This window comes from Myotis daubentonii, chromosome 13 (genome assembly GCF_963259705.1).
Source record: "Myotis daubentonii chromosome 13, mMyoDau2.1, whole genome shotgun sequence".
NCBI lineage: Eukaryota > Metazoa > Chordata > Mammalia > Chiroptera > Vespertilionidae > Myotis > Myotis daubentonii.
In genome coordinates this window covers 41,005,815-41,077,903 of record NC_081852.1, presented here as the reverse complement: position 1 = coordinate 41,077,903, position 72,089 = coordinate 41,005,815, and the positions used below count along the sequence as shown (strand labels likewise).

At 42.7% G+C, this 72,089-nt stretch overlaps 1 protein-coding gene and 1 pseudogene across 1 annotated transcript; both read right to left on the bottom strand.

The window, feature by feature from the left end:
• Nucleotides 1-30,584: 30,584 nt before the first annotated feature.
• LOC132215021 (solute carrier family 35 member G1-like) lies at nt 30,585-40,894 on the bottom strand. Its single transcript, XM_059662880.1, has 3 exons — nt 40,606-40,894; nt 35,667-35,847; nt 30,585-33,579 (listed from the first exon to the last, which is right to left on the bottom strand). The coding sequence occupies exons 1-3, from the start codon at nt 40,796-40,798 to the stop codon at nt 32,841-32,843; spliced, it is 1,113 nt and encodes a 370-aa protein (XP_059518863.1). The 5' UTR covers nt 40,799-40,894; the 3' UTR covers nt 30,585-32,840.
• Nucleotides 40,895-48,071: 7,177 nt separating this feature from the next.
• LOC132214547 (polypeptide N-acetylgalactosaminyltransferase 11-like) lies at nt 48,072-50,079 on the bottom strand (annotated as a pseudogene).
• Between the last annotated feature and the right edge of the window lie 22,010 nt (nt 50,080-72,089).

The window sequence follows — 72,089 nt, the reverse complement described above, 5'->3', positions numbered from 1 at the left end:
AAAGAAAATTTTAAATTAGTAAGAGTAAAATAATTGTCCAAATAGATTGTAAATATCAATATACCACATAAGACACCTAAATAGTGTCTGGCTCATAAAGGCACTAAATAAATGTTTGTTGAATGAATGAATGAATGAAAGATAAATATTTGTATGAGCAAATAAAATCACTTATTAATTTTTTTGTTATATTACAGAATATGGAGCTGAAAAGAGTCAGAAACAACAGTTGAATCTTGACATTTTACAGGGGAGAAAATGAGGCAAAAGAGAGGTCACACAGGCTGGTGAAACTAAAGTTTCTTATTTCCCTGCAAGTTGTCATTTCGAACCACTTCCCATGAATTGACTTTTAATGCATACACAGTCAACTTACTGTGTTTGCATTAATAGGTTTCTTGCTTCAGTTTGCCCTAATAACTTTAGCATCCTTTCATTCATACAACATATATTTATAGCATGCTACTATGTGTCAGACACTGTTCTAAGCACTGAACAAAACAGATCAAAACTGTGCCTTCAGGAAGCTTATATTCTAGTGAGAGAAGGGCAGGCAAGAAAAAGTAAGTAAATATATAATATATCATATGGTAATAAGTGCCCAAATAAAAATGATGTAGATCCACTCCTAGGTATATTATCAAGAAAATAATAACATATGTCCATATAAAAACTTGCATAGAAATGTTCTTAGCAACATTATTCAGAATAGCTAAGAAATCAAAATAAACCAAATACCCATCAAAAGTTAAATAGAGCAATAAAATGTGGTATATCCATACAATGGAATATTATCTGGCAATAAAAAGGAATGAAGTACTGATGCACGATACAACATGGATGAATCTCAAAAACATTATGATAAGCCAGTCACAAAGGACTACAAATTATAGTTTCTATTTATGTGAAAAGTCCATAAAAGGCAAATATCTAAAAAGCAGATTGGTGGTTGTCTTGGGCTGGGAAGTTGGGGTGATTGAGGAGTAATGGCTAAAGGGTGCAGAATTCTTTCTTAGGGTGGTGAAAATGTTCTAGAATTGATAGTCTCCACTAATGCACAATTGTGTAAACACACTAAAAGCCATTGACTTGTACACCTTAAATGGGTGATTTGCATGGGTTGTGAATTATATCTCAGTAAAGTTATTTTAAGAATGATATAGAGTACTGGGGTGGGAGTGGGCTGCTGCTGCTTTAGGAAGGATGGTCAAAGAAGGTCTCATTGATAAGGTGACATTTGAGTAGGGGAATTGAGGGAGTGACCCTATGGATATCAGGGGGAGGAACATTCCAGGCAGAGGGGACAGCAAATGCAAAGGCCCTGTGGTGAGTAAAAGATTGAGATTTTGGAGGAACAGCAAGAAGATCACATGGGTGGTGGAGTGAACAAGGGGGAGGCAGTAGAAGAAGAAGTTAGACAGCGAACAGAATAGAGTGGGGATGTGTTGGGGGGACTTTGCCCTGGAAAAATGTGGCTTTTCTTTGAGTGAGATGGGCCACCACTGGAAGCTTTTGAGCAGAGCCATGACATGATTTTTAGACAAATCACTCTGCTACCGTTATAATAGATCAGAAAATCAACTAATTTCATAACAGTATTCAAAGGACCTTCTGGCTTCACTTCTGGGCCTAAAGTTCAGAATATAAATGGAACTAGAGCAAGGGTCTCCTTTGCCCAGACCTGCTGAGAAATTGTTCAGTCTTAACTGTTGGAACTAGGGGCTAGGGAGGAGCTTGGAGCTGAGGCTAGATTGACGCAATTCCATCTGGGTTTATGAGAAACTTTTTCTCTTACTAGAGGAAACAGCATTGGATTTACCAGTAATTGTATTTGTATTTGACAACAAGAATGCAAAGCCATAAAGGATTATCCTATCTAATAAAAGAGAAACATGGTAATTAGCGTACGATCCCTACCCTTCCCATTGGCTAATCAGGGCAATATGCAAATTAACTGCCAGCCAAGATGGCGGCTGGCAGCCAGGCAGCTTGAAACTAACATGAGGCTTGCTTGCTTCAGAGATGGAGGACTCCAACGTTCCCCGCCTGCCGCTGAAGGCCTCTGAGCTGCAACTCTAAGCAACTATGTTACAAATATAGAAGCTAAACAAAACCCCAGAAACCTGCTTTAGTCCGTCGGGCTTCAGCCAGCAGGATCGCAACATTGTTTCAAATACAGAAGGTAAACAAAGGCCAGAAACCTGCTTTCAGCAGCGGCGGCCTAAGAGCTGGAGCCAAGCCTCAAAGCTAAAGCTGGCCCAGAATAAAAAAAGAAAAAAGAAAAAAAGGAGTGGTTGGGAGCTTTAGTCACCCGCCAGCCTGAAAACAGCCCTCAGCCCCTCACCCAGACTAGCCAGGCACCCCAGTGGGGACCCCCACCCAGATCCAGGACACCCTTCAGGGCAAACCAGCTGGCACTCACCTGTGCACCAGGCCTCTATCCTATATAGTAAAAGGGTAATATGCCTCCTAGCACCGGGATCAGCGGAGCCGCAAGGCCTCCCGGCACCAGGATCAGCGTGACAGGGGGCAGCGCCCAAACCCCCTAATCGCCCTGCGGCTCTGTGTGTGACAGGGGGCGGGGCCACAACCTCCCTATCCGCCCTGCTCTGTTCATGACAGGGGAAGGTGCCCCAACCCCCTGATCAGCCCTGCTCTGTGCCTGATAGGGGGGAGCTCCCCAACCTCCTGATCACCCTGCGGCTCTGTGTGTGACAAGGGCAGCGCCCCAATCCCCTGATCAGCCCTGCTCTGTGTGTGACGGGGTAGAGCCATAACCTCCCTATCAGCCCTGCCCTGAGTGTCACAGTGGCGGCGCCCCAACCCCCTGATCGGCCCTGCTCTGTGTGTGATAGAGAGCAGCGCCCCAACCCCCTGATCGGCCCTGCTCTGTGTGTGACAGGGGGCGGTGCCCCAACTCCCCTATCAGCCCTACTCTGTGAGTGACAGGGGGGAGCTCCTCAACCCCCTGATCGGCCCTGCTCTGTGCGTGACAGGGGGGAGCTCCCCAACCCCCTGATGGGCCCTGCTCTGTGCGTGACAGGGTACGGAGCCCCAACCCCCCTGATGGGCCCTGCTCTGTGCATGACAGGGGGCAGTGCCCCAACCCCTTGATTGGCCCTGCTCTGTGCGTGACGGGGGGTGGCACCACAACCTCCCCATCGACCCTGCCTTGAGTGTGACAGGGGGCGGTGCCCCAACCCCCCAATTGGCCCTACCCCTGAGCGTGACTGAGGGTGGCATCACAACCTCCGGATCTGCCCTGCTCTGTGCATGACAGGGGGTGGCGCCCCAACTCCCCAATTGGCCCTGCTCTGAGCCTGACCAGGGGCTGCACCTAGGGATTGGGCCTGCCCTCTGCCACCCGGGAGCAGGCCTAAGCCAGCAGGTCGTTATCTCCCGAGGGGTCCCAGACTGCGAGAGGGCACAGGCCGGGCTGAGGGACCCCTCCTCCCCACCGAGTGCACAAATTTTTGTGCACCGGGCCTCTAGTCTAATATAACTGGAAAGCCAGTGATTAAGATGAGCAAGAGAGCCTGATTTCTGAGTCCCTGACTAAATGGAAGGATAGATGAAGGGAAGATAAGTTACTGAGTTCACAGACTTTAGAGTCCATTTATCTATGCTTAACTTCTGCTCAAGGGACACTGCAAAACCAATGGGGGTGAGGAGTGTGAGAGGAAGGAAGTGATGATATTTATTTACTTTATTGATGGCTTACAATTCTTCATGGTTTTTCAGAACTAAATGTTAATATTTTTCTTCTTTCTCTACATTTTAAATAAAACCTTAAAAAAATACATTCTAAATCAGCCGTGGGCAAACTACGGCCCACGGGCTGGATCCGGCCCGTTTGAAATGAATAAAACTATTGAAAAAAAAGACCGTACCCTTTTATGTAATGATGTTTACTTTGAATTTATATTAGTTCACACAAACACTCCATCCATGCTTTTGTTCCGGCCCTCCGGTCCAGTTTAAGAACCCATTGTGGCCCTCGAGTCAAAAAGTTTGCCCACCCCTGTTCTAAATCATCCTATTTCTGTAGGTGAATTTCTTAAAAATATATTTTTATTGATTTCAGAGAGGAAGGGAGAGGGAGACAGAGATAGAAACATCAATGATGAGAGAGAATCATTGATTGGCTGCCTCCTGCACGCCCCCTACTGGGGATGGAGCCTGAAACCCAGGCATGTACCCTAGACTGGAATCGAACCTGGGGCCCTTCAGTCCACAGGCCGATGTGCTATCTATTGGAACAAACCGGCTAGGGCTGTAGGTGAATTTTAAGGAGTGGATTTTTTTCTCTAAGGTTTTTACTCTGCTTAGCTAACTTCACTATTGACAACTTGCATGTATTTAAATAAAAGAAATAGGGCTACATACAAGATATTTTGACAGAATGGCTGGTGCTCTTGGTAGTAGAGAATTCTGTTGTGGAAGGTGAGAACAACTTCCTAAGTCAGTCATTCCCAATATCTCAGATGGCATTCAACAGGAAATCAGGAAATGCTAGCTGAATGAATGAACTTTAAAGCACGAGGTATGCACTTTTGCACAATTTCTAAAAATGAGCTATTCAGAATGCAAACAATAAAAATTGCACACTCTAGAAAAAGATCTGGATAATTAAGATGAATAAAAACATTGTAGAGTCATTACTACTCTGAGTGTGTCCATTATTTTTACGAAGATTGAGGCACGTTTTGGGACAGATCCCATGGCTTGTTTTATCAGGGCATCCTGGGAGTTGGATCCACAGCATCAGGGACCAAGCTGAATAGATTAGAAATGTTGGAGCTCATGGAGCCAGGCCAATGAGGTGTGGGATTTGCACAATTAGGATGTGAGATGAGTTTTGGAGGGAAGGTTGTTGGGAACCTGGTGAGTGGTCTGAATAAGGAGTCGGCTTTTAGCTTTTAGCTTTTACCTTTCATCTTTAGTATGGTTGTTTCTCTCATTACCTCTCTATTCCTCCTTCCCTCTCTCTGTCCTTTTCCTGCCATTCCATTTTCTCTGTCTCTCTCCATTTATCCTATATAATAAAAGCCTAATATGCTAAGTGTACGGTTGTCCAGTTGGCCATTCAACCAATCAATGCATAATATGCTAATGATATGCTAAGGCTGCTCAACTGCTCTCTATGATGTGCACTGCCACCAGAGGGCAGACTCTCCAACTGGTAGTTTGGCTTGCTGCTGGGGTCTGGCTAATCAGGATTGAGTGAGACAGGCCGAACACACCCTGGAGCCCTCCCGGGGTCCCTCCTCAGCTGGCCAACCTCCCGTGTCCTTCCCCAGCCCTAATTGTGCACTGATGGGGTCCCTTGGCCTGGCCTTCACCCTCTTGGGCCAAAAGCTTTTGATTAAAAAACAACCTTCCCCATTAACTCCATATCAATACAGAAATGCTCAAAAAGTTTCCTTTGGTCAAGAAGAAAAGTGGTGAATTAGGGAGAAAGTCCTATATATGTATGTTATATAATAGAAATTGATTTTTGATAAGGAAGTCAGCAGCTGCAAGTATTGAAGTTCAGCTCCCATGAGAAATGGTTGCTCTATTTTAGGGCTCTTGCCAAAGCTGGAACAGGTGGTAACTTTTTTTTTTTTCTTTTTTTAATCACTCGTAGCTCATAGGGGTTTAACTAGCTAGAAGGAGGCCCACACTCAAGGGACTGATGCCCAAGTGGGCTGCTGTTCAGGCAGCACAGTGCTCTGGCCAGCTCGATGCTCTGATACAATTCTCAGAGCCCTTCTGAAATAGTTGGCTGTACGGACTCCCACCCATATTAAAATTAGAATCACACCTGCCACGTCCAGCATGTGTTAAGTTTCTGAAAATACTAGAGAAGGAAGATGGCAAAAATATTTATACCGACGTCCTTAAAGAGACTGTTGTCCTAGGACAGTGCAGGTGGGGGTGAAAGGGATGGGAGTGGGAATAATCAATGGCTTTTGCTTCCAAAACCTGTTATTAATGCAGGGCTATAGGAATTATTTGGGGTGGTTTGTGATAAAATATCTGTGTATCCCTCTTTACTTTATAGTTTTCAAACATAAGCTTAGTTTTGGCAAACTTGAGTCCCTTTTATTTCTTTAACATTAAAATAAAATCACTTAAAATTTCACTGAGAACAGAATGCAGTGCAGAAACATGAAAAGAGGATGGAGAGACCACGAGGGGCTGACAGAGGAGGTGCTAGGTGGGCTTTCAGAGGTAGCTGGGAAATTCACCATTTACCTATATGTACTTGTCCAAGCTCACATGCCAGCAGAGCCCACAGGTTGTGTAAATGAGAGACTTGGCTTGGGCGTAAAAAAATCAGTGGCGGTGGGGCTGTGATGAACTGAAGAGGATGTGCTCTCTAAGGCTGCTCACGTCCAACCACTTGTTCCCGTGTGAGCCTGTCGGCTCAGTGCTACCGGATCTTCTGAGTTTTCAAGAGCAGCCAGAAATCTGGGTGCCGTTCCTGTAAGACTTTCCAATTTTTAAAACATTGGGAAGGTCAAACAAAACAGATCTGGCAGCTTATTTAGCCTGTGGGCTGCTAACCTATGACCACGGCTCTCTACAGCTCATTACTTCTATACCAGTGTGAATCACTGGTTCCAGTGTGGTGTGGCTTTGCCCCATCCTGCCAGCTGCCCTGTCTTTTTAGGCCTGGATGTTTCCCCATCCTTCCTAAAGACCCTCCCTACCACCATCCCTCCTCATTAAGTCTCCCTCAGCTTTCACTTACCCTCCCACTTTCTGGGCTTCCTCAGTCCATTCTTTCATTTAACACATGTTATTGGTGCTTAGTATGTGCCAGGCACTCTTTTAGACATAGATTTATAGGAAGGCAAAAACCCTACTCTTATGGAGCCCAAATTCTAATCTTCCTCGTTTTCTGTTTGCCCTTGAATCCACGAAACTTGCAGGGAACTCAAAGTTTGACCACACCCTGGCACCTAGGGGCTGTAATAGATCCTTAGTGGTTATGTAGGAAGATTGTAATTTTCACTAACACATGGAGCCTTCATGGCCTTTTTTTTCTTCTGGTTTCTATGACAGTTTGGAGCATACAAACATCAGAAAAACTCATTTTAAAACTTGAGCAGGTCAAAGATGGCAGAAATAATTTTAAGGTGAAAAGAATACTTTTATGTAGTTATTCTAAACTTTAAGGAACTTTGTCGACCACAATAGCTTAGTTTTTGCTCCTGTTAAAAGCAAGTAAATTGTTTCAAAGTAGGTGTGTGTGTACCTAGTGTAAAAGAAGTCAGTGTGGGCATTTGTATCAAAATTTGCCTACCTCTTTATGAAGGAGGCTTATTCCTCACACCTCAGTTTATCTAATGTGAGGCAAATTGAAAAACAACACTCCCATTCTATGTGATTCTGTGATGCCATGAAATCTATATATAGTGGGGCCTTGACTTACGAGTTTAATTCGTTCTGAGACCGAGCTCGTTAAGGAACTCATTAACTCAAATTACTCTATCAACTCAATGCAAAAAATCGGCCGAGAGACAGCTGGTATCTCAAAAAACTTGTTAGTCGGGACACTCGTAAGTCAAGGCCCCACTGTATATAAAAGCCTAATGGACCAAATGACTGGCCGCTATGACACACACTGACCACCACGGGGCAGATGCTTAATGCAGGAGCTGCCACCTGGTGGTCAGTGCGCTCCCACAGCCAACCTCCCGCAGCTGGCCAACCTCCCCTGGTCCCTCGCCTGGCTGGTCGGGCGAGATGGCCCCGATCGCTGGCCAGGCCGAGGGACCCCCACCCATACACAAATTTGTACACCGGGCCTCTAATTTTAAATAATTTCAGAAAAAGAATTGACTTTGAGTACAAGTCACATCTTTGAGCTTGATTATCAATGTAGTAACTGACTAAAACTTAGAAAATAATGTTCCTAACCACTTACAATTACTAGCATTTCTCTGAGAGATCATTTGGGGGCAATCAAAGTGACTTGACATGTCCAATCTCATTTTAGAATAAAAGCTATTTTCTTTAAAATGTTTAGATTGCTTCCCTGCAATTATGAGTAAGAAATATTGTGGGGAAAGGATTCTTTTTAAAGGATTGCTTTTTATCAATCTAGGCCTTGCCTGTAAAGAACAAAAGGTGGGTTTTACATACTTTTTGTGGAATGTGTTTAAAGTATTGACTCTAGGACCTTTGTATATTTGATAGTATTTCTAACTTTCATTTCTTTACTGTTTTACGTTAGTGTTCATGTTCTGATATGCAATCATTTCATATGCATGTTTCCTCAATTTTTTTTTAGATTTTTCTGGATGTATAGATTAAACAACAAAATGTCTATTTAAAACTGTAGCAGTACTTTCCAGTTCTAGGAAAGAGGAAAGTTGTAGGGTTAAACTTTGTGTTTTCTTTCTTATAAAAGCTCCTTAAAAGGTAATTTTAGATGTTCTTTTTAACTAATATTATGTGCAACCTTTAAAACATCAATGTTTGAATGAAAACAAGACCCAGCTTGTTTTCTGTTTGCTGTAAATTAAGCAAACATGCTATAATAAAAACTAAATGAAGGGGGGGGGAAAGATTAGATTCAGGTTTTGCATTTTGGGAGAGATATCTCAGAAGTGCATCCTATAGGTGGCATACAATTTTAATTTGTCCTATCATGGTGATGTTAATCTTCAATACTAGATTAAAATGGCATTTGCTGCAAGCTTTCTCTACTATAGTTACTCTGTTTTGCTTCGTACTCCAACAAGTGTTTTATGGAGAGTTATTTTGAGACTGTGGAAGTATTCTGTTCCTCATCAAACATTCACCCACTAATTTTAACATTCATTGATATTTCTTGGCTGAATTTATTATTACTGTGATGGTTGCCAAATAGTGATTTTCTAATTCCATCATTCTATCAGCATTCATCAATTGACTTTCCAATGTAAGGATGTCTATCTATCTATACAAAACAGGTTTACTTGAATGACTACCTCCACTTTCTCTTCCACCCCTTTCCTACTCTCCCGCTGTAGGGAACATCATCATCATTCATTTCTGATTTATACTTCTTGTGATTCTTTTTGCAAAAATAATCTGATGCATGCACTTTTATTTACCTCATTTCTCACACATATATAATAAATTTTCAACTTACTTAAAAAATATTTTTATTGATTTCAGAGAGGAAGGGAGGAGAGAGAGATAGAAACATCAATAATGAGAGAGAATCATTGATCGGTTGCCTCCTGCACATACCCTTCTGGGGATCGAGCTAGCAACCCAGGCATGTGACCTGACCATGAATTGAAGTGACTCCTGCTTCATAGGTCGAAGCTCAACCATTGAGCCACATGGGCTGGGCTCAACTTACCTTTCTAAAGTTTACCTTAATATCCTAGAAATCATGTCTTTCAGTATTACTGTAAAGAGTTCTTCCTTATTTTTCTTGGTAATAGCTTTTTTGAGATATAGCTCACCAGACAATTCACCCATTTACAGTATATAAATCAATGGTTTTTAATATGTTCAGAGTTGTGTGACCATCACCACAAGCCATCCTAGAACATTTTTATCACCCCGAAAGAAACTCTGTACCCTTTAGCAGTCACTCATCATCCATCCAATTCCACAAACCCTAAGAAACCACCAATATATTTTGTCTCTATAGTTTTTGCCTATTCTGGACCTTTTTTAAAATGAAATCATACAATGTGTAGTCCTTTGTAACTGATGTTTTAAATGTTTTCAAGCTTCACCCATTTTGCATCGTGCATCAGAACATCTATTCTTTTTATTGCCAAATATTCCATTGTATGGATATACCCCATTTTGTTGCTCTATTTTTTTTTGGAGATGGACACTTGAGTCGTTTCCACTTTTTAGCTATTACAAATAAGGCTGCTATGAATATTCTTATACAAGTTTTTGTATGGACAAATTTTTTTCAATTCTCTTGGCCATATACTCTAGGAGTGGAATTACTGGATCATCTATGTTTAATTTTTTTGAGGAACTGCCAGACTGTTTTTCACAGTGGCTGCACCTTTTTACAACCCGCACCCCCCCCCCCCCGAATGTATGAGTGTTCTGGTGTCTCCACACTCTTGCCAACATTTGTTATCTGACTTCTCGACTACAGCTATCCTTCTGGGTATAAAAGGGTATCTCACTGTGGCTTTGACTTTCAGATGCCTGGTGATTCTTCCTGCTCTTTGACTGCAGCATAGCACTTCTTTGTGTGGGTGCACCATAATGAGCAAGGCAATTTCTGGGAGTTTTTTGCCCTCTTAGGAGTTCATTGACCAGTAGGAGAGACAGACTGTTAAACGAATAATTAGAACATATTGCTGGTGCCCTGGCTGGTTTTGCTCAGTGGATAGGCCTGTGGACTGAAGGGTCCCCGGTTAGATTCCAGGCAAGGGCACATGCTCAGGTTGCAGGATCGATTCCCAGTAGGGGGTGTGCAGGAGGCAGCCCATCAATGATTCTCATCATTGACATTTCTATCTCTCTCTCCCTCTTCCTTCCTCTCTGAAATCAATTATATATATATATATATATATATATATATATATATATATATATATATATATATATATATAACATATTGCTAGTAAAATTAGTTATGCAAGAACGGAGCACTCCTGAAGTAGAAAAGGAGGAGAAACTCACTCTAACTGGGAAATGAAAGGCTTAGAAAGGCATGATTCTGAAAAGATAACTTGGAGGTGGATAGAAGAGCCTTTGAGAAGGCAGAGAAGCATCAGAGAGCTTAAGGAGATACACCTTTTCTTCTCTACATCACATGCTATTTATGAAAGTGAATTTTTTTTTCTGTGCAGCTAATTTTTATTTTCCTAACAATACAGGAAGTCAGTGAAGGACTGGCAGGAACCTAGCATATTCTGTGGTCATGTTGGCATGCCCATAAGTAAAGGCACAATGAAACAAAACATTGACTGCCATTATATATCTAAATTATAATTAAATACCTTGCAATCCATGCCAAGTTTTTTTGTGTGTGGGCATAAATACATAATGATAATCTATATTTATTTTGCTGGCATCTGACCTTAATGAAATAAACTTGGTCTGTTTTCATTTCCTTAATCAGCTTCCAAATGCCTGCTAGGTAAGCCACAAGTTGCCTGGTAAATCTATGGGAAGAAGAGTAGAGTCTTGATGTATTCCCAGCTTGCATGTGGCTGGCTTGGCTCAGGGAACCTGCATCTCATCAGGTGGACCCACTCCTCCCTTTCTTTTCAAGGGATCTGTGTAGGTGCCAGGTCCGAACTATTCAGGGCCAAATTCATTCTGTCACTAGCCCAGGGCCTGGTTGTACAGGAGGAGATCTGGTTCCTAGTCTGGTTTCCAAGCCTTTATTTTTGGACCAGCTGTAGGCCTTTGCCTAGTTTATCATGGTCCACTGACTCTACATAGGGACTATGTGGATGGGTGAGGTCAGGGATAAACAGAAATGCCAACCCCAGTTCCTCTGGCCCTGCTGACCCTTTTGACCATAAACTGTTCATTATTTCAGATTTCCATTTTCAAATTCTGCTAGGATGGTGTTTGCTAATTCCTAGTGTTGACACTGGCTTAACCAGAAGGATGCAGAATCCTCTTGTTTCCTTTAGTTCGGCACTTCCTGACCCCAGAACTAACAAACCCTGGGATGAGATTGTTTCATTCAATCTACTTCTGATGGGTATGACCCCCAAAGACACCAAAACCACTAGTTAAAACAGAGCAAGGGATTGGAAATGGAGGTAGTTAGGGACAGGAAACAATGTTTCATTTCTCTGTAGTGTGCACTTTTTTCCTTACCAAGTATACATATTACTTTCATGAAAAAGAAGACAAAATAAATTCACTGTGCATTCTAGCCTGGAAAGTCAGCTCTTCATTCAGATCAGGTTAGCATCAAACCCTCTGGGTGGCTTTCTTCAGAGGGCAGCAGCAGGACTCTTTCCTCTGACTGTTAACACTTGCCTTTTCTTGTACTTAACTTTAAGACCTTCTGTACCTTTTCCACTTACCAAATTAAAAGCTAAATCATAAGTGTCCAAAACTTGTAAAAACTCTACTATAAGTAGATAGTTAGACAGGTAGTACACTAAAATTATAAGAGCTGAAGCTATATGTAATGCAGTAGAACCATGGCAAGGCTGCTGATACATTCTCTTGTTATTGCAGTTTATAATTACGATGTGATGAGCACCTGTACAAAGCAGATGTACCTGAACCTTGCCGGACACTTAATGGAGGACAGCTCTATGGGACTGTGGGAGCAGGTTCACTCGAACAATTTCATATGAGGGATCCTGAGCTGTTCCTAACTTTTTTTGAGCAGAGCAGAGCTATAAACTCATAGTTAGCTTATAAGAAGTTTGAATAATTGCTTCAAGATGGGTGAAGTTTTATTCCATGTCGTTCAAAAAACCAATTTAACCTAACAGCTCAAATGAATAGGTACATGTTTATGTTCTGACATGGAAAATGCTCATGAAAAACTGGGCAAAAGGTGTAGGACAAGGTATGTAATATGATTCCATTTTTATAAAAATGAATCAAACAAATCTATATGCATCTGTAAAAAATAATCTATTACTTAGCATCTAGGGAAGTAAACTGATAAATTGAGCCTTCTACTTATATTTTATACAATTCTGTGTTGCTGAATTTTTAAAGTATCACTTTTGAAAGAAAACAAGAGCGATTTTTTTAAAAAATAAAAATATGTCCCCTAGTCGGACATTTGACACCACAGGAAGTCTTGATCACTTAGATCCAAGCCACAAGGCGGTGCTGTTGGACTTTGGATGAATGACTGCACCAGCACCTCAGTTTCCTCCTCTGTAAAATGAATCACAAGGCAGCGGTGGAGATGTAGCCATGAGAGTTACTTTTGTGTCCTGGGAGCCTGCCTTTAATAATTCTAAATATGAAGGGGGGTTGAGGAAAGATGAGACCAAAGAATCCTTCTTCTCATTGACTGTATTTATGAAACCAGAACAAAGAATGCAATGCTTAATTTCCTCCTTTGCTCTAAGTCTCCACTCACACTCATTTAAATGCTGGAGGAGGAGGAAGCCTGGAAGTCACCTTTGTCACCCTCTCTTTAAAGAATCTAATGAAAATCATGCACCTTAATCCCAGAGAACTGCTTGGATGGCTGAATTTTCAATAGAATTCCTAGAGATGTTCAGGTCCAGATTAAGGACGCTTCACTGCTTTAATTTAATTGCTTTATTTTACTGAGGAGGAAAAAATGGTCCAAAGAAATCAAGGCCTCAGAGCCAATAGGGAGACTCAACCTGTTTCCTCACTCCTCTGCACATCTACAACCAGCAGGGAACCAGGTGACCAAAGCCCTGGAAACGGTGGTGTCTGTCGGGAAGGGGATGCTCTCTCACTTGAGCTTCTGCCTTGTGGCTGCATCCCCACTTGAAGTGTCAGGTTATGTCTGTAGTTAAAATTAGGAGTGGTCTTTAAAAATCAGTTAAAGATTTTTTAAAAATATTTTTTATTTATTTCAGAGAGGGAGGGAGCGATAGAAACATCAATGATGAGAGAGAATCATTGATCGGCTGCCTCCTGTCCGCCCCACACTGGAGATCGAGCCCACAACCTGGGCATGTGCCCTTGACCGGAATAGAACCCAGGACCCTTCAGTTCGCAGGCCAACACTGAGCAAAATCGGCTAGGGCAGTGGTTGGCAAACTGTGGCTCACGAGCCACATGCAGCTCTTTGGCCTCTTGAGTGTGGCTCTTCCGCAAAATACCACATGTGGGCACGCGTGTACAGTGCGATTGAAACTTTGTGGCCCATGCACAGAAGTTGGTATTTTGTGGAAGAGCCACACTCAAGGAGCCAAAGGGCCGCGTGTGGCTCATGAGCCGCAGTTTGCCAACCACTGGGCTAGGGCAAAGAGTCTTTAAAATATTAAAATAAAAAAAACTTGAAGTGAAAATAATTCGTTGCTCTGTTCATGTACTTTTCTTTATTTCTTTATAGAAAGGTTTAATTTAAAAATATATATATTTAGCCATAACCGGTTTGGCTCAGTGGATAGAGCGTCTGCCTGCAGACTGAAGGGTCCCGGGTTCAATTCCGGTCAAGGGCATGTACCTTGGTTGCGGGCACATCCCCAGTGGGAGGTGTGCAGGAGGCAGCTGATTGATGTTTCTCTCTCATCGATGTTTCTAGCTCTCTATCCCTCTCCCTTCCTCTCTGTAAAAAATCAACAAAATATATTATATATATATATTAGCCATTTGTGTTTCCTATTTGGGGAGTTTTCCCTCTTGTTTGGGGCTTTAATAATGAACATACACATTTTTTAAGGCCACTATGGAAATATATACTGATTATGGACTTGGTTGTTATGCTCTTGATTTAGATATATTTATTCTCTGATTTCTTCAGAGCAACATTTTTTACCTGCTCTGAGGCAAAGTGTTTAGGGAAAGATTTGAGTCTGAAGAAATTCCCTTAGTAATTAATACTCAACCAGATTTTCCTCCCTTGCCAGAAGCAAGATGGAATGTCTCAAGGAGAGGATTTCTAAACATAAAATGCAATGAGATTTTTAACAAAGTATTTTAAGTGGAATGGAGGCAGAAATGAAAACATCTTGATGGATTTAGAAAGTATCTACACATTTATGAAGAAACAAAGCGGGCAGATGACATTGTTCAAAATCCAAGAATTAGAGCAATAAATCCATGTACCATAACGATATAAACACAAATGTCCCGAAATGATCAAATCTGTCTCATGGTAACTTGTGGTTTTGAAAACATTTCTTACTTGATCGTCTTCCTTATTTCAGAAGCAGGGTGACACTGAGAAATATCAAGTTCAATAGATAGTCAACACTGAAAGTCAAGTAAGCATTTCAGCCTCCTCCTTCATGTAGTGTTATCAATTATCCATTTTCGTGATAAAAATTTTTTAGTATTGACAAGTTTTCAAGAGACAAGACTAAATTCTGTACTGGAATTCCTCAAGCTTGAGCTCTAGTCAGAAGTGAAATTTTGTTTTGGAAAATCTGAGGAAATAAGCTCAATTAATTTTGAGAAGTGGAAAGAAGGATCCTGACATACCACTCACTTCTTCAGACATATTATTTAACCTAGCACATTCCTCGCAGCAGCTGCTCCAAATCATCTCCACTTTCCCCAAACCCTCCTAGGCCGTGGAAGACAGGCTGGATGACCTTCCTCATTCAAGTTCCTCCACATCTCCAAACACTCCCATCTCTACTCCTACTCAATTATACAGTAAGTTCTTCTACGGGCACTTGGCTTTCTTGCCGTTATATTCCCTTTGTTGTAGCACAAAGCAGTGTCTAGTTCACAGGCATGGGTCAATAATTAAGATTTTTTTTACATAAAAAGGGCAAAATCAACTAAACAACATTGACTTCAGATTTTATCTGTGGTCAGAACCTGCCTGAAGCCTCTTGACTTGGAAAAAAATGAACTGAGAAAGATCACAGCAGAGTGCTTCACACAGGGCTAGGTTGGCATCTGGTTCTACTGTTCCTTAACTGGGTGATCTTGGACAAGTTGTTGAACTTCTCAATGCCCCATCCCACTATTTTTCAGATACTTTGTTTATTAAAATGAAAATAATAACAATTCCTGCCTCATAAAGCTTATAGAAAGATTAAATGAGCAAGTACTGAAAATGGAAGCTTTGTAAACTGTTTTCCTAATCTATATTGTCTGCAGGTGAGCCTCGGTTGAAAAAAAAAGGAAAGTGTGTGTTGAAGGAGAGCTAGGAGGAATTGTTTCTTGGCTCCTTTACCCAGATTTTTTAACTTGTCCGTCTCTGGTGCCAAGAAAATATGCCCCTTCCCCATTTCACAGACAGAGGACAGAACAAATGACCTCTGCTTCACTTTCCCATGGAATTCTGGGTACCATATCTGCTTCTCTGTTTCTCATTAGAACCTACCTCCGTGCTGACTTTGGGTGTACTTAATGTCTTTGAAATTGAATTGCTTGAATTGTTAGGTCTTTTCTCATGAATAAACTCTAGACAAGTTGTTTCTTCTGAACTTATCTGTTCACATCCTAGAGATCATTTTTTTTTTACTTTGCAAATTCTAAAGCTTCTGACATTCCTATCAGAACATAACTCAGTCACAAAGATTTCAAGGCAGAATAATTAATATACGTTGATTGTTCACTCAGAAAAGATTTATTAGATGCCTGCTGTACTTTTTTCAAAAATAAGACAGCACATGTTTAGGTATAGAATAAATTGTTTGCTTTCCCTTTGATATCCTTTAATACTAATGAGGTCACTTTTTTGTGTTGTTCTAAAATAATGTCTGATTATAGCGACATCTACTGGTAAAATTGAGCACTAAACCAAGGGGACCGTGAGTTTATAGACTTAAAGCTATTTTGACAATTCTTTTTTCCCTACAGTGTAGTCCAGGCAGACATCCAAATCAACATTCTTTGATAATGAGAACTAAGCCACTTCATTAAAATCACTTTCCTGTAAATGATTAAAAGGTTATATGTTTGAAATACTATTCCTATCTTTGCTGAAATATTACAGACCAAGCTGCCAGGCAACCTTTTGAGAGGACCATATATAAGAAAGTGCACATAACCTTAAAAAAATATTGCATTACAGTAACTCATATTGAACTGAAAGTCTAGGAGCCATAACCAACATAGCATTGCCTTTAACTGATAGAGTTCAGGGCATTCCAGCTCGCAAATGAATCATTATTAAAAGTTAATTTGTGCGCCAACTTGGAATTTTGTCATATATAGTGCCATGCCCAGTGGTTAGATTCTTAAGTATCCATCAATAGCTCTTTTTTTTTTTTCAAATTCTCACTGGAGGACAGGCTTAGAGAGGAAGAGAGAGAGAAAGAGAGAGAGAGAGAGAGAGAAGAGAAAAATCAATCAATTGCCTTCCACACACACTCCCTGACCAGGAATCAAACCCACAACCCAGGCATGTGTCCCGACCTGGAACTTTTCAAGTGCACAGGACAATGCCCAACCCATTGAGCCACTCCAGCCAGGCAATAGCTCATTTTATACAACATAATTGAAATAATGTGCATGTGCCAAAAAGGAATAAGGGGGGGGGGGGGGAAAGATACGAAATAATGCTTTTGTAATATCAGTAAATAATTAGAATGTTTTTAAAAAATTAAAATAAAGTTTTTAAGTAATGGAATTTTTTTTATTACCTTGAATTCTGGGGGGAGAAATGACTATAATTGTCTAATCGTTTCTAGTTTACAAAGTGTTCACTACCTCTGGTAGTACCTGACCTTTGTATTTCTGTGGAATCAGTTATAACTTTTCCTTCATTTCTAATTTTATTTATTTTAGCCCTCTCTCTTTTTTTCTTGGTAAGTCTAGCTAAAGGTTTGTCAATTTTGTCTATCTTTTCGAAGAACCATGTCTTAGTTTCATTGATCTTTCCCTGTTTTTTTCTAGTGCTTATTTCATTTATTTTCATTCTGATCTGTACTATTTCCTTGCTTCTATTAACTTTGGACTTCGTTTGCTCTTTTTAAAATTCATTTAGGTGTGAAGTTAGATTGTTTGAGATTTTTCCTGTTTCTTTTTTTAAAATTTTATTTTATTGCTTTAAGTATTACAAATAGTAGTACATATGTCTCCTTTCCCCCCCCCATTTTCCTGTTTCTTGAACTAGGCCTGTATTGCTATAAGCTTCTCTTTCAGAACCACTTTTGCTACATCCCTAAATTTTGGTATGTCATTTTTCTGTTTTAATTTGTCTAGATTTTTTAAATTTCTCCTTTGATTTCATTGATGACCCATTGGTTGTTCAGTAGCATGTTATTTAATCTCCACAGTTTGGGGTTTTTTCCAGCTTTCTTCTTATGATTGATTTCTAGTTTCATACCATCATGGTTGAAAAAGATGCTTGGTATGATTTCAGTCTTATTGAATTTATTGAGACCTGTTTTGTGGCCTAATATGTGATCTATTCTGGAGAATGTTCCATGTGCATTTGAGAAGAATATGTATTCTGTGGTTTGGGGCTAGATGTTCTGTATATATCTATTAAGTCAATTTGGCCTAATGTGTCATTTAAGACCAATGTTTTCTTAATTGACATTCTGTCTGGATGATCTATTCATTGTTTAAGTGTGTTATAGTCCCCTCCTATTATTGTATTGTTATCAGTTTCTCCCTTTGGGTCTATTAATATTTGCTTTCTATATTTTGGTGCTCTTTGATTTTGGGTACATATCCTATCTAATAAAAAGGGAATATGCTAATTGACCCTCACACCATTGCAAAGATGGCAGTGCCCACAGCCAATAAGGAGGGAATATGCTAATTGACTGCCACTCCCTCAAAGATGGCGGTGCCCACAGCCACAAGATGGCGGCACCCAGTCCCCTCAGTCCCGTTGGGGCAGCAGGCACGTGGCAAGGCCTGGGGACGGGCCCAGTTGCTCTGCGTGCCTGCCTCCAGAGACGTCCAGTCCCCTCAGCCCCCCAGCTGCCAGGGCCACCCGAGACTCAGGTAACCAGGGCTGGCCAAGACTTGCGCTGCTGGCAGTGGCAGCAGCAGAGTTATGATGGGATGTCATCTTCCCCTGATTGCTGGGTCACCTCCCGCCCCTGAGGGCTCCTGGACTGTGAGAGGGGGCAGGCCAAGCTGAGGGTCCCCCTGTCCAGTATATTTATATTTTATCCTCTTGCTGGACTGACCCTTGATCATTATGTAACTCCCTTCTTCATCTTTTATTGCAGTCTTAGTTTTAAAGTCTATCTTAAGATTAATAATGCTATACCATTTTCATTTGCATGAAATACCTTTCTCCATCCCTTCCCTTTCAGTCTGTGTGTGTTCTGACTTCTGAAGTTTTTTATAGTAAGCATATAGATGATTCTTATTTTTTTATACATTCAGCCATTCTAGGTTTTTTGATTGGAGAATTTAAATTAAAGTAATTATTGATAGTTATGTACTTATTGCTATTTTGTTAAGTATTTTATGGTTGTTTTTATAGTTCCTCTCTGCTCCTTTTTTCTTCTTTTGTCTTGCCTTTTGGTTTGATGACTTTCTTTAGTGTTATGTTTACCTTCCTTTTTCATTTCCTTTTATGTATTAACTATAAGTTTTAAAATTTCATTTTTAATATTTTTTTATTGATTTCAGAGAGGAAGGGAGAGGGAGAAAGAGACATAGAAACATCAATGATGAGAGAGAAGCATTGATTGGCTGCCTCCTGCATGCCCCCTACTGAGGATCAAGCTCACAACCTGAGCTCAAACCAGGGACCCTTCAGTCCACAGGTTGATGCTCTATCCACTGAGCTAAACCAGTTAGAGCTACTAGTTTTTGCTTTGTGGTTGCCTGAGGTTCACATATACATCCTATGTATATCCTAGGCTATTTTAACTTGATAGCAACTTAACCTTTTGTGGTCCCACATCGAGGCTAACTCAACAGACCAGGAGCTAGTAGCAGGTCCAACGTCGAGCTGAGTTGGTGATTGAGCTAATTGGCAACTTCCACCAGGGAACTACTGCAACCAAGAGAGGAAGGACTTCCAATTCGGACCAGACTGTTTGAATTCCAAAAATAAAATTGGACTGCAAAGGGTTAAATTGGAACATTCCAAATCTCTATATTTTTACTCCCTGCACATTTTATGTTTTTGATGTCACATTTTACATATTTTTATTTTATGTATCCCTTAACTAGTTGTGGTAGTTTTAGTTAATTTTACTACCATTGTTTTTGATCTTCATATTAGCTTTACAAAGGATTAATATACTATCTTTACTATACAGGGTGGGCAAAAGTAAGTTTACAGTTGTTTGTATGGAAGATAATACAATAATTAATAAATAATACTATAAGAATAAACTGTTTCATGTATTCACAACAGTAAATCTACTTTTGTTCCAACCTGTGTGTGTGTGTGTGTGTGATTTTTACTTTCATATGTTTTGTTGTTATTAATTAGTGCCATTTCTTTTCAGCTTAAAGAAGTCTTTTAAACATTTCTTGTAGGCAGTTTAGTGGCAATGAACTCCTCTAGCTTATGCTTATTTAAAAAACTCTTTATGTCTCCTTCAATTCTGAATAATAATCTTTCCAGGTAGAGTATTCCCAGTTGGAAATTTTTTTGTTTCCCTCGCTTTAAATTTGTTATGTTACATCCTCCTGGACAGCAAAGTTTCTGCTGAAAAAATCTGCTGATAGCATATTGGGGTTTCCCTTGTAAGTAGCATGTTGTTTCCTCCTTGCTACTTATAGGATTCTCTCTTTATCTTTAACTTTTAACATTTTAATTATAATGTGTCTTGGTGTGGGTCTCTTTGGGTTCATCTTATTTGGAATTCTCTGGGCTTTCTGGTCCTGGACATCTGTTTTCTTCCCCCGATTAGAGTTTTCAAACATTATTTATTCAAGTAAGTTTTCTGCCCCCTTTTCTCTCTTTTCTCCTTTTGTGAGCCTTCTAATGCAAATTATATTCTACTTGATGTTGACTCATAGGCCCTTTAATGTATCTTTATTTTTTTAAATCCTGTTTTCTTTTTTCTGCTCTGTTGGATAAGCTCCATTGCTTTGTCTTTCAGCTCACTGATTTTTCTGTCTGTTTTCATCCAGCCTGCTGTTGAATTGTTAGTGTATTTTTTTCAGTTTAGTTATTCTGTTCTTCAACTCTGACTTCTGTTTGGTACTTTCTTATATTTTATCTTTGTGTTCATCCATTCTACTCCTGAATTCACTGAGTGTCTTTATGAACATTATTTTGAACTCTATCAGAAAGATTGCTTATCTCCATTTCATTAAGGTCTTTTTATGATGCTTTGTCTTAATCTTGCATTTGGAACATATTCCTTTTTCTCCTCATTTTAGTTGACTCTGTGTTTGTCTCTATGTATTAGGTGAGACAACTGTCTCTTCTTGTCTTGCTGGAGTGGCATTTTGTAGGAAATGTTCTGTGGGACTCAGAAGTGTAATCCCCCCTAACCACCAGAGTCAGGTGTTCTAGGGACATCCCCTGTGTGGGTTGCTTGTGCCTACTAGCTGTGGTGGGGTTATGGCTACAGCATTGAGTGGGGGGTGGGGGGAGGGAATGGGGCATTCACCTGGCTGTAGCATGGGGGTGGGTGGAGCATATCCACTGGCACTAGCAGGTTAGATAGAGTGCCAAAATGGCATTTTTCCAGTGCCAGCACTAGCAAGGTAGAATGAGATTGCAAAAATGGCACCCACCAGTGCCTCCATCCCAGGAGAGATCCCAGCAGGGGGAAGCATCTCTGGAAGATGCTTTAAGACTAGTAAGTGGGTCTTTTTCACTTTTAGTGTAGATCAGTGGTTCTCAACCTGTGGGTCGCGACCCCTTTGGCAGTCGCACAACCCTTTCACAGGGGTCACCTAAGACCATCCTGCATATCAGATATTTACATTATGATTCATAACAGTAGCAACATTACAGTTATGAAGTAGCAACGAAAATAATTTTATGGTTGGGTCACAACATGAGGAACTGTATTTAAAGGGCCAGAAGGTTGAGAACCACTGGTGTAGATGTTTTTAAACTGTTACTTTTGCACTGAGTTCTGGGGTGAGTGAGTCTGTGTGCAAGCCCTTTTAAGCAGGTTCTCCATTCCCTACAGTTTTATAATTCTTCTAGATGTAATCCCTATAGGGTTTCAGAGGTGCCTGATGTGGGACAAAAACCCCTAGTTCCCTAGGGAAAAGTTCCATATTTTTGAGATCCTTTCTGATTGTGGCAAACCATACCTGGGGTAGGGTTTTTAGCAAGACCATGTTTCTGCCTCTCCTACCCATCTCAATGAGTCCCTTTTAACTTTTGTTGTGGAGATGCTGTTCATCCAATTTTCAGGTCATTTTTTATTGTTGTTTGTTTTTAATCCTCACCCAAGGATATTTTCCCATTGCTTTTTAGAGAGAGTGGAAGAGAGAGGGAAAGACAGAGAGAAATATCGATGTGAGAGAAACACATTGATTGGTTGTCTCCTGCGTTAGCCCCAACAGGGCCCATGCCAGGGAGGATCCTGCAACCGAGGTACATGCCCTTGACCAGAATTGAACCCGGGACCCTTTGGTCTACAGGCCGTCACTCTATCCACTGAGCCAAACTGCCTAGGACTTTCAGGTCATTTTTTGGAAAAAACATTCTATATGTAGTTGTAATCTTTTTATGTCCATGGGAAGACATGAATTCAGAATCTTCCTCTGCTGTCATCTTGAACTGCCCTCTCACAATATTTTTGTTTGTTTGTTTGTTTGTTTTTTATTGCTTAAAGTATTACAAAGAGTAGTACATATGTCTCCTTTTTTTCCCCTCTTGACCTTCCCCCCGGCCTCCCCTACCCCACAGTGTCTTGTGTCCATTGAACAATATTGTTTTAATAGTGATTCAATTATAAGAGAAAACATTAAAATTGAATAAAAGATTTTAATTAATTTTTATTTTGGTGGAGTAACTAATGCACAAGTGTGTAATATTAAATTTCCAGTGTAAAAAATTGGGGGACAAAACAGTTGGGAGAGTTGAGAAAAGAATGATAAAGAAGAAACAAGTGCTCAGGTGTACCAAGAGAGAAAGAGAAGAATTTAAGGAAAGTTTCATTTAATCTGATTTAATTGGAAGAAATTTGAGCATATTTATGTGTTGAGGTCATGGAGCTAGAATAGAGGAAGTGCCTAGTAGTTGAAATACCAGAGAGAAGCAAAATCAAATATATATGAGAAAAGATTGAATCTTAAGCAGTGGTTTTTATGTTTCATACCAGAGGCTCGGTGCACGGATTCATGCGTGGGGGCAGGGGGAGGGGGGGAGAGGGGTTCCCTCAGCCTGGCCTGTGGGGATCGGGCCAAAACCAGCTTTCCAACATCCTCCTAGGGGTCCTGGATTGTAATAGGGTACAGGCCAGGCTGAGGGACCCCACCTGTGCAAGAACGGGGCTGGGGAGGGACCGTGGGAGGGCTCCAGGGCGTGTCTGACCCATCTCATCCAGTCCCAATTGGCAGGACCCCTGCAGCAAGCTAACCTACCGGTCAGAGCATCTACCCCCTGGTGGTCAGTGTGTGTCATAGGAACTGGTCGAACAGTTGAATGGTCGGACACTTAGCATATTAGGCTTTTATTATATAGGATACCATTAATATTTTTTAATTAATAAAAGTGGAGGACCAATATAAGATTGTCAACTTTTATATTTACCAAGTGAGGACATTAAAAAAAAATAAAAGACAAAATCATCCAAATAATGGCTACTCATTATAATCATTTTACAAATAAAAGTAATTAAACTCTAAACACAGAAAAGCCATAATGTAAGCATTTAATAAATATAGCATGATGTTCTCATTTTATTGAGACTGTTTATATGGACTCTAGCTTTGGGGATTAGTCATAATTGAGCCCATATAAGCATCTGTGTCTACACTGGTAGCCTGTGTGGAGTCCACTAGAGCAGGATGTCCTCTCAAACACACCTTGCATGGTTGCATAATCCTGTTTCCTCCATTGTGACCTTCACTCTTCCTATATCTTGTTTCCCTTTGTCCTCATAGTTAATCTAGGTAATTCTTGACCTGGATCCAGGTTCCAGTTCCTCCTCCTCCCAAGGGCAACCTTACAGATGGGAGCGAAAGCACCCACTTCTACTTGCTTATTGAAATTGCATGCATATCAGCCAAGCTTATGATTGCTCTTATATCACCAATTCTGCCATTTGTTAATGTTCAAACTCACTTATCTCCTTCTGGTTAGTGTTGCTTTCCTTTTCATCTTATTCTTGCCCTCTTCATTGCTTCTCAGAGAATTTTTTTGGCTAGGGACATTTATTACTACCTCCTTGCTGCATCTCTAATTTGCATTCAGAGGGAATGGCAGGCTTGGTTGCATACCTTACTGGTGGTATTTGTGCTTTTCCTCTGGGCTTAGGTTCTTCCCTGCTTCACTACCTTTGGGTTAAAGTCCAGAACAATTCATCTTCTCATGTTTGTAAATGGAAAGCATATGACTTTACACAAGTTTCTTAAACTCTCTACATCTTATCTTTTTTAAAAAAAGAAAAAGAACATCAATTTCATAAGGTTATTCCAAGGATCAAATGAGAGAAATGTATAAAAAATTTTGACATGTTCTGGCACATAGCAGGGCTCAAGAAATGGTGGTTATTATTATAACCCCTCTTTTCCTCCCATCACTTTGTAGAATTGGGCTGTCCAACATCATAACTACTAGCTACATGTGGCCATTTAGCACCTAAAATGTGGCTGGTCTCAAATAAGATGTCCTATGACTGTAATATCCACACCAGGCTTTGAAAGCTTTAGTGTGACAAAAAGAATGCACAGTATCTTACTAATAATTTTCATATTGATTACATTTTGCAATGATAATATTTTGGATATATTAACTTAAATAAAATATGTTATTAAAATTAATTCTACACATTTCCTTTTACATAATTTAATAAGGTCACCAGGAAATTCAAAATTATAAATTGTCTTTGTCAGCTTGGGCTACTATGACAAAATACCATGGACTGGGTGGCTTAAACAACAGATATCTATTTTTATAGGTCTGGAGGCTAGGAAGTCCAATATCAAGATACTGGCAGAACTGGTTCCTGGTGAGGGCCCTCTGCCTGGCTTGCAGATAGCCACCTTCTTGCTGTATCTTTACATGGAGAGAGAGAGGGCTCTGGTTTCTTTCTCTTCTTATAAGGACACTAATTCTATAGGGAGGGCTGCATCTTAATGACCTCATCTAAAGTAATTACCTCCTACCAGTCAAAAAAATGGGCAAAGCACCTAAATAGACACTTTTCAAAAGAGGACATACAGAAGGCCAAGAGACATATGAAAACATGCTGAAAATCACTAATCATCTGAGAAATGCAAATCAAAAGGACAATGAGGTACCATCGCACACCTGTCAGAATGGCTGACAAGTCAACCATCATCAACAAGTCAACAAATGACAGGTGCTGGCAAGGATGTGGAGAAAAAGGAACCCTCATACACTGCTGGTTGGAATGCAGACCTGTGCAGCCACTGTGGAAAACAGTATGGAGTTTCCTCAAAAAATTATAAATGGAAGTCCCATTTGATCCAGTAATCTCACTTCTAGGAATATATCCCAAGAAATCAGAAACACCAATCAGAAGGGACATATGCACCCCTATGTTCATAGCAGGACAATTTACAATAGCTAAGATTTGGAAACAGCCTAAGTGCCCATCAGCAAATGAGTGGATTAATAAACTGTGGTATATCTACAGAATGGAATACTATGCTGCTGTAAAAAAGAAAGAACTCTTAGAGAACCAAGATGGTGGCATAAGGTACAGACCTGTGTGTGCTGCCTCCCACAACAACATTGAAAATACCAACTATAAGACAAAACAGCTATCATTCAGAACCATGGGAAAGCTGGCCCAGTGGAAGTTCTACAACTGGAAGGAAAGAAAGAAGAGCATTGAGACTGAGTAGGATATCCAGAGGCTCCAAGAACAGAGGTACAGAGTCACGCGCCAGGCAGGCTGCAACTGGATGCGCAGTTTTTTTTAATTGAAAGGGGTTACAAACTCTCGAATCCACTGAGCTTGTTTGGGGTGGGATCCTGAGGTCCCAGACCCCTATGGGGAGAGGCAGGACGGCCTTGCAGTGGATCGGAAAGCGAGGGCGGCTTTCTTGTGGAGCTGCTCGCCGGCACTCGGGGACACGGAGACGCAGAGTTGCGGAGTGGTGAGGAGTCGCGGAGACGCTATTGCTGTTTGCTCCACCCTGGTGATTCCCTGAGACCCCACCCTACTCAATTTACATCCCCACCCAAGCTGTGCCAGTGGCACAAAAGGAACCACCTGCACTTTTGCAGCTTAACCTAACAAACTGCAGATTTCAACTCCTTGCACCCATAAGGAACACACTCAAGAAGCAGAATCAGGTTCGGAGGAAGCCGGAACCGGACCCGGCTGGGCTGGCAACATGGAACCGCAGTACCAGCAAACGCACAAACAGGTCCATCAGATCCAGTCTCACATGGGACGCCGGGAGACGGCAGACAAGCAGTCTGTGCACTTAGTAGAAAACGAAATCCAAGCAAGCATACCAAATATTCAGCCAGCAAGAACACCTGGAGATTTTGTCCAGCAAGGAGCCTCCCAACAAAAGACAGAATGCCAAACTTCATGTTGACCAGTTAAAGTATGATGTCCAGCACCTGCAGACTGCTCTCAGAAACTTCCAGCATCGGCGATACGCAAGGGAGCAGCAGGAGAGACAGCGAGAGGAGCTTCTGTCTCGCACCTTCACCCCCAACGTGGGATGCGGCGCCCCCTGCAAGGCTGCGATGGCCCCTGCGAGGCTGAGACGGTCCCTGCGAGGCTGAGACGGCCCCTGTGAGGCTGAGACAGTCCCTGGGAGGCTGAGACGGTCCCTGTGAGGCCGAACACAGGGACACGTTGTGGATGGAAATAGCTACATTTTCCATGTGTATGACCCGGCAACAAAAAGCGTACACCTATGGATGAGGACGGTCGGGGGGTAAGGAGAGAGGTTGGGGTGGGAACTGGGTGGAGGGGAGCTATGGGGGGGAAAAGGGGGAACAACTGTAATAATCTGAACAATAAAGATTTATTAAAAAAACAAAAAGAACCTAAAAAAAAAGAAAGAAAGAACTCTTACCATTTGCAACAGCTTGGTAGAGCTGAAGAACATTATGCTAAGCAAAATAAGCCAGTCGGAGAAAGATAAATATCACATGATCTCACTCATCTGTGGAATATAATGAACAACATAAACTGATGAACAAAAATAGATCCAGAGACATAGAAGCATTAAACAGACCATCAAACCACAGAGGGAAAGTGGGTGGGACGGGGAGCGGGGGGGCGGGGCTGGAGGGTAAAAGATCAACCAAAGGACTTGCATGCATGCATATAAGCATAATTAAGGAGTGAGGTGAGGGCATGTGCTGGGGGCAGTAGTGGTCAGGGAGAAGTCAAAGGGGGGAAGAGAAGATGTATGTAATACTTTCAACAAAAAGAATTTTTTTAAAAAAGAATAAATGCTTTTAAAGAATAATAAATAAATAAATAAAGTAAGTAAGTAAGTAATTACCTTCTAAACCCTCCACCTTTTACTACCATTATCCTGGAGTTAGGACTTCAACATATGAATGTTAGGGGGACACAAACATTCAGTCTATAACATGTATGTATCTGGCACTACATTTCAGTTGGACTGCACTACTATAGAATCTTGAATTTTGGCTATGAAATAGAAAAGTTTGACAAACTGCTATCTGGGATTTTTCTTTAGAGATCACTCCTGGATATGATTCCATCTCCCACTTGAAGCCCTGCTGAGGATGATGTCATGTTGTCTTTACCACTTATTTCGCCTTAAACATCTGCTTTGTACTGTTAATTGCTTTTTCATGAGCATAGAAAATCAAAGACAGTAGCTAATGAGATAGAGAAGCGTCACCTAGAAAAGATTGGTCAGACACCCCATCATATCCCCAAGGGGAGGCACTGCCTCGGTGAAATTATTATACTTCAGGGCTGAGTCATAAGGGAATGAGAATCTGGTTGGTCAGCATACAGATAGCAAATATTGGGTATTGATTAAGGTATTTGAGGTACAAACAACAGAAACTTAATCATAAATAAGGGATCAACTACAATTATAGGAGTGAGACCACAGATTTGGCAAAAGCTGGACAACTGGGTGTTAGGAGGGATAGGACCCAGTGAAACCACAGGGGTTCTGCAGCCAGCACCCAGGACCCATCGCACAGGGAATTGCCACCCTACCGTTCCACTATGTGCCGTTTGCTTTTTCAACTTCGCTCAATATTCAAATGACGGGAGAGAAAAACTTGACTTTGTTTAGCTTAGGTCATGGGTCCACCCACTCTTTAGGCCCTGGGGGTGGGATTCTGATTGCCAGCTCCCCAAGAACTGTGGGGCTTAGGTTTGGGTGGCTCTACAAAGGAAGGAGGTTATGGCAGAGACAAGGCTTTGTGTTGACAAAATCCTGTTATCTTTTCCTCTTTGTGGACACAAAGGAAGACCTTATTTCCTACCTTCCTCTTCAGTGAGGTTAAGGTCAATGGGATGCAGGTGGGAGTGATGCTCTCCAAGCCTGTGTAGACATAAAATCTGCTTCAAGCTTAGAGGGTATATGTTTAAGAAATCAGTATTATAGCCCTGACTGGTTTGGCTCAGTGGATAGAGCGTCGGCCTGCGGACTGAGGGGTCCCGGGTTCGATTCCGGTCAAGGGCATGTACCTTGTTTGCGGGCACATCCCCAGTGGGAGGTGTGCAGGAGGCGGCTGATGGATGTTTCTCTCTCATCGATGTTTCTAACTCTCTATCCCTCTCCCCTCCTCTCTGTAAAAAATCAAGAAAATATATTAAAAAAAAGAAAAAAGAAATCAGTATTATAGGCTGGAAGGAGCCTGGAAGACTGAGTTATAACTTAAGGGAGAGATTATAGAGAGCTTACAATTTACATCAAACTGTGATGTCATCCTATCTAATAAAAGAGAAACATGCAAATTAACCATCACCCCGCTATGCCCACAAGCCACGCACACCAGCCAATCAGGAGCGAGTATGCAAAGTAACCCAACTAAGATGGCGGCAGCCACGGAGCTGGAGTGAACAGGAGGCTTGTGTTGCCCCTGGCGATGGAGGAAGCCAAGCTTCCAGCCTGCCCTGTCCAACCCTGGCCTCCACTCAAGGCTACAAAGTTTCAATTATAGAAGATAAATAAATCTCAGATACCTGCTTCCCTCTGCTCAAGGAGGCGCTGGAAAAAAAAAAAAGAGGGACTGGGAGCTTGGGTCGCCAGGTCTGTGGCCAGGCTGCAAACAGCCATCAGCCCCTCACCCAGGCTGGCCAGGCACCCCAGTGGGTACCCCCACCTTGAAGGGGGTGTGGCCAGCTTGAAAACAGCCTTTAGCTCCTCACCCAGGCTGGCCATGCCCCCCCAGTGGGTACCCCCACCCTGAAGGGGGTGTGGCCAGCTTAAAAACAGCCCTCAGCTCCTCACCCAGGCTGGCCGCGCCCCCCCAGTGGGGACCCTCACCCCATGGGGGCATGGCCATCCTGCAAACCACCACAGGCCCCTCACCCAGGCCACCCACGCCCCAAGGGAACCCCCATCCTGATCCAGGACACCCTTCAGGGCAAACCAGCCGGCCCCCACACATGCACCAAACCTCTATCTTCTATACTAATAAAAAGGTAATATGCTAATTAGACTGGCAGACCTTATGGTGGCGGGGCCGAGGTAGAGGAGGTTAGAGGCCAAGAGGGGAGGGCAGTTGTGGGTGACCAGGCCAGGATGGGATGGCAGTTGTTGGTGATCAGGCTGATGGGGAGCCGGGCCATTGGGGCTAAGCAGACCAGCAGGGGGGCTAGTTGGGGGAGAGCAGGCCATCAGTGGGGGTCAGTTGGAGGTGATCAGGACAGCGGGGGGAGGGGGGGAGCAATTTGGAGTGAGCAGGCCAGCGGGGGGGAATTTGGGGTGAGCAGGCCAGCAGGCAGAGTGGTTAGGGGCAATCAGGCAGGCAGGTGAGCAGTTAGGAGCCAGTCCTGGATTGTGAGAGGGATGTCCGACTGCCTGTTTAGGCCCAATCCCTGTAAACCAGTAGTAGGACATCCTTTGAGGGGTCCCAGATTGGAGAGGGTGCAGGCCGGGCTCAGGAACACCCCCCCCCCCCCGTGCACGAATTTCATGCACTGGGCCACTAGTTAAGAAATAAAACTTTATCTGAGATTCTAGGGTTGTGTGATGGCAGCTGGCATAGTTACCCTGAGTGGTATATGGTAAGGCACCATTGTAGTTTCACCACAGTAACCAGAGTAACAATGAAAGCAGGACTTTCAAATTAGTATGGCAGTGTGACAAGGATCTGAATGGAAGAGAGAGTCTAGACATGGGTAACCCAATTAGATATTCTCGTTGTAGTAATTCAGTTATTAAGTGATAAATCTTGGAGTAAGGTGGTATCAGTGGAAATGGCCAAGAATGAATCCACACCACTTTAAGACAGACATTCCACAATTAGCAAATCAGCTATGGAAACAGAATTCAAAGCTGTTCCAAGCTCTAGAGGGTCTAGAACAGTGTTTTTCAGCCTTCCTAATGCTGCAACCCTTTAATACAGTTCCTCATGTTGTGGTGACCCCCAACCATAAAATTATTTTCATTGCTACTTCGTAACTGTAATTTTGCTACTGTTATGAATGGTAATGTAAATATCTGATATGTAGGATGTATTTAGGCGATCCCTGTGAAAGGGTCGTTCAATCCCCAAAGGGGTTGCGACCCACAGGTTGAGAACCGCTGGTCTAGAACAATGAAGTCCTCACTGGAACAGAAGCCTTTAGAGATACTGGATTTGATGTGACAGTCTCAGAGGGACAGTTTGTAACTAAAAGAGTATATCACAGCTGAGTGGCCAGAGGTCAGTCTCCTTTATAAAATGAATTCTAAAGCACATGGATGAAAAAGGAAGTTATATTAGCTAGCACATTTGCTATAGTCATAAAAACCAAAATATGGCGCTCTTTTCACTTTATTAGTACTTATAAAATAAAAACAATTTATGAAAATATTTCCCCTTTCAAGATAAACTACAATCTTTGCAAAAAATACACACCCATAATGGTTACAATACATATCCTTATATATACCTTGGACATTATAAAAGTATTTAAGAATCACACCCTATAACAGTTGGGAGAAGAAACATTTCCCCCAACCTTGGTCATATATTGTGACATTCAAGTACTTAAACTACATTGTTGAAATAAAATGTCTAGTTTCCAGGACCAAAGGGATGTAACTTTCAAGGCCCCATAGGTTCTTTTATTTGTGCAAGGTCAAGAACCAGGAGAGGGTTCCCTGAGCATTAATTTATTTTAGGTAGGTCAAGCTGCGGTTTACTTTCCATACTTTATCATGGAACTAAGCGGGTCGTGGGGAATAAGACCATGGAAACTCATCTCAGGCAGGTCCCCTCCCTAGCATTCCTATCTATGTAGTGTGGCTCCTACAAGAGGATTTTTAACCCTTGAGCTCTAAAATGCTGATTCTATAATTATCTAAGATGCTTGCAAAATGATATTTTTGCAAGTCTAAACTCCTATATTGTGTATTAGGATAAAGTTATGATAGTGTGACCTCTCTAAATAGACTTTATTTAGGACTTGTTAGGTGGGGAGCATTTAGAACGATCAGTAAACCAAAAATTCCCTCTTGGAACTATTGAAGATCCTTTCTTACTAAGGCATAAACCTCAGAAGCCAAGTTCCTTCTTACTTTGGAAGAACTGTGATGAAAGGATGGGAAAGAACCTATAATCTTTCAAATCTGCAGGCTTAAAATAATAGATGCTACATCTGACAAAGAGCTGGAGACCATTACAGCTTTAGTAATAAAGGGTTCATTGTTACAAAAATATCATTTGCATGTATTTCCAACTTTCTGATTATACTCCCAAGCTTTCTTAATAGTCAATTCTCTCTTTAACAGCAGAGTATTGGCTTCTGAAGTTCCAGATATAAAGTTTGTCATTTTATTTCATGATACTAATATCATGATATAGCACTGACATTTAATATCATACTGACATACTAGAAGTTAACAGTGATTATTTTTTTCTATTCAAGAAACCACAAATGTCAACCAACCATGGAATTCACAGGTCTTTACATTTAACATATAATATGAAGCATTATTACAAATAATCCCGTAAGGCAAAAAGACTATAAAAATAAGTTGAATAGGATTGCTGAACTTTAGGAAGTTGTTTTAAAAATATATATTCCGAAGTCCTCTAACTTGGCTTAGAGGGTAAGGGAGGTATCTATTAGGATGAACCCTAAGAAATTATGGGTTTTGTAAGTTAAAAGGTAAATCTCTGTCATTTCAACTGGTTCAATCTAATAAATTCCTGAGAAAATTTTATTTGGCATCACACTATAAATTCAAAAGTAATTTACAGAAAAACCACATTTCTAGTGAGGAGAAAACACTTTAGGATGGAAATGTGCACATTGGCCATGCCAAGATTTCTTTCTTGTGATTAAAAAAACTTAGTGTGGTTTCAAAATAAAACCCCAAATCAGAAGACAATTAAAATTATGGAATGACAGTTAAAGTTGCTAATGCCACTGAAAGAGAAACTATTAGTCAAATTTGGTAATTAAAAACTTTTCAAATAGTTTACATATAAAAAATATGGCATTAAAATGAAAAGGCACAGATATGGGTTTAAAGATTAATGATCATTTATAAAAGCCTTGAAAATAAGGCTAATTTATTCGTATTTTTAACAGCATTAAGTAGGCACCTATTCCAAGTTTCAGTTTGGCCTCCTAAATGGAATTATGTTTCAAATGAATTTTCAACATACTAATCATAGCAGCATTATTACCGGTAATTTTCTTAGCCTCTACACTGCTAAAAGAGCATCTAAAATTTCCTCCCGACCTAAATCCCATCATTACAAAAAATACACTTAACTTTGAGGTTTGATCCTCGACTGTGGTGTATAGGGGAGACAACCAATCAATGTTTCTCTCTCTCTCTCCCCATTCCTCTCTCTCTAAAAACAATTTTAAAAAATCAATAAACATATCCTGGATAAGGATGAAAAAAAAAAAAAAGACATACCATATTCAAAAATGATACTTAAACTATGAAACTTATTAAATATAATCAATGAAGTAAATTCCGATTTTCCAGGTATGTGCATATGTGGTGTGTTTGTACTTGGTGAAGGTGGACTTGTAAAAAATACACATTTCCGCAATGATGCTTCATTTGGATCCCTGACACCATTTACGAATGGCTGCTCCAGCACTACTGGCTACTACGCAGAGCGCGCCACCCACCGTCCACCACGTTGGTATATTATGAAGAAAAATAATCTGAAAGATAAAAGCAAAAACCACATCCATGGTCTTCATTAGTGCTACTAGCCCAGCTTTTTCTATCTGAAGGGCTTTGGTGAGAAACACCTGACCCGCCAAACCAAACAGCCCGATTAGTAGGAGAAAGAGCCTGTCCATCCCACAGTTCGGCAGCTTCCACATTCCGAATACAGAGAGGATGATGACGCACTCCACGAGGCCAACCACTATGTAATACCAGATGGTCAAAAAGTAGTCCACAGATTTCCCCATTTTTCTGAGGATAACGAGAGTCAAGGCAGCAAACAGGGCATGTCCGAGTGATGCGAACGTGCCCTTCAGGTGATCTGAATAGCTTCCAGTTATCTTCGCAGTGTTGGAACCAAACAGAAACGGAGGCCTCACGATGAGAATCACTCCGGTGATGGCGAATGCGGTGAAGAGAACATCCCAAAGGCTGTATTTTTCCTTGAGAAACATGCAAGCAAATAGAGACGTAAACACTGGACAGCTAAATGAGACCACCGTGGCATCGGCGAGGGACGTCGTATGGAAAGCGTAGTATAAAAGGATCATGGCGGTAGAACCCAGGACTCCTCTGAGAATGAGGAAGATTCGTAGATCTTTTGGGCCTATAAACCCAGTTCTGGAAATTCAAATGAAGGAATGTATATTAAACGAAACTTGCTATTTGTTTTTAAACTATAATTTTTAATAAAGTACTTTAGAATTCTTAACTATCAAAAAATAGGGGAACAGCAAATTAAATATGATAATGTCCACAACTATTATATCCCTTTAAGAAATGGTTCCTCAGTATAGCTAATGACATTAAAGTGTTCACAGTATAAGCAAAACTAATACAAGAGAACTACATAAACAGTATCATTTAGTAAATATAGATATATTTTTCTTTTTCTTATGTTAGATATAATTTGCTACATGTATAAATAGGGTGTCCCCCAAAATGTATACACACTCTTACGAAGGCAGTGTTTATTAAAGTACATTTCAATTTCAAAATTTAACAAAAATCAGCTGTTAAAGTATTAATACAGTTTTAGGGGGCACCCTGTGTATGCTTGCAAAAAAAGACAAAGGAAAATACACTGAAATGCTCCTTGTGGTTAGACCTCATTCTAGTAATTCTCCTTCTTTATATTTACTTTCCCCAAATTTTCTGTTAAATATATAAATATATGAAAGTGTGTTACTTTGATAATAAGTACAATTTCAAGATTTAGCTGCCCCATATAAGAAAACTTGATCCTTTCATAAAACAGATTACATGTACAAAAATTATTATAATGAATAAAGGGGAATTTGCTATTTAAAAAAAAAAAAGGAAACTTGGTCCTGGACGTTGTGCATTCTTATGAGTTTTTCTATAAAAGCGGTACCAATACCACATGTTCTTTAAGTCATTGAATGTGAGACAACTTTTCATTATTCTCTTTAGGGAAAGAGTTAAAACACACTGAAAAAGAACCTGCAGCATTCAGTACGTATAATAATTGCCATCAAAGTTTTTCCAATTAAATATTTGCTAAACAGAGTCCTGTGTTAGTTCCTGGCTAGGTGCATCTTGCTGATCTGTGTTGGGGCTGGACATCTTCAGGGCAGCATGTAGACCAGACATGGGGACCCTGGGTCTCTGGAGTCAGAAATGAAAGTATGGTCACCTTTGGTCCATACTTTGAGAAGCTAGGAATCTTCCTCAATAGTGAAATTTGAAATGGGTCAAACTAAATTATCACCAAGGATTTCAGAAAATTTTTCTAGTGCCTTCCCCTGACAATACTTTTATTCCAAAATGGGGAAGATGAACAATATTGATCTTAGCAAATTTTAACTTTTTTCACTAAATCCTCAGTATATGGACTGAAACAATTCTGAGAGAATATGCACAGTATTCTAGATATAAGTAGAGTTTGGTGGTAAGCAGCTGAAGCTTTTAATTTGGGGTTTAAACATCTTTGCCAAAGAGAGAAAGAGCCAGGAAGCCACCAGGAATTCAAAGTACACAGGGGTTTATAGAGGTGATAATAGTGTGGGAGGGCCATACTTTTAACCTGGGGAGGGTGTGTGTCTGTGGGGGGAGGGAGGCAGAATTCACATGAATGAAGAAGATGGGATGGGTGAGATCAATGCTACATTTTTTACAAAACACTCTGATCTAAAATAAATTCCATTTGATTCTTATAACCACAGGCAGGTAGAGGATAAATGTCATTCCCTTCATTTTACAGATGAGGACACTGAATATGGAAAGCAGTTAAAAAGCCCCTCCTCAAGATTACCTTTCCCCTTTCCCACAGCACCTCACACCTAAATATTACTATGGTAGCCTTCCGTCTGCCCTTGTAGCAGAACAACCTGTTCTAATAAAGAAACCTCTGACACTGGGAGACGACACTACCACATCCTCTTGTTTACTTTTTCTTCCAAATACTAAGAAGGGAAGGTGGAACAAAACTAGGAGAGTTTTGTTCTCAAAATGAGGGTGGAGAATAACTGAATCTCTTTCTCCCCCTCTGCTGGGCATGTTGTGTGTGCTTATGAGCATCTTACTTAGGTGGGATCCTTGTGACTTTTCAGTAATCAGAGCCAAAGGGTATAGGGACTGGCAAGTCTATGAGAGGGATTAAAGCAGATACTATAGAGTAAATTTGGGCAGGTCAAAAGATTTACAACCGTTTATTATTATCTACTTTGCAGTTAAGAAATACTTACTTTCTGTATATTAAGCAAGGGATAACGACTAACATTTGGAACACACATCGGAATGCACTAATTTCTACAGCATGGAGGTCTTGCACTTTTTTAACAAATAAAGAGGCCACTGAGAAAAGGAAGGCAGACAATAATGTGTAAAACAAGCCAAGTCCACGACAGGGTGCTTTCTTCTTGGCTTCTGAAAAAGATTAAATTCTGGTTAGTCCTTACTTCCAAGTGTATGCTTTATCATTTTCACTTAGAAACTGAGAAAAATGGGACAGTGTTAATGGCTAACAAGCTGCAAATATTACCTCCTAAGCATGTCTAGTTTTTGGATCGGAAACATTTTTCCCACCAAAAATGAAGAGCCATAGATGAAGGAAACAAATTAAACCTGTGTTTTCTGAAATACAATTTCACCCTATAAAATGGATTTCCTTTAACTCCCTGAAGAATCACCCCCTCACCTACAAGTCAAAAAAGAAGTAAAGACAGTAGAGAAATCTTTTAAGAAATGCTTGTCAAGATGGCTAGAGAAAATGCTTCCAAATGATGTTTTATATCATCTCACTGGTGAACTGTGCTTTATGAAGAAAGTGATCTTTCCTGGAAAGCAGTTTATAACTGTGTTCTGTGGCTACTTGTTGATGAGCTGACTTCCTCCACAGCCTGCGAGCTCCTCCAGGGCTGGGCCCTCAGCTGTCTTGTTCAGGCCCGGCACATGGAAGACCCTCAATAGTTGCTGAATGAAAGGATGTGAGAGAATCATGGAAAGATGCAGAGGGTAAAACCACGGCAACAGCATGATTTAGGAAGGCTCTGTCTTTTGTTATTTTGAACCATTACTCAAATCTTTATTTGAACCTCTCATGGTTTACAATGTATCTTTCATTTAGAGCATAAACTCTTCCGCGGCAAGGGGAGGGGGGCTACCTACCCTTCTGACCCCAAAGTGCATTTTTTTCTTGCTTTTTTAATCCTCACCCAAGGATACTGATGAGAGAGTAAAGGTAAGAGAAAGAAAATGAGCGAAAGAGAAAAAGAGAGAGAGACAGAGAGCACGTGCAAGCAACATCAGTGTGAAAGAGAAATATCGTCCATTCAGTTGCCTCCTGTACACACCCTGACTGGGGATTGAACCAGCAACCTAGGTATGTGCCCAGACCGGAAATCAAACCCACAACCTTTTGATGTATGGGAGGATGCTCCAACCAACTGAGCCACCCGGCCAGGGCCCAAAGTGCTTTTTAAATACATTTTAAAATTAGAATTGTCATCTAATACCAACTACCTGGTTGACCTGAGCCAGGGCACTTTTGCTTTCTCCAGGCCATCAAGTATTCAATCTCTTAATGACAGTCTGACTGAGCATTAAACTCCTGTTTAGCCACTTCCTCTGTCTTAGTTGCCTAAAACAGGAGTAGAACCTTCTTTCAATCTCACCCCCTGGCATTCAGGAGAGCAAAATGGAGTAGAGTGAGCAGAGAACTCCCTAAAAGGCCACACCTGAATGCTCACACACAAAAAGGAGAGAATAAGAAGTAAACATACTGGCTCTCATTTGCTAAGAGCACACAGAGCTAAAGGATGTGTGGGGACATGCAACCTGTAGTAAAACCAGGATCACGATTCCATCTAGGAATGTACAATGTATTCTTCCACTGTAGAATGGTATTACATAATGATGTGTGTGTGTGTGTGTGTGTGTGTGTGTGTGTGTTAAAATGTCCTTCCATTATAAAGGCAAACACCAGGTAATATATTTCAAGATCCTAGTGTTAGATAGATATCTTTGTCCACAAGTGACACATTTACAAAGTGTGATGATGCAGTCTTCCTGGTGGCATTCTACAGCCTGACCTTCGCAGTAACACATGCCATGCTGGTCAGAGGCTTCACCTCTTCCTGTTCTAGGTACACAGCTGCAGAGAATGATTGAGCTGTCATGTTACAGATTTTATGTTGTCTAAGTGCCAGAATCTCCACATTCTGTTCTGTAAGCATGTGCTCAGATACTGCAGAAACAAACTACACATACCTACTCAGCCCATGAGAAGGAAGCTTTAGAAGACGGCTAAGCTAAGCACCACTCATACATGTTTTGGCTGCAGTCAGCCTTAGAATTTAGCCTCTGAAATTTCAGAGTTCAAGTCCAAATAAAATAGTTTTTCTTCAAAGAAACCCAACCCATACATAGAACCTACACCCTTAGACAGAACAGAACGAGATCACGGGCAGAAAACATCTCCCTGGTCTATATTTAAAGGATCTTCTGCAACCTAAACTTCTCGATTTCTCTCCAGGAATATTTTAACATGCTATTTTAACTCTTTGAAAACTTAATTTCACACCCCTGGCTCTGATTATCTTTTCCTTAAAACACTTTTACAGCCGAAACCGGTTTGGCTCAGTGGATAGAGCGTCGGCCTGCGGACTGAAAGGTCCCAGGTTCGATTCCGGTCAAGGGCATGTACCTTGGTTGCGGGCACATCCCCAGTGGGAGATGTGCAGGAGGCAGCTGATCAATGTTTCTTGCTCATCGATGTTTCTAACTCTCTATCTCTCTCGCTTCCTCTCTGTAAAAAATCAATAAAATATATTTAAAAACAAACTAACAAACAAAAAACCACTTTTACTCACATATTTTCTTGCCTATAAACTCTTAAGGCCCATGCTTCCCAGTGGGGACAGGACAGTTGGTACAAGGCCTTGCTGAACTTGATTATTTGTTAATGGGGGTGAGAACTGGCTCTACACAGGCAACCCTCAGTCTCTTACTGAATAATAATTTCAATACTCTGTCAATGGAGATGAGCAAGAGTAGCATAATCCACAGGCATTTGCTTATGTAATAAGCTTCAAGTTCATATCTTACTATAAGCATTTCTATTAACTTGATGACTCTAAATACCTCAAATTAATTGGCCATAGTGCAATTTCGTGTGAGAAGAAAACAGAAAAGTTGCTCAATTCTCTAATCTCTGCTTTAAACTGGTGATTTGCAATCCTGGTTGGGAATTAGACCCAACTAGTAACTTTTTAATTAAAAAAAAAAGCTTTATTGTTGAAACTATTACATACATCCCCTTTTTTCCCAATTGACCCCATTCTATCCTGCCCTGCCCCCACCCTCACCCCAGGCTTTCGCCATACTATCAACTGTGTCCATGGGTTATGCATATATGCATACAAGTTATTTGGTTGATCTCTTCCCACTAACCCCACCCTAAAACTTTAATTCCCAAGCCTGCCCCAGACCTATTGAAGCAGGATCTCTGTAAACTGTACAGAGCTCTACTGGCTAGAGAATCACTGCTAAGGAACTCATTCCTTCCAGGCGAATGTAAGGCACAGGCCCAAGACAGCTTCTTGCTTCAGTCTAAGATCCACACAGCCCCTCAAGAAAATAAATAGATGTCTTAGGGTAGCTGTATGTTGTCTGTGAGAGTTATCCAAGAATGTAAGAAACATTGGTAACAGTTTCAACCTGAACTTGAAAATGAGCTTTGTTGAGATAACCAGTTAAGAGGCTAAAATGATACTGTCACAAAGTTCAATGACAACAGTACTGTGGTTACAAGTGTTTCTGTGGCAATCCTGTTTCTGGAATATCCTCTGGTCCCCTTTTAATAACTATTGCTAAACCTTATTGTTACCAACTTTCTTTGAGGTTATAAGAGCCCACACATTCTAAGTGCAATCACTTATATTGGTCTGTCATTTTGCCATGTGCCGCCTGAGTGAACAGTATTCCTGTTCCATTCACAAACAGGGGAAAGGTTTAAGAGTTTGCAAAGCCTGACTCAGCATTCCCTCAGAATGACATTTAGCCATAGAGTGACATGGTGAGGAACTGACCTCTTCAAGGTCTGCACATCTGATCGACCCCGCTTGGGGTAACTCCTGCTCTAGAGAGAGGCTCTACCATGCATAAAAGAATAGAATTCTGTTCATTTCTGTTAGAGTTTAGGACAAAAATGGAGCAAGAGTCATTTTCCGGGAGTTTATCTCTAAATTGGAGAAAGGGCATACAGAGAGGAAGGAAGCTGGGGTGCAGTAAGAGACATAGAAATCCCGAGTCACACTTAGGGGAGGTGACCCAGAAGACGAGGTGGTGCAGACTGTGTAACTGTCTTGAAAGGGCATCTGCTTATTTCCCTCTTCTTCCAAGCAGCTGCTCCAAGTGGGTGGTGGAGTTCAAGGAGAAATGTGCTTGACGCTAATAGAAAGAGCCCTGGGCTAGGTTTATGGGAGGCTGGTGCTGCAGGGACCTACGCCAGGTCTTCATAAAAACAAAACAAACCCAAAAGCCCAAGCCCGCACCTTCCTGGGCCTCACTTTCATTTGTCAAAGTAAGGCGTTGCACGAGATCATGGGTTTTTCCCACGGGTCCTTCCTTGGTTTGGGGGACGAGTCCGTGAACCCCTTAACCACATCAGTAAGATGGTACCTCTGCCTTCTTGTGCATTCATTGCTAACAAGTCCTCCTAACCCCAACTCTGCCTTCCCAAGATTCTGGGACAAACATTTTTTACACTCGAATGTTTTTCAACTTCCTCTTCGGGGTACACCGTTTACCACCGAGATCAGTTTTCATGGTGAGCTTCCTCTCAGCAGGGCAGGCTGTGGCATGGCCTTTCTCGCTGACCACCCAACCTCCGACCTCGGCCAGGAGCGCCCAACTGCAATCTGACTCCACCGACTGGCCCGCAACACTTTAATTATAGGAACAGTTTAACAGTTTTAGAATCCCCAAAGGGTTCCAAACAATCAGAAACTTTCTCGGGCTTCGCGCAGGGCACTTGTGCTGTGCTGCCCCCAGGTGACAGCTCCCGGGATCCCGGGGCTCTGGGCAGGGGAGAGTAGGGGGTCGTGGTCCGCAATGAGCCCCGCGCTAGCGCCTGCCCGGCCCCCCAAGGGCGAGACCGGCGCCACGGTCCGCACCCGCACTCACCGGGCTGCGCGCGCGAACCGCACAGCCAGGAGCCGCACAGCCCGCACCAGCTGGGTCCCGGGGTTTCCACGGCCTCCTCCGGCTCTTCCCTCGCGGCCGGCGACTCTTCACTCGCGGACGGGGATGTGTCGGCTGTGAGCGGCAGCCCGGGCTCCCGCAGCTCGGCGACCCCGGTGCTGCCGAGGGGCCGCATTGCGCGGCGGACGGCTATCTCCCCGCGGCCGGCGCAACGTCTGGCGCGGAGCTCGGCTGCCTGGCTCTTCCGGCGGCGGGGCGGGGGCGCGCCTGCGCGCGCGGCCCTCCCGTGCTGGGCTGGGGTAGGGCTGTCCTTCGCCGCCCTCCCACCTCCAGCTCCCTACCCTCCTGTGCCGCTGGAGGTCGGCCAACTCTCTGATGGGGCTTCTTGGCTACAGCTGACCCGAAGGCGTCCACCCCTCTGCTGCGGTCTGGCTAGACTGGCCAGAGGTTTGGAGTCATCTTTCCCAGGCACACTGGACCCCTTCTCTTGGGCAGGCCTTCAGGAGGTTAGGACACTGGGACCCGTTTACTTATTGGCGTGGCCCATAATCACCTCTGGAAGCTTTGTCAAGCCCCGTTTTATCTAGGACTCAGTGCCACGGAGGGTAGAATTTTACTGGTTCTAGGTCTTGAAAGGGGGTAGGGGATTAGCACATAACCGTAAGGAAAATATATCTATAGGACTGGGGTAGAACCATTTATATGTTCTTTGTAACACTAGGCATTCGTTATGGGTCCTCCTGTTGTAGGCAGTTAGACGTGAGGAGGATGGGCCAAGTACAGAAGAAGGTCACCAGGATGGAAAGCCCTAGGTGCCTAGCAAGGGACAGTCCATTGTAGGGGGGGGCGTTGCCCCAGGGGGAACTGTCCTTCCCTAGCATATCACTGGTCATGGTTTGCACTCCCTGACCTTTCCTCCCTGGTGATAATGTCTAGGCCTCAGTTGTATTTCAGCTCACCCAGGCCTGTAATAGTCATTTTGCATACCCATTCTTATTCCTTTTGCCTACCTCCCTGTGTAATGTTTGTCCTACCTCATCTAAGCAGCTGGCATATGGAAGGTGGGGGGTTGCATAGCAGATTTTTGTGGATGACCTGCTGCTCTCCCATACTGCTGGCATTATTGAAATAAATGCTCATATATTATTCAGCCCTGTCTCTGAATAATTGGCTCAAGTAGTGACAGGCAGCCCAGACCCATTGGTTGTCTGGTTTCAGAATGATTTTAGTATTACAGTTTATATATTCCCTTTAACTTATTTACCCTCTTCTGCTGATCCTGACATGTAAATGGTATCAGTTATAGTCTTTCTTTCATCTTAAAGAAGCCTATAGGAGCCATGAAAACATAAAAAGTAACTGGTAAGAAAAGTATGCACCAGGCTAGAACTGGCTCTGTTTGGGCTTCACCTAGCAGGCGTGTGGCATGATGAAATTCTTTGAGCATTGTTGTTTCATATCTCAATATCAATGACATTGAGCTGGTGAGAAGTGGATTTCTCCACAGTGTAATGGGGGAGACCAGTGAGCTTACTGTAGTGCTCTAATGACTCAAGGCAGAGGAGGCAGATGGAAAGATTGATTAGGAGGTGGAATGGACTAGGACTTGATGTGAAAGATTATTGCTTCTGTATGCAAAATTATTCAGTGTTACAACAGAAACTCTTCTGCTTCTGAAGGAATTGGATCCTCTAGTGAGGATAGCACCTCTCACTATGGTGCCAGGTAACCACAGACAGGGGTCGCACTCCCATCATGCTGGTGTCAAGATGGGAGAAGGAAGATGAAAGTAGAGGACAGCTGGGTTCTAGAGTCCTCATTAACAAATGAAGTCCAAGATCCTCACCATCCCAGTGGTGGCAGATGGAGACCTCCAGGTTCCACAGAAGGAGTTAGATTCCTGATTTCTAGTACTGTTTGCCAGTCAGGTATGCTCCTACACAAATGTAGTGTAGTGTACACCTTGACAGTAGTTTTCTTTTTTGTAATGCAACTGCCTGACTTGAACTTTGAATGCTGAGGCATACATTTCAAAGATGTGTGTACTCCAGGGACAGCTATATGGAATAAACACATAGCCAGCCACAGAACTAGATAAAGGGCGAGGCCACCTCCTGGTCCTGAGGCTCCTTTGTTTTAGAGATCTTGGTTGATTTCATTAGCCAAAATCAGTTGGGCCACTTTCCCCGCCTCCTTTCTGGTGTTTTAAATAAATTCACCAATAAAGAGTGACTCCAGAAACCCTAGGCCCCTAGTCTGGACTCCAATGAAAGCAGGACGCCAGGCCCTGTGTTCGTGCTCTCTTTCTACCTGAGTCCCCACTGTATGGCCTCCAATATAATTTCCAGGCCCTGTGAGTAATTAACCTTTGTTTTTTCCAAAGTTTCCTGATGGTTATTACTGAAGGGTGTCTTGCAATCATAATAAAAATTGTAAGGGCCAAACCAACCACTACACTGTTTATTGATAGGCTGGGACCAGCACAAAACAGTGAGTCTTATAAATCAGGAACTCTCTTTTCCTAGTGTGTCTCTCTGATTCATACTAGACTAGTATCTTGGTACTGATTTGAAAGACTGCTTTTTTTCCCCAAAATTTATTTTTATTTTTTTTAGCCTTTCAGCTAATACAACTTATAACTTGGAAAATGGCAGTTTGTTTCAAGAAATAAGGTCTAATATTTGTGTTTTAGGAAAAATCATTACCGTGGAACCTAAGATTGTAATTCTAAATAACCTTGGTAAATGAAGAGGGAATGAACAAAAGAGGTGGATTAGCATAAATGTAGGATGGTACATTAGTGTAGGAGAGCGCCTGGGAAGGCACATGGGCATTTCTTTAATTACTGTCAGCTGAAGCCAGTGATGTTGGCAAAGCCACGTCCTGGAAACACGCTTTGCCAAAAGGCAGGAGTGTTGTGAGCTTGACCTTCAGCCCAGGTGCCAGGGGGTGGGTTTTGTTATTTAAATCCAGCCAAGCACCAGGAATGAATACAACTTGGGCCCACCCAAGAATGCACATAATCTCCTTTGTCTTGACTTTTAGTAAAACTTCCTGTTTTTTGCTGTATAAAATAAACACGCTGTATTGGCTCAGGGTCCCTGTCCCTGTCTCATCATCAGAGGACAGTGGTCCCACCCAGCCCCAGCTTTTTCCTTCCACCTCTGTGTCTGTCTATTTCTTTCATTTTCTCAATCCCCAGCTGCCCCTACTCAGGAACCCGATTGCTCTCTAGCCACGCTGGATGCGGGGAAGAGAGACTATTTACACATTAGGTCGGCAAAATTAACTTCGAGGTGATAAGAAGTGACTCTAGAATTATAACAACAACAACAACAAAAATGCCAGGGTCAGTTCTTTTAAAAAATTAAACAGCCCTAGCTGGTTTGGCCCAGTGGATAGAGTGTCGGCCTGCAGACTAAAGGGTCCCAGGTTTGATTCCGGTTCCAGGTTTCAGGGCTGGATCCCAGTGGGGGACATGCAGGAGGCAGCCGATTGGTGATTCTCTCTCATCATTTATGTTTCTATCTCTCTCTCTCCCTCTCCCTTCCTCTTTGAAATGGATAGAAGTATATTTTTTAAAAAAGTAAACAGAATTACCATATGATTCAGCAAATTCACTTCTGGATATATACCTGGAAGAATAGAAAGCAGGGACTCAAACAAATATCTGTACACCCATGTGCAGTATTGTTCACAGTAACTTAAAAGTGGAAACAACCCAAATGGCTACCAGGAAATGAATGGATAAACAAAATGTGGTACATACATACAATAAAATATCATTGAGCTTTAAAAAAATAAATGAAATTTTGACATATGCTACAACATAGATAAACCTTGAAAACATTATGCTAAGTAGAATAAGCTAAACATAAAAAGGACAAAATTATATGGTTCCACTTATACGAGGGACCTAGAATAGTCAAATTCATAGAGACCAAAAATACAGTGGTGGTTGCCAGGGACTAGCAGGGAGGAGGGAATGGGGAAGTTATTGTTTAACAGGCACAGAGTGTCATTTTGGGATGATGAAAGAATTCTGTGGATAGATAGTGGTGACGATTGTGAATTCACTTAAATGCCACTGAACTGTATACTTAAAAATGGCTAAAATAGTAAATTTTATTATATATATACATACACACACACACACAATAAAAATGTTTCTAAAAATGCCAAGGAAAACCATTCTAAGAGTATGCAACAGCAGCTAATTAACCAGCAAGGTAGATCCAAATTTGAAGTAAACCATAGTCTGTATACTAACTGAGACATGCAAGGTATTTTCTCCAGCACTGGCCAAAGTCTATCCTCAGTTCTGGCAGATAATGATGTGGAGCATAAAATAAGGGAAGAATAGGAACACACGTGGTATAGAGTGTCCCAGGCTTATGAAAGGTTTCCATCCAAGTAGTATCCCCCATAACGAAAAAAAAAAAAAAAAAGTGAAGTTTGAACCCTAAACTTTAATTTCTGGGAACAGAAATTAAGCCTTTTTCAGAAATGGGTCCTGTGTCCCATGTTGAAAATTTATGTCAACTTTCCATTCTATTCTAATATATTTATCTCAGTACCATTTTTCATATAACTCATTCAACTAATGTTTGCATGCCTACACTGGTCCATTTACAGTTCTTAATAGAGGCAGAGTGGGGAACAAAGGAGACTGGGCTGCATTCAGTCCTCACTGTGACAGGGGTGGGGATGATGGGGGAAGAAAACCGGTGCTAGCATTACCTACCTTTACCTAGTGGGCCGTGTCTTGTTTAGCTTTCTGTTCCTTCCCAGTTTGACATGTTAGCCTAGGAGTAAGGACACTGAGTTCTCTGTGGTTGCATGGGTCTGGGCAAATCTCAGCTCTCTCAACTTCTATTTTCTCAGCTCAGAAGGCACAGGACTGGATTCCCAAGCAGTTACTGTTGGGCGGAAAACTGCTCTTCGGGCCTTGATATTGCTGAGACTTGCTCCAGTGATTCCTTGCTTTCCTACTTTCATCTGTTCCCACACTGCCAAAGGTAGCTCCCATGTAAATGATTTCTAGCACCTTGCAGAACCTGTATCCTCCTGTGGGAACTTGCTTTCTGTTTACAGATTCTTTGGGAGTGAGGATGCCTGAACTTGAGACTAGGCCCTAGATAATAAAAGTGCAATATAATGCACTTTAATCTTGAATTTGTTATAAATTTGGGATTTGGATTCTACCCAGTGCACATTTTAATAACTATCATTTACTAAAAGCTCAAAATATGCCACGCACTATTAAGTGCATTATTTCATTTCATTGTAAAGTGAGTTTTTTTCAGGCAGTTTAGCATAAGTATTAAAAGCAGGGCTCTGGAATCAGACTGCCTGAGTTTCCATCCTGGCTGTCTTACCAGGTGTGTGACTTCAGAAAAGTGACTTAGTCTCTCTCTGAACCTCTATTTTCATTTCTATAATAGAATCTAGCTGCTGTGAGAATGAAGAGAAAAACATAAAACACCAGATAGTAAGTACTCTTAAAAAAAAAAAAAAGAGGTGTGCATTCTGTTATCCCCACTTTACAGATGAGAACATTGAGACTCAGAGATGTTAAACAACTTGCCAAAGTCACATTGATTGGTTAGGGCATAGATAGGTTTGGAATCCAGGAATGTCTGAAGTCAAAGTCATGGTCCAGACAACTCTACTCATCCAGAAGTCTTGTTACCAGGTTTGCTGGTTTCTTAGAGGACCTCCTTAGAGCATGGTTTCTTTCATATTGAATCCTGACTTGGACCTTGCTAGGGCAACATTCTATGACTACTTTCTATGTTACAGTGATGCTGTGTTGCCGGGGGCTGGTCCATCCTTGCTGTTTCAAGGGACCTGGCATATATGGCATACTGTTCTTAATATGTTTGCTCACCTTCTTGGCACTATGTGTTTTAACCAAGGTCACCTCTCTGAGAAAGGTTGTTTCCCCAGGTAGGGATTTTCCCCTGAAGTTAGGGAGGGAATAAAACCCCTTAACTAAGTGCCAGGCAGGTAATTAATCACTTTACGAACAGTCATGCTTAAGCTACATAATCTTTACTCCCTGGAATGGAGATAAGAAACACCCTAACCTTTGGAATAGAGATTGATAGGATTGGAATCAACTGGTATAAATACAGATGTAACAAGACAACAGGACACAGAACCTAGACACAGAACCTAGACACAGAACCTAGAGACAGAAGAACTTCGCTGGAGAGAACATGGCAAAAGATCCTGGACAGAACCTGGCTACAGAAATTGGCAAGAGAACCTGACTAGAACCTGGTGACTGAACCTGGCTGGAGAACCTGGACAGAACCTGCTGGAGAACCTAGCGAGAGAACATGGCAAAAGATCCTGGACAGAAACTGGCCACAGAACCTAGAGACAGAACCTAGCAAGAGAACCTGGCTGAAGAACCTAGAAACAGAACCTGGCTACAGAACCTGGATAGAACATGGCAAGAGAACCTGACTAGGACCTGGTGACTGAACCTGGCTGGAGAACCTGGACAGAACCTGGCTGGAGAACCTAGCGAGGGAACATGGCTACAGAACCTGGCTGGAGAACCTAGCAAGAGAACATGGACACAGAACCTGGCTGGAGATCCTAACCAGAACTTCACTGGAGATCCTGAACAGAACTTCGCTGGAGATCCTGAACAGAACTTAGCTGGAGATCCTGGCTAGAGATCCTGGCTAGGCTGCTGATCAACTGAACGCTGTCTCTGTGTCATTCCTTCTTCGCTGACTCCGTCCACACCTTTGGGGACCCCTGGACCTGCTGGGGTTGGACCCCAGCACTGTGTAGTTTACATCTTGACTTTCTTGGAGTAAAATGCTATGAAATAAAGAAGAGCAGCAATTTTTATAATGCTATTAACAGAAGTCAACCTATTTCCTTATCTGCTATGAGAACAGTTATGCTCCAGTGACCACAGCTCTGATCTCTTTTTACCTCACATCTGTTGTCCAAAGCTGGGGATCTTAGCTAGGACCTAGTGGGGTAGAGAGAGTTCATAGGCAATTTGCCAAGTGAATAGGTACCCTCAAATAACACAGCTCAGAATTTCGTCCCTTCCTGGATTTTCTGCCTGTCTGAACCATCCTACTGTTTTCCCTCCACTCTCATGCTGTCTGCTCCGTTTCTCTTTTCCCATTACCAGAGTTGATCTTCTTCCAACTTTTCATGCTGTCAAACAAAAAGGGGAAAAATATTAATTTTTAATAATAAGAGACCTCAAAGAGGAAGAAGGCTTAGGTAAGGCATCAGTGAGTAGAGAATTCCAGTATCGCTTAAGAGACAAACAGCTATACCACAGACACACACACACATATATAGTTCTTGGCTACTACAACTGAATCAGAGGCCAGCACTAGTCTTCTTCTTTTTTTTTTAATTAAAAGGATTTTTTATTTTGAATGTATATAGTGCCATAATTCATCAAAAAATTTACAGTAGTTAACCACCTCTTAAATATGATCATATAAACAATGCGTGGATTCAGTCAGTTTGCTTAAAGTTAACTGTATACTATTAAGTATTCTAAGAAAGGAAATCATGACACATTCCATTCCATTAAAGGGGATTAAAAAGAATTATAAGCTAATTTGAATAGACCTAGCAATTGCCTGGGTATTATCCTTCTGTATAAACCTGACTCTTTATATTAAAATTGTATTCTGGTTTCCTACCATTAAGTAAGAAATTCCTTTAACAGTGGCCTAGAAATGGCCTTAATGTCACATACTTCTTCACCTCCTGATGGTCACTTGGTGCTCTAATGTAGACAATATAGAATGTCTGCTGTTTCACCTCTGCTAATCTTCCCAGGAAGACAAGCATTCCATTCCAGGCATTGCTTCCACCTTGACCTTCCAAATGCCACTGCTGTGCAGAGGAGCCATCGTAGGTTGCCATAGCAACATAGCCTTTGTGACTCAGTAGATCAATCACTTTCAGGCACTGTCCAACTGACACCTGGTACAGTCGATTATTCTTCCCAAAGGTCCACTGCTGAGATCCTCCCAACCCATGGCACTTCATGAGTTGGGGTGGGTCAGATGATCAAGTTTCTGAAATATCCAGGCAAAGGAGATTACTTAAAACCAATTCATGCTCTTCATTATAAATCTAGATCTGATTTGGGTCACTGTAGTCACATGCCTTAAGCACTACTAGGCTTCTCTTCTGACTTGGGCAGCTCTGGGCCACTAGACATTTGCCAGTCTGATAGTGATAAAGCCTTCCATGCTGAAGAATTTTGGGGTGTTTTGGCCCTCTGTTGATAAAAATGGGTTGCTGGGGTTTGGCATTGGGCCCAGATATCTGCATCTCTGGGTAAATGCTAACCAAATGCCATTTAAATAATTTACAACCCAACTTCTTCCTCAGTTCAACACACTCATTGACATTTCCATAGCTTCTTGTCCTCAAGTCAGGTCTTAAGGAAAAATACTGCTCCTTATATTCATCCAACCAAACATGTGCCAGCCTCAAGGAGTTGTGTCCTGGCCTTCAGGGGAACCATAGGGTCGCCTTCTCCAGAAAATGTGTCCGACTCTGGAATAAGGGATGATGAAGAGCTTAGCCCCCACACATCCAAATCTGAAATGATCTTTCCAAGTGTTCTCCTCCTCAGATATCCATACTGCTGTCATACTGCCTGAGTTCACTGAAGTAGCTTCTATTCATGGCAAATAGTCATCCCGCCATTGTAGGTGGTACGGTAGCTCCTTCTGGTCCTCTGAGCTCAGAAAGGAGAACAAGGTCCCATTTGAAGTGCAGTCCCCAGTTGAACCCTCTAGGTACCTACCACAGGGGACAAGCTGTAGGCCAGCGTGTCTGCACTGATGATATCGATCACCAGACACACGACTGTCCTCGGTCCTCCCGGATGGCAGCCAGCAAGGGCTGCAGCCATGTTACATTCACTTCAGAGTGGCTGTCCAGGAACACCAGGACTTCTGCTGCATGAGCTGCTCCTAACATTCTTCCTTGAATTAATCCCTCACGCTTTGTATTTCCTATTAATTTAATTTTTCCAGGGAGGTGTTATTTGACAAATTCATCTAATTCTCCTTTCTAATCATCGAAGTCACTGTTGTCATCCACGAGGGTGATTTCATGGAGAAGCCAGGCTGGTGTGTGGTCCAGGACGCCGTGCACAGTCTGCAGCAAAGCAGACAAGGCTTCATTATAGAAACAAATAAAAACACCAGTGCCTTCCAGGTCTGTAGGGTATGTCTTTGTCTTTACATGCTACATTCCTTGTATCTGGCACATCTCTGTGGTAGCCCAAGTGGTTGCTAATGAGCATATTGAAAGCATGCTTCTGAAACCCCAAGTCTCTCAACTCCTAATCATGTTCATTAAAAATCATACCCAATTCAGAAGAGAATTTCATGTTGCCTTTTTCTACATCTTCAATATGATTACCATATCATCAATCTTGTTTGCTTTGAACTGTAATTCTAATATTTGACTTGGACTTTGGGTGAAACAGGGATAGAATTTTTGGGGAATGGCTCATGGGGCCTAGACCCCTTGATGGGCACATTCTTAAAGTGGCCGAGTCACTTCACTGAACTTAAAATAAACAAAAAGCTTCCCCCCCACCATAGCCCAGGTCTAGCCGCACTAGCTGCCACAGGTCAGAACACCCAGAAGAAAATGCCGGTGCAGCGACCACAGGTTCGCCCAAGCCTCTGGAGTGCTCACCCAGTGCCGGTGCTACAGCCGCTACCATCTTCTTTCTTTTTTAATTAAAAAAAAAAAAACTTACAGTTGACCTGCCCTAGCCAGTGTTGCTCAGTTGGTTGACTCAGGTTTCCAGTTTGATTCCCAGTCATGGACACATGCCCAGGTTGAGGGCTTGATCCCTGGTAGGGGGTGTGCAGGAAATAACTGATAGATGTTTCACTGTTACATTGATGTTTCTCTCTCTCTCTCCCCCTCACCCTTCCTCTCTAAAAATCAAAAAGATTTTTTTAAAATTACAGTTGACATACAATATCATATTAGTTTCAGATGTATAACCTATGAGTTGACATTTATATAACTTACAAGTGATCACCCTGATAAATCTAGTACCCATCTGGCACCGTATATAGTTATTACAATATTAGAGGCCCGGTGCACAAAAATTTGTGCACTCGGGGGGGGGGGGCGGGGGATGGGAGGGGGGTACCTCAGCCCAGCCTGTGCCCTCTTGCAGTCTGGGACCCCTCAGGAGATAACGACCTGCTGACTTAGGCCTGCTCCCGGGTGGCAGAGGGCAGGCCCAATCCCTAGGTGCAGCCCCTGGTTGGGCTCAGAGCAGGGCCGATTGGGGAGTTGGGGCGCCGCCCCCTGTCATGCACAGAGCAGGGTGGATTGGGAGGTTGCGATGCCACACTCAGTCACGCTCAGGGTAGGGCTGATTGGGGGGTTGGGGCACCGCCCCCTGTCACACTCAAGGCAGGGTCGATGGGGCGGTTGCGGCGCCACCCCCTGTCATGCACAGAGCAGGGCCAATCAGGGGGTTGAGGCGCTGCCCCTGTCACACACAGAGCAGGGCCCATCAGGGGGGTTGGGGCTCCGTACCCTGTCACACACAGAGCAGGGTCAATCAGGGGGTTGGGGAGCTCCGCCCTGTCACTCACAGAGTAGGGCCGATAGGGGAGTTGGGGCACCGCCCCCTGTCACACACAGAGCAGGGCCGATCAGGGGGTTGGGGTGCCGCCACTGTCACACTCAGGGCAGGGCCGATGGGGAGGTTATGGCTCTACCCCATCACACACAGAGCAGGGCCCATGGGGGAGAGGGGGTTGGGGCACCGCACGCTGTCACACACAGAGCCGCAGGGCAATCAGGGGGTTGGGGAGCTCCCCCCTATCAGGCACAGAGCAGGGCTGATCAGGGGGTTGGGGTGCCTTCCCTGTCACGAACAGAGCAGGGTGAATAGGAAGGTTGTGGCCCCGCCCCCTGTAACACACAGAGCCACAGGGCGATCAGGGGGTTGGGGAGCTCCCCCCTATTAGGCACAGAGCAGGGCCGATCAGGGAGTTGGGGTGCCTTCCCCTGTCAGGAACAGAGCAGGGTGGATAGGGAGGTTGTGGCCCCGCCCCCTGTAACACACAGAGCCGCAGGGCAATCGGGGTTTGGGCACTGCCCCCTGTCACGCTGATCCCGGTGCTGGGAGGCCTCGCGGCTCCGCTGATCCTGGTGCTGGGAGGCGTATTACCCTTTTACTATATAGGATAGAGGCCTGGTGCATGGGTGGGGGCCAGCTGGTTTGCCCTGAAGGGTGTCCTGGATCAGGGTGGGGGTCCCCACTGGGGTGCCTGGCCAGCCTGGATGAGGGGATGATGGCTGTTTGCAACTGGTCACACACCCTTCAGGGTGGGAGTCCCCACTGGGGTGCCTGGCCAGCCTGGGTGAGGGGATGATGGCTGTTTGCAACTGGTCACACACCCTTCAGGGTGGGAGTCCCCACTGGGGTGCCTGGCCAGCCTGGGTGAGGGGATGATGGCTGTTTGCAGCTTGTCACACACCCTTTAGGGTGGGGGTCCCCACTGGGGTGCCTGGCCAGTCTGGGTGAGGGGCTGAGGGCTGTTTTCAGGCTGGCGGGTGACTGAAGCTCCCAACTGCTCCTTTTTTTCTTTTTTTTTTTTATTCTGGGCCAACTTTAGCTCTGGCTCCAGCTCTGAGGCCTCTGCTGCTGAAAGCAGATATCTGGTTTGTTTGTGTTCTATAATCGAAACACTGTATCAACTCCAGCTCTGAGATCCTGGCTCGCTGAAAGCAGGTTTCTGGGGTTTTGTTTAGCTTCTATATTTGTAACTATGTTTCAAACTGCAGGCTCAGAGGCCAGCAAGGCAGTCGGGGAATGTTGGTTTCCTCCATCACTGAAGCAAGCAAGCCTCATGTTAGTTTCACGCTGCCTGGCTGCTGGCCGCCATCTTGGCTGGCAGTTAATTTGCATATCTCGCTGATTAGCCAATGGGAAGGGTAGCAGACGTACGCTAATTACCATGTTTCTCTTTTATTAGATAGGATTATTGACTATACTCCCTATGTTGAACTTTACAGCCCATGACTATTGTGTAACTACCAATTTGTACTTCTAAACACCTTCACCTTTTTCACCCATTCCTCCAATACCTATTCCATCTGGCAACCATCAAAATGTTCTCAGTATCTGAGTCTTTTTCTGTTCTGTTTGTTCATTTATTTTGTTCTTTAGATTCTACATATAAGTGAAATCATCTGGAATTTGTCTTTCTCTCTGTGGGCTCTTTAAGAGGAACACTTGGGACTCCAGCAGCCCTCTGTCACACTTGGCCACAATCCACACTGGTTTTTACAGCCAGAAGTTATGGGGGCTTTTCTTCCCAGCACTGGAACCCTGGGCTGGGAGGCTGGGTGTGGGGCTTCTCAGGGGGACTTCTGCAGCTGAGATATCCCTCCCAATTTTAACTGCCACATGTGGGTGTGGGACCAGCCCTTTTCCCATCTCCTCCCCTTCTTCCAGTCTGGATGTGGCTTCTTTATAGCCTTAGTTATAGGACTTTTGTTCAGCTAGATCTCTGGCGGGTCTGAATGATGGTTGTTCTGTAGTTTCATTGTAATTCTGGCGTGGTTGTAGGTTTTCTAGTACCACATTTACCTACCTGCATCTTGACTGGAAGTACCAGCACTAGTCTTCTGAAGCAGCAGCAGTTTGACCTTCAGGGATGGTAAGGACAGAAAGTACTCAAGAAATTTCATTTTTATACACCCAGGTACATTTTTTTAACCTTTCTACTTGCTCAATATATTCTTTTTAAATTATAGAACTAGGTTTTAAAGTTTTATGTACTATTTAATGTATGATAAATATTTCAACAGTACAAAGGGTGTACTATAAATAATGAAATCTTTTTTCTCTCTTCCCAATCCCACTTCTCAAAGGCAATCACTGTAAACAATTTCTGTTCTTAACTCTTCTGGTGGTTGCCATTATACTCATACACTCTTAGGTCTCTAGCTAATGATTTATCAACTTTAGATGATTGATTTTATTCTGCTTTGGAAGATGAAGATTTTTAGTTCCTTTTACCACCTCCTTCTTTTCCTTGTTCCTGTCATATCTTCTTGATCAACTGGTTTCTGGACAAGGTGGAAACATGTTTGAGTTTCAGATAATAATGACTGCCTTTTGTCAAAGTCCTTATTCTTGCCAAAAAGGTAATGTGCTAACACATGATATATGATAACTAGAGGCCCAATACATGAAATTCGTGCAAGGGGCTCGGTCCTCACAGTCCTGGCTGCCTCAGCCGCCTCGTGGCCCCAAGGCCCCACCCCCCAGCCCACTGGTCATTCTGGAAGGTCATTCCAGAAGGTCATTCCGCCATCCGGTTTAATTAGCATATTAGCTCTTTATTTACCAGCAACATCTTGAGTCTTCAGCCAATAAACCAACTAAGTCTCCCATACCTTCTGAAACCCACCAACATATTCCTTTCACTCTCCTTTCTCATTGGTGGACTAGGTTCAACTACTTGCTTATGCCATACTTTTACTTTACTTTAGATAATATTTTTCAATGTTACTACTTATCAGATAGGACCACATGTCAAAAATATTTTTTTAGAGTAACATCTTATTGACATATAACAGTCATACAAAAAAATGCACGAATTATAGGTGTACAGCTGAATGCATGATCATAATTTGGACACACTCATGTGAACAACATCCAAATCAAGAAACAGAATATAATCAGTTGTCCATAAGTCCTATTATGTTTCCTCCCTATCCCTATACCCCTTCCAAAAGTAACTACTATCCAGATTTCTAACACTATATATTAGTTTTGTTTTTAAACTTCATATGATTGAAATTATACAATAAGCACTCTTTTTAGATACGGCTTTTTTTTTTTTTTTTTTTTTTTAATATTGTATTTCTGAGATCCATCCTTGTTACTTTGTTTAGTTGTAGTTGATTGATTCTCTTTACTGTATGACATTATATTGTATGAATATGCCATACATCAACATTGACTATTACAAGAAGCACCACTCATTTATAATTATAATGTCTCTTACCCATTTAACATGTTTCCATTGCAGAACCCTGGAGAGACTAATGGATCTGAGTTCCAAATGTGTTATATGATACTCTCTCTATATTGAACTCTAGAACTCAAATTCATATTAATTCACAAATATTTATCAACTGTGTACTATGTGGCAGATACCAGTCTAAGCACTAGGGCTGGGGACCCTTGAGGATTTTGCAGAATACTGAGAAGGGGTAGACATAGGAGAAAATAATCACAATATACTATAGTAATGTTAGAGAGAACCATAACTAGGACTTGTTAAAATTAGATTATATAATTTTTTAAACATTCAGTTTTTAACAAAAGGCTGACTCCGCCTTTCTTAGGGGCCCAATCTTCGGGAATTTCCAGAGGTACCTTTACAGATAATTTAGACAGATTTAGAAAGATTAAAGAGAGCCATTCTTTTCAAAGGGTCTCAATGTTCCATCAGTTGAGAAGATCCTATTATGTAGTATCATTCCCACAAGCTTTTCTTCCATCTGTTCCCCTTAAATGATCTCATTCCTTTTCATTTGTCACCTGTGCCCTCTCTCAACCAGCTCATCCATTTCTTGTGCATTAACTACCACTGATATATGTCCATGACCTCCATATCTTTAACTCTACTCTACTCCTCTCTGTGAGCCCATTTTTAACTACCCTGGTATGTAACTGCCTTTCAGATACCTTGACCAACCCATCAGCTCAACAGGTCCCTAACCCAACAAACTACTGTCTTTATAGTCCTCTGCTTCCTCTCTTTCCTACCCCAGGGCACCACTACCATTCCTCAGACTGGGAACCATTTTAGACTCTTTATCCTCCTTCATCCTCCACATCAAGCAATAAGGCTTGTTAATTCTACCTTGTAACTATATCTTGAATCTGTCTACTCTCTTTATTCCCATGCCCACTATTTTGATTTAAGCGCTTTCTGTTTCTTTCTGTATTATTGCCATTGCCTCCTCACAGATCTTCCCGATTTCAATTTTATTCATCATACTCATTAATCTTCCAAACCATGATTTGCAATGCAAATCTTATATTATTTTCTAGTTTAAAAATCTTCAATGATACTCCATTACCCAGAGTAAAGCTTCCCAAAACATGTGCCCTAATTGTGTATTGCCAAAGGCGGCCAATGATGAACCAGGTGTGTTACCAGTCACAAGGAACTTCAATCTTTTACCCCAGTGTGCCATACGTGTTTTCATTTTCCATATGTGACACAAATGGAAAGGGTAGAAAGGACTAGCTACAAGATTAAGTTCCAACTCCAGACACTTGCCAACTTCTCTATTCTCATCTCCAGCACTCATCACCTCATACCATATTATCTAATGATTGCTATTTCCTGCCACATGCCCAGCTGTTTTATGCCTACATCATTGCACAGAGGACAAGCTCTTCCATCAGTGTGGAATGAACTCCTCCCTTGCTTTAGCTGGCAAACTTCTTTTTTTTAAATATATTTTTATTGATTTCAGAGAGGAAGGGAGAGAGAGAGAGAGAGAGAGAAATAGAAACATCAATGATGAGAGAGAGAATCATCTATCGGCTGCCTCCTGCACGCCCCTCACTGGGGGTTGAGCCCGCAACTCAGCCATGTGCCCCTGACCGTGAAGTATGGTACCTATTTGCTTTGTTTAACAATGGACAGGTTATTTTTATTTTCTGAATTGTATAAATCATCCCATTTGATTGAATGACTATCCCATTGATTGTTATCATACTGGTCTTAGAGAGCACATTCTACTGTACCTGGAAACAGGACAGCACAATTACCCTAAATTGTTTTAGTGGCCACAGGTGGTGCGTTCCAGCTGACTCAGTGGTCCTGAGACCAGGACAGCACAATTACTCTAAATTGTCCTGACAACTCAGTGGTCGGAAACCCGAGGGCTCTAGATAATGTGTTTCTATCAACTCAGTGATCCGGACACCCAAAACTGTAATTTAGATAACATGCCTAAATTTTACCCAGGTTACCCAAGGGCTCTAGTTAATGTATTTCTGTCAATTCAGTGACCCCAAGAACCGAAACTGTAATTAAATGCTTAATTCTGCTTCTGTAATCTGCTTTTTTGCGAGCCAGGTGCCTCATTCCAAACCCTGGGATGTAATCAATACCTTTGTGATTTTTGCCTATCTAAGTCTGGTTTTGCCACCATCTTATTGCTATGAGATTTGGGAATGGCCCCTCATAGTCCCGGATTGCAGTAAACGTGACTCTTTAATTCGACTTCTTGAGGTGTCCTCCTGTGATTCGCGGGGTACATTACAACAACCGGAATCAAACCCAGGACCCTTCAGTCCGCAGGCCAGTGCTCTATCCACCAAGCCAAATCAGCTAGGGCTGGCAAACTTCTATACATGTTTTAAAATGTAAATCAGCCCTGGCTAGTATAGCTCAGTTGGTTGAGTGTTGTCCCATGCACCAGGAGGTCACCAGTCCCGGTCAGGGCACATACTAGGGGTAGAGGATGTGTAGGAGGCAACAGATCCATGTTTTGATGTTCTTATCTCTCCCTCCCTCTCCCTCCTCTCTCTGAAATAAACAAAAACATGTGTGTGTTTTTTTAAATTAGATCTCTTCTTTTCAGTACAAAATATAGGGTAGCCAAATACCATCCAAACTGTTAAACTTTTGTACAGGAGTTTGATTCACTCTAATGGCTTCATAAGTGACTGCGGTGGTACATTTTGTTAAATAAAATAACCAAATAATCATTTACTGATAATGAAGCCACAAAACCAATCTGAAAAATAATGGAAATAAAAATCTGCATGGAAGGCCTTCCCTGAAAAGGAGCACTTGGTGTCAACAAGCTTCTCTTGTCACCCAGCAACCACTCCTCTGGAGTTCCCTTTAATGGGGGTAATTTCAGCTGGCAGCTGGTGCAACCTTGAAATGATCCTGTTTGTTTTCCTGCTCCCTGATGGGTAGAGGTCACTGCTGATGATAATGTGGTTGCTATTCATTATTATCTGGAGTGTGATAATGACAGAATTGCCTTAAAATGCTCTTTTTTTAATCTTGACATTGACTCTGCATATACAGTTGGGTCACACTACATGCACATTTCAAAGCTTAAAGATATTTATATTTTAGGAATAAAAATGACCAACATGGGTGATGAATAAACATTGTTGTACTTTGACCAGTTTATAGCTATTCAAATAATTAATAAACATCCATTAGTCCAACTGCCTGTGTTTGAATCTCAGCTCTACCACTACTAATGTTGTGTTCTTAGACATGCTTATTAATCTCTCTATGATGTATTTGAACCATCTATAAAATGGGGCTAATAATAGTATTTACCACATAGACTTGTGAGGATTAAATGAGCTCATATAGGTAAGGGCCCAGAATGATGTCTGGCACTCATAGTAGCCCTATGTAATCAGTGATTGTTTCAGGATTGTGTTCACTCTTGACAAATCACTCTTCTCCCACCTTCCTTGACTGGATTAGGCACCCCCTGCCGTGTGTCTGTCTAGCGTGCTGTACTTCCCATGGCTAAACAGCATTTACATGGAATTATAATTGTGTGTTTAATTACCTGTGTCACCCAGTAGCTAGAAGCTCTAGGTGGGGAGAGACTCGTCCATATCATTCACCACTGTATAATCCTGTGTTGGTTGACAGTCACCTATTGTGCCAAGCCGAAGTGGCCAACTTAACCTACTGGCGAACAAGGAGAAGACAGCAGTTGGCTGAGTTTTACCAGGACTCTGTAGGGACTTTGAGGAGAAAATTGCTGAGTTACAGGCATGCATTTTGAGCAGGAAATAATCTTAACTTGACGTCTTGCAACATTGCTGCTTGAGCACACAGCTACTGACTCATTCAAGGTACACAAATATTACTTATCTTTGAACTCTTACTTGCAAGTAATGGAATGCACTTGAACTTAGCTTCAGAAAGGACAGAGGGGAGTGAGGGGAATGTATGGAAGGAAATACAAAGTGTACCTTAGAGCTCAAGGGCAGGAGTGCAGCTGTGTGTCCTGTGGGACTGCCATTGGGAGCTAAGGCATCCTCTCATATTCCTCTCTCTTTCCCTCTGGAGCCAGATGGTTCCTTGATGTTAGATCTTCCTGCCCATCTGCTTCTTTCTTCTCTACCTTCACTCCTCTGTTCAATGAAAGAAAAGTCTCCCAGCTCCCGGGGTTATGTATCCCTCAGTTCCAGCCGCACCCTGAAAATAACCAGCTGGTGCTTAGCTGCCAAGCTTGATTTCAAGGGGAGAATCTGATTGTTCAAATGGAGCCAGCTGTCTCCCTTTATCTAATTTATAACTGCCAAGGATTATCTATTACAAACAAGGTTGCTAGGAGTCCACTCTCATGGGTGAGCAATTCTCTGTGAATAGGGTCACTGAGAAATGGGCAGATACTCCAGTAGGTTTTTCCTAAAACAATGTAGTTCAAAATGGTCCCCAATGTTAGGCAAGGTTGGGTAAGTGAAATAACAGCATGGAATATAGAGTACATCTTAGCTATCCAAAAACTACTGCGTCTCACTAGCTTTTGAGAGCTGTCCCTTTAATGGCATTAAAAAACATACAAATAAACGAATGAGACTTTATTTAAAATGAACTATACCAGTGGTTCTCAACCTTCTGGCCCTTTAAATACAGTTCCTCATGTTGTGGCCCAACCATAAAATTATTTTCGTTGCTACTTCATAACTGTAATGTTGCTACTGTTATGAATCATAATGTAAATATCTGATATGCAGGATGGTCTTAGGCGACCCCTGTGAAAGGGTTGTGCGACTGCCAAAGGGGTCACGACCCACAGGTTGAGAACCGCTGAACTACACAGTTCTCTGAAAACAAGAGGACACAAATTATCTGCCTGGAACTCTCTTCCTCTCTTTCTGATGAAGAACTCAAGAAGTGAAAACATTTTTAGCTTTAGATATATAGTTAATAGGCTTGGTAATTAATGCATGTAGAAAGCTATTGTTTCACGGATTGGAATGTATGACTGGACCTGCCTTGACTTTAGGAAACTCACAGGCAATTTGACCTTTGTGCCCACCCAGTGACCAAGACAGTATCTGAGCCACTGTGCTCCAGGGAGAGAAAGTCTGTGACCTAGGATACAGATAAAGAGTCACCATCTCCAGTCAGCAAATGAAGGGAAGGTCAGAAAATAACCAAACTGCAGCTTTTATCTGATTAACCTTTTTTCCCTTTATTCCAAACCCCTTACCTACTTTCTCCTGAATTCTAAACCCTTTACCTACACTTTTCTTCACCTTATAAAAAGGGTCAGCTTGGAATGAGATGTAAGACAGTCTTTTTAGGGTACATAACTCACCCCCTTCTCAGATTGCTGGTCATCTGAATACAGTGCCCAAAAAGATTCAATCCTTGCCCTGGCTGGTGTGGCCCAGTTGCTTGAGCATTGTTCTGTCCACTAAAAGGTTGCCGGCTCAATTTCCGGTCAAGGGCACATGCCTGGGTTGTGGGCTTTATCCCCTGTGGTTGATTGATGTTTCTATTTCTCTGTAAAAATCAACAAAAATATCAACACTAATAAAAGAGAAAAATGGTAATTGGCGTACGAGCTACCCTTTTCATTGGCTAATCAGGGCTATATGCAAATTAACTGCCAACTAAGATTGGCAGTTAACTGCCAACAAGATGGCGGTTAATTTGCATATGTAGGCACAATGCAGGGAGGCAAAAGGGAAAGCAGGAAGAAGCCCCCTGCCACTGACAGTGATTGGAAACCCAGGGGGGAGCTAAGAGCTGGGGGGCAGCCATGATCGGAGAATCAGGTGCCTTTTCCGCCCTGGCCAGTGATAGCAGGAAGTAGGGGTGGAGCCAGCGATGGGAGCTGGGCACGGTTGAAGCTGGCAGTCCCAGGAGCTAGGGGTCCCTTGCCTGGGCCTAAAGTGAAGCCCACGATCGCGGGGCCGCTGCAGCTGTGGGTCCCTGCTGCCCGGGCCGGACGCCTAGGCCAGAGGCGTCAGGCCTGGTCAAGGGGCCGATCCTGCGATTGGAGGGTGATGGGGGTCAACGCCTGAGGGCTCCCAGTATGTGAGAGGGGGCAGGCTGGGCTGAGGGACACTCCCCCCACACACACACCCAGTGCACGAATTTCGTGCACCGGGCCCCTAGTATATGTGTGTGTGTGTGTGTGTGTGTGTGTGTGTGTGTGTGTGTATATATATATATATATATATATATTTTTTTTTTTTTTTTTTAAAGATTCAAGCCCAGCCAGTGCAGTTCAGTGGTTGAGTGTCAACCTATGAATCAGGAGGTCATGGTTCAATTCCCAGTCAGGGGACATGTCCAGGGTTCAATCCCCAGTGTGGGGCATGCAGGAGGCATCCGATGAATGATTCTCTCTCATATTTGATGTTTCTATCTCTCTCTCCATCTCCCTTCCTCTCTGAAATAAATAAAAATATATTTAAAATAATTTTTAAAAAAGATTCAAGCCTGTCTCTGCTTATTGGTTTGGGTAGTGACAAGTATCACAAATGCCAACTTTTCTGGTTTCATTTCTATATTAGATAAATTCCATACCCATCTTTTAAATATCTGTTTTAGACATTCCCCAGGTGGAGAATATATGTATACTAGAGGCCTAGTGCCTGAATTCATGCAAGGGTGGGGTCCCTCGGCCTGGCCGGTGATCGAGGCCTTTTGGGGACCAGCCCAAGGTGAGGGAACCCAGGGGGCGGGTCCCTGATCAGGGTGGGGGGCCCAATCGGGGGCAGGGCCAAACTGGGGGAAGGGGCCATGTGTTGGGGTCCTGCCCCAACAGGTCCAGGGGTTCCCAAAGGTGTGGATGGAGTCGTCGAAGAAGGAATGACACGGAGACAGCATTCAGTTGATCAGCATAGTGAGGTTCTTTTGCCAGGTTCTGTATTTATTGTCCTGTTACATCTGTATTTATACCAGTTGATTTTAATCCTATCCATTCTATTCCAAAGGTTAGGGCATTTGTTATTCTAGTTCTGTTGAGTTTTATCCTGCCTAGGTTAATCTCTGTGTTCCATTATAAACTACTGATAAGCTACAAGGAAGTGACTGAAGGAGATTATCCTACCCAGTAAAGGTTATGTCCTCCCAGCCTCGCTGCTTGCCTTCCCTGGGACTGCCTTGTGTCGGTGGGTCTCCAGGGGTATAGGGTTTGGTGCTTTCCCTGGTGGGCAGACCCCTGGGGATGTGGGCCCAACAAGTCCCAAATTTATTGCCAACAGTCTTAGTCCTCTTAATCCCTAACTCCAGGGAAAAATCCTCACCTGGGGAAACAACCTTTCTTGGGGAGGTGGTCCTGTTTAAAACACATAGCGCTAAGAGGGGGAGCAAACATATGCCATATACGCCAGGTCCCGTGAAACATAAGCTGTGCAGATGTTTCTTCCCTGCAGCAACTGTGTCAAGCAGCAAGGTGGATCGGCTTCTGGCAAATTCCCCCATTTTTATTTTTTAAATGACAGCGCATGTAAATCAGCGGCCACCTCTCGGATTGGGTTAAGACTCAGAAGACTTGTTTGTGATTTTGCTAACAGATCAGTCCGAGGCTTAACCCTATATCGGCTCCCCACAGCCACGGATGATTGGGGGGCCAATGAGGCCGGGATTGGGCTGATTGGCCGCTGCAGTGCATGTCATAGCAATCAGTCATTCCGGTTGTCCCCCGTTTGGTCGCTGGGCTTTCATATATATATATATATAGTTATATTTTGCCCCCAGGGAATTTATTTGGATAAACCTGGGGATGGGGAGGGCTCTGCATCTAAAAACAAATGGGCCTCTTGTTGGTGAAGCATGGCTTGTGCTGGCAGTCAGGACCTGGTGGGGCAGTGGGAGCTTCATTGTGGAGTTGTGGAACTGCTTGAGTGCCAGTGGTGACACTCTGCTGGCCAAGCTCTCCTTCATGATCTGGCACCCATGTAACTGTGGTGGTCAGGTCCAGATACTCCTGGTACATCTGCAAATGATTTTACCAAAATCCAAGAGGAGAATGTTTCATGTACAAACTCAGGTTTGCAAAATATAAGTACTTAGTTTTCTGTAAATGAACTTAATTTCTGTTATTAGCCCCATTTTGATTAGTCTTAGTCAATCAGGAATTCCCCACTTCCCCAGCAATGCATCAAAGTTCTGGGATCTAGTGTTAAAGTACAGGAGAGGGTTGCAGGGAGGGGCAAGTGAAATGCTTGGTTTCTGTTTGCTGTCATCTGCTAGGAAGTCCTCATTCTCACTTTATCTTTAGTTGTTACCCCACACAGGTGCCAGTGGAGTCTCTCAGCTCATTGGGTGCTTCTCAGGAGCATGGGGCTCCTGGTATTCCACATCATGCCAGGCCCACATGAAACCCATGAGGTGGTTTCTGCCCTTCACTGTGTCTGGGTTGCATTTAGTGGAATCATCTACTGTCCCCATACTTAGTGGGGTGTAGGAGACTCCAGTGAACATCCCTTGGACCCATTTGCCCAGGCCACCACAGCCATTTCTAGTCTGAGGTTTTGCCTCCAGTCCTCCCATTCTCCTCAGAAGGTCAAACCTAGAGTTCCTGCTGTTTGCCCCTCCCAGGCTCTCCTGGAGGGAAGCAGCTTAGGTACCCTCTGCATTTACAACTATTGTAGGCACACGAACAGCACCAGGTGTTAGACTGGTGGGGTCAGACAGAATCTGGGTTCAGCAACCTCGGTACTGAGTTCTGGCTAGGAAAGAATTCAGAGCCAAGATTCAGACCATAAGAGAACATTTATTTGGATAATCACAGAGATAGAAGAAGTAATTCGTAGAAGAAATGGGCTTAGGAAACAAGTTGTAGAGATAAAGGAAGGGCTCTGGAGCTTGGGAGTGAGGAAGGTCATGGTGATCCGCCTGAGGGTAGGGGGTAGAGGGGGGGGGGAAAGGGAAAGGCGTGGGTGTGCTCCTGGGAGGGAGAGCTGGCGGGGTCCTCTGACCTAAGTGTTTTAAGGGTGGAGATTTTAGGGAAGGTCTCAATACAGTATTCAGCAGCTTTCTAGGTGGGTCCTTTCAGGGTCTAGATCTCTACTAATTGATTGGTTGGCCCTGGGAGGAGGGGTCATTATTCATTGCAGCTGATCCTGAGGTCGGCCATGAAGTAGATAGTCTGGTTTTGTTGCTTGTCTAGGCCTGGAGCTGAAATACAACTGAGATCTAGATGTTATCTTTGGGAGGAAAGGTCAGGGGGTCCAAACCATATGAAAGGGGAGGGAATGTCACCTTGGTGGGGAGGTCCCACTCTACAATTGTTCTTTGCAGGCACTTGGGGCTTTTCACTCCTGATGACCTTTCCGTCTGACTACCACATCAGCACAGAGAAAGCATCCAAAACATGTCAACAGTAATAATGTTGATGGTTAAGTGCTACACAGGATTATCCAAAAATGATACAGGGGCATTTATGTCTAGTGGTTGGAGGGTGTACTGTTGCCTTACAAGGACTTGGCACAGAGTATATCTGCCTCAGGCCAGCCTGTTAGTGTGTGGGTTCATGACTTCGTGCAGGAAAGATGTCACAAGATGAGTCCAGGTGATTGTGAGAGTACGTTCATTAAAGCTTGAGACTGTGAAACAAGGAAGGACCCAGGATAGAAGCCACGGGAGAGAGCTAAACAGCGCTGCTTTGGCTCTGTAGAAACTTTATGGGAAAGAAGTGAGCCAAGGTGGGGCTGCTGTAAGCTCACTGGAGAGTCAGAGAAAAGGGGGTCTTGGGACAGGTTGAGGGGGTCAGCCTGGGACAAGCTGCTGCTGCCCATTGCTCCCTGGTTGCATGTCTCATGGGGTCCCTTAGAGTTTAAGGTACAGGTCTTTGGGGGGAGAAGATGGGGAAGGGAAAGGCTTGGGTATGCTCTGCAGGAGTTTAGGGGTGGTCTTAGGGAAGAATCTCAATAAAATATTCATCAGCTTTTCCATGTGAATCCTTTCAGGGTCGTGGTCTCCACTGATTGGTCAGTGCCAAGTCAGGGGACATTAGTCATTGCAGCTGGTCCTGGTGTCACCTGCCTGTTTTGTTGTTTTTCTGGGCCCTGAGCTGAAATGCACCTGAGGCCTAGATGTTATCTCTAGGGAGAAACGATGTGGGGGGTGGGAGGGGGGGGGTCTGAACTACATGACCAGTGATATGCCAGGAGATGAAAGGTGACCCTGGGGGCAAGGTCTGCCAGTTTCTAGGCACCCTGGGCTTTCTGCCCTGCTGACCTTCTGTACCTGGCTATAAATTGCTCAGCCAGTTTGTTCAGCTATCCGTCAGTTTCCTCATTCCACTTGCCAAGGAATTTTCCCTAGCTTCTTACTATCCTGTGTCAGTTATTTTCCAAAGTCTGCTTTGAAGATGGAATTGTGCACCTGGAATAAAATTCCTTAGAACATCAAGTGAAAAACTCAAAGAGAGGAAGGGCTTAGATGGGCAAGTCAGGAGTTCTGGAGTCAACTAACTAAATGACGTTTCAGAAGCTAATCCATGATTCTTTTCCTAAATCCTTTCTAATCCTTGGGTCTCCATTTCCCAGTGGCTCCACGCTCACATCCTGGAGGCAGGATTTCTCCCTCAGAGTCTCCCTCCAAACTTCAGCCTCCAAGAGCTGGGAACATTTTTTTCTTGGTGAAAACTTATCAAGTATTTAATATGAAATATGGCCTGTAGGTGTCAGCATCTATCACAAAAAAGAAAGATTGCGTAAGCCACCTTTACATTTAAACTCAGATTCAAATTATGTAAAACAAATTAGTTTCCTACTTTATTAGTGCTTAGAAAACTGTAATTCCATTTCCAAACTTCCATTTTATTGGATATATACAGAAATTATATTTTAACCTCTTTACAATGTAGGGAAAAGTTTGAAGATAGAAGCTGTCTACTTGATAAAAAGATGAAGAAAAATAATTTTTATTTAATATCATTTATTCATTGATCCATCAGTCATTCATTGACCACCATGCTCTGTGTTTCCTGTAAGGACAGGAACAAAGGCCTTTCTTTATCTTTCCACAATTTATGAGAAGCACCTGGTGATTAAACCTCAAGATTGTTAGCCCCTCTGTTCAAATTGCAAAGCAAAATAAGCTACTCTCAAGGCTATATTCTTGCATACCCCTCCTGCCTGCTGTTCTTACAACTCGGGGATAATTCACACCAAGGAGTCTCTAATTAGTAGAAAGTTCCCTTCCCCTCTCCCCTTCAAACAAGTCTCTTTTGAACTCTTCATAACTTTTGCTCTAAGAATATTTTACAGGCTTGGGAAAAAACTGATAAGACACCTCCCCAGGACATCTGGGTGACTGTCTCCTGGAAAACAAACTCAACCTCGGCTTTAAATCTTCTTCCCTTCCTTGTTGCTTAGCAACAGCCTGGGTTTAAAAGGGAAAGCCACTCTTTGTTTTCTTGCCCTTTATTGATTAGCAATGCACCAGCCCTTTCCCTTGGGGAAAGTAAAATAAACTTTCTCTCTGCATCTCTTCTTTTATTTGTGAATTCTTTCACAGCCCAAAGTCACTGGCCAAATCCTAACATTTCCAACATGATCCTGGCTACAACAGGAAACTGGAGATTAAAATGATGTGGAGGAGGAGGAGGAGGAGCAGGAAATAATATAATGATGGGCTACTGGTGCCCTTGTTGGTATATGTTTGCCATAATTGTCAGTTCCCCCAACTCCAATCTATAAGTATTCTGTATAGCATACCAACGTACCGCCATTGGAAGAAAATGAAACATGTGAAAATTTGGATGTACAAAATAGTTAAGTGTCATTCAACTAATATCCATGGGACACCTGTTTTCTGTTCCTTAATGACATTTTGAAAGCTCCCAAAGTTTTCTGCTCATACTCAGGTATTAAAAAGTCTAGCCTAGAGCAGTCCAATGAGACATTTCAATTTCAAATCCAACTCAATGCTCTGTCCTTCCTCCCCAATTTGGGTATAAGCAAGAGGCCAGCACTTGGAAGGGGAAACAGTTTACCCTCATTCCTTCTTTTCTACGTCTGCATCCACTAACAGGGGAGAAGGCAGAGGAGGGACTAAAGAGGAAAAACAAAAACCTCTCCAGGGAAAGAAGCACTATGGGATCTATGTACTGTGCAGATGCTGCTCACCTGATTCACCGGAACTTAGCCCATTTCGGTGAAAGAATGGATGGGAAATGTTGCCTTTATTCCAAATGAGCATGCACCCTAGGTGAGATGACCTCTTCTAGTATACCCTTTACTGATCACCACCTTCAGCCCCTTCTGCGTGGGGGTGCTCTCATCAGTAGGCAGCTGTTCACCCAGGGTACCAGTGAAAAGGCTCCAGCCCTGCTAATTTTGTGGAATCAATTGCATCACAGGAAATGCAAATATTCTTTCTTGAGAAGTGCTGGGGTCCAACCCCAGCAGGTCCAGGGGTCCCCAAAGGTGTGGACGGAGTCAGCGAAGAAGGAATGACACAGAGACAGCGTTCAGTTGATCAGCAGCCTAGCCAGGATCTCTAGCCAGGATCTCCAGTGAAGTTCTGTTCAGGATCTCCAGCGAAGTTCTGGTTAGGATCTCCAGCCAGGTTCTGTGTCCATGTTCTCTTGCTAGGTTCTCCAGCCAGGTTCTGTAGCCATGTTCCCTCGCTAGGTTCTCCAGCCAGGTTCTGTCCAGGTTCTAGTCAGGTTCTCTTGCCATGTTCTATCCAGGTTCTGTAGCCAGGTTCTGTCTCTAGGTTCTTCTGCCAGGTTCTCTCGCTAGGTTCTGTCTCTAGGTTGTGTGGCCAGTTTTTGTCCAGGATCTTTTGCCATGTACTCTCCAGCAAAGTTCTTCTGTCTCTGGGTTCTGTGTAGGTTCTGTGTCTAGGTTCTGTGTCCTGTTGTCTTGTTACACCTGTATTTATACCAGTTGATTCTAATCCTATCAATCTCTATTCCAAAGGTTAGGGCGTTTCTTATCGCCATTCCAGGGAGTAAAGATTATGTAGCTTAAGCATGATTGTTCGTAGTTAAAGTGATTAATTACCCACCTGGCACTTAGTTAAGGGGTTTTATTCCCTCCCTAACTTCAGGGGAAAATCCCTACCTGGGGAAACAACCTTTCTCAGAGAGGTGACCTTGGTTAAAACACATAGTGCCAAGAAGGTGAGCAAACATATTAAGAACAGTATGCCATATATGCCAGGTCCCTTGAAATAGCAAGGATGGACCGGCTCCCAGCAGAGAAGCCTCAGCATTCCCCCTCTAGAGTAATTCTACTACCCCAGGGATATTTCTACTCAGATTTAGTTTGTAGAGATTGATGACATAATGGTAGTAGGACCTGTTAGGTTACTGTTAGTGCTATGGATGTACTTTGTGTCACTGGAAAGGAACTAGGCCAACGTGGTTCTGCCCCAGCACGGTTTGGAATGTGTGGGTTCTTGATTTTGTGCAGGAAAGATTCCAAGACATGAATCCAGGTGATTTTGAGAGTGCGTTTATTAAGTGGGATGAAGAAAGGGCTTAGGATAGAAGAAGCAACATCACAACAGGAGTGAGCTAAGATGGGGCTGCTTCAACTCAGAAAAGTTAGGCTGATACATCAAAATGAGGGTACAGTGAGTCTTGGGATCATTCTCTGGTCAGCTTTACCTCTTCTTGGATTTGTCTGGCTCTAATTGGGGTTTCTGTTATTTATTCCCTTGACTTTATCCATTCTTGGGTTTGTCTAGCACTAATTGGGTCCGTTATCTATCTCACTAACTGGGTGATGTAAGCTACTCCCTCTATGGTTGGGGAGTAGAGAAGTAAACCACCTGTTCCTAAGTGTCTTTGGTTAGGGAAGATAAGACCTTGTGAATTATTAGCTGGCTGCTAATTGTTTGGCCTTTGTTTAACCATTTGTCTCAGTTTCCCAATTCCACTTGCCAGGGATTTTGCGAGCCCCTTACCGACCTGCCTCAATTAGTACCGTGTTTTTTTTTTTTTTTTTTAATCAGCTTTAAAGCATTATTGACAATTCCAAGAAAACATGGAAAAACAAAAACAAAAACATGGAAAATCCCATTCAAGGTCCCCTGTGTGAATATCAGGTGTGGAAATAAATGAAGACCAAACAAATGAGAAAAGCAAAGGCTATTGACTCAGAGTCAGCCATCCTCACTTTTGTTTTGGCAGAGACTCAAAGGCAGGCAGAGGAATGGAAAAGCTTTTTAGTAGAAAAAAAGGAAGCCTCCAGTTGCTCTAATTAAAGGCTGTTGGCATGATAAAAAACAAAAAACACACACACACACAAAACAAGGCTGTTGGCACGAGGAAGCTGCAGGCTGACTAACGAAGTGGAACACCTATGTCATTGGTTAGGGGTGCATATTTGGTTTTCTTTAGTTGGTCCTAAGTTGGAAGTGGAGATAAAAATTATGGAAGCTGTCAGTTATTAACCAACTCCTGGCCATTTTGGGCTGACTGTAACAGAGGCTATTGTTTTGTTTCCTGGATTGTCATTAGAGATAGCAAACTGGCTTCTTGCAAGTCTGATTTACAGCAGGCTGGCATCTTAGGCTGTTTATAATAGGTAAGGAGTTGATTTCCTGGGCGGGTTGCTGCAGATTGTGGGTCTGTCACTGGAATGGGACTGGGACTGAGGCAGATCTTGACTTCACGTAGGAAAGATTTTATGAAATGAGTACAGGTGATTTTGAAAGCATGTTTATTAAAGATGTGGACAGTGAAAAAAAAGAAGTGCTTAAGAGAGAAGAGACAAGATCATAGCAACAGAAGTGTGCCCAGGCAGAGCTGCCTTGGCCCTTTGGAAATGTGAGAAAAGAGTGAAGTCTCAGAGAGGTTAGCCCTTTAGAAAGTCACAGAGGCAGGATAATGAGCCAGCTGGGCTGCATGGACTCAGGAAACAAGTTACAGAGGCAAAAGGAGTCCCCTTGGAGACAAGTTCAGGGAGTTAGCCCAGGACAAGCTGCCACTGCCCACTGCTCACTTGGTTGCAAGTGCTGTGGGGGCCTTTAGAGCTTAAGATTAAAAAAAAAAAAAAAAAAAGCAAAGATACATGCCTGAGGAAAGAAAGCAGGAAAAGGCATAGGCATGCTCAAGAGCATGTGTATTGGGTCCTTTGTCTTAAGAGTTTTTATCTGTTTTCTAAAGGTGAGGATTTTAGGGGAGATCTCAGGGAGGATCTCAATAGAATATTCATCAGCTTTCCAGGGGTGTCCTTTAATATGCTGATGAATCAAACTGAGCATATACAGAGGTCAGGATCATTCTCTGGTCAATTTCACCTTCAAAGAATGTCACCAAAGAGGTACTGAGAGGACTGAGGTTGGTCTGCCCTGTCCCCTTCTCCTGCACAGTCTGGAATGTGTAAACCATTTGCTCCTAAGTGTCCTTAGGGAAGATAAGATCCTGAGATTCATTATCAGGCTGTAAACTATTTAACTATCTGTCTGACCATTTAACTATCTGTCTCCATTTTACTTAGTCCACTTGTTAAGGCATTCTCCTAGCATCTTACTAACCTGACTCAGGTCAAAGTTCTATTTTTTTTTTAAATATATTTCATTGATTTTTTACAGAGAGGAAGGGAGAGAGATAGTTAGAAACATCGATGAGAGAGAAACATCGATCAGCTGCCTCCTGCACATCTCCTACTGGGGATATGCCCGCAACCCAGGTACATGCCCTTGACCGGAATCGAACCTGGGACCTTTCAGTCCGCAGGCCGACGCTCTATCCACTGAGCCAAACCAGTTTCGGCTCAAAGTTCTATTTTTACATATGGTCCAGACATTGCCTATTTTTATATTCAGTCTTTCAGTAGCAAGCAGTAAACTTGACTTTGCTTCATCAACTATGATAGCACCTCATATTTATATCATGTTTTACAAGTTGTAAAATGTATTATGTGTATCTCCAGGACTAATGAAGGGGTTCAAAATGAGTCTCTCCAGAATGTGTCACTTTAACATTCGGATTATTTTGAGCTGCAGACTATTGAGGCCACCAAGACTCAAGAATAGCTTTTACTCTCACCCTCTCCCCTTACCTGCTTGAAAGAATTTAGCTTGATCCAGGAACTATCGCCAAGGATAACTATGAAGAATATGAACTAGATGTGGTAGACTTGGGGACACTTAGTAAGGCCTGCTTCTTCAAAGTTCTCTCTGTGTTGGCCCTGGCTGGGTAGCTCAGTTGGTTAGAGCATGCTCCCAATATGCCAAGGTTGTGGGTTTGCTCTCCATTCAAGGCATACATAAGAATCAACAAAGGAATGCATAAAAGAGTGGAACAACAAATTGATCTCCCTCTCTTTCTAAAGTCAGTAAATTAAAACAGATGTTTTTTAAAGAATTTTCTCTGTGTCCCGTTGTCTCTGCATGACATGGTAAACTTCTGTTTACCAAACACTTGTTCCTTCATCTTCTTGTAAGCTGTCTTTCTCCCCTCTGAAATTCGAGGCCTCTACCCCTTGAACGGCAGGGAAAGGCATATAAACTTCAAGTGAAGCTCAGAAGTACACATCAACCTTAATTGTCTGACAGCCTGTGGGTCTCATTCTTATAAGGGCCCTGCATGTATGTAAATAAATTTTAGTTTTTTTTGTTAATCAGTGTCATGTCAATTTAATTATCAGACCAGCCATGAAAACCTGGGAGGGTAGAGGAAAGCTCTTTTCTCCCTGAAACTAATAAGTACAAAAATCCTGCAGAACATTATTTTATTCATTGTGAAGCTAAGAGAGAAGCTCAAAAAGGTCAAGTGACTTTACACAGGCACAGAACTGCTAAGCCAAGTACTATAGTCACCATGCGTCCTCATTTCCTTAAGTTTGTCCCAGATTTTCCTGGTACCCCATCCAGTTAGCACCCCCTTTTAGTCTCAAAAGTGCTCTGGTTTGAACAATAAATCACCTGGTCATCTTATCTTACCCCGCAGGGAGCTCCAAGACCACTGTTTTGTTTACCCAGTTTTATCCATCTCAGGCTCCCTCATCACTGTCTCTCCCGACTCCAGGCCTTTGCTAAAGCTCACCACTGAGGGGACTTGAGTCGAATGATTTCTTTAAAGAAAAGTTCTTTGAAATCTGCCCGATTGGCAACTGGCTGATGAAAATCAATCAAAAAAAGTTTCCGTTAAGAGATAATGAGCAAGTCCTGGCTAGTTGGTTGGGCTTTGTCCCGTGCTGGTTGATTCCCAGTTAGGGCACATGCTCCAGTTGTGGGCTCTATCCCCAGTAGGGGGCTTGCAGGAGGCAGCCAATAGATGTTTCACTCTAACATTGATGTTTCTCTCTCTCCCTTCCTTTCTCTCTAAAAATCAATTAAAAAAAATTTTTTTTAAAAAAGAGGTAATTAGCAAAATGAAAATAAGAATTGGCATTTAATAGTTTAATGCCCCTTAAGGAACCATCAGCAGCAGCTTAAATGTTTGTAATAAAC

What these genes read in the sequence shown, in the direction of transcription:
- LOC132215021 (XM_059662880.1), bottom strand. Translation starts at nt 40,798, where the DNA reads ATGCGGCCCCTCGGCAGCACCGGGGTCGCCGAGCTGCGGGAGCCCGGG. An exon ending in CGGTTCGCGCGCGCAGCCCG is followed by an intron (nt 35,848 to 40,605) that starts GTGAGTGCGGGT and finishes AATCTTTTTCAG; the next exon opens with AAGCCAAGAAGAAAGCACCC. An exon ending in CCTTGCTTAATATACAGAAA is followed by an intron (nt 33,580 to 35,666) that starts GTAAGTATTTCT and finishes TTGAATTTCCAG; the next exon opens with AACTGGGTTTATAGGCCCAA.